This window comes from Cibotium barometz, chromosome 36 (assembly GCF_041138505.1).
Source record: "Cibotium barometz isolate CiBa-2024 chromosome 36, ASM4113850v1, whole genome shotgun sequence".
Taxonomy (NCBI): domain Eukaryota; kingdom Viridiplantae; phylum Streptophyta; class Polypodiopsida; order Cyatheales; family Cibotiaceae; genus Cibotium; species Cibotium barometz.
The window spans coordinates 798,247-870,335 of record NC_141081.1 but is presented as its reverse complement, the minus strand read 5'-3'; the positions used below and the strand labels follow the sequence as shown (position 1 = coordinate 870,335).

Below are 72,089 nucleotides of genomic sequence, written 5' to 3'. Positions count from 1 at the left end.
GCTCCATTGGATGATCACAATTTGGTGTCGGTGACTTGGCAAATAGTATGACTAGTTTTAAACATCTATCTGAACTCATGAAAACTTTCCAAACTTTGAGGATCTTATAGTCGTTCTTATCACACTGAGGAGATGAATATTGGGAGTAAATCATCTTTTGGAAATATTCAAGAGCAGGCCTTCTACATAGAAATAGGTGGAGGTAGAGGTAGATCGTCATCTAAAGGATGCGATGCAGGTCGGTTTAGATACCTCTTGCCTTATTCTGGACAAGGGCAGTGTGATCCCATTTTTACACTGATGCAATGTGCCCAATACATAATGCGTATAGCATTCATTCTTATGCACATTCCCAAATGCAACTCTGGCTGTGAGATTTACATGCATTAACCAAGGGTTAAATGCAAAATGATGATTACCACAAATTTATCAGCATAATTTTATCGAAAATTACATTAAATCAAGGGTAACCAATTTGTACAGAATGGTTGGAGTAAGTATCAAACCAACTCCGAATTGCAATCTAAAGTTATAGGGATCTGTATCAGATACCTAATGGTTAATTTTAATCCTCAATTACACCAAAATATAGTGATTAGCTTTGATTAATCACACTGATTAGTAAATTAATCCTCTGTTTTGTGTACAAAAAACAGAGTATGCGACGAGTCCAGATCTGAGGCCTTAGAGTTCAAATGAGCGCAAATGCTTTCAAGGCCATCAATAGCAATGAGTCTAGTAGAGGATTAAGCCAAGAAACACAAGATTTGACCAAACATTGAATGCCTGATCTCTATTTTACCAAAGTCACCTGCAAATTTGATGAAGAGCTTGGATCTCACTGTAGACTTGATCAAATTCACCAGCTTGTAGAGCATGCTTGAAAACACTTGGGGCTAAGAGGAATTAGAGCCATTACAACTGAGCAAGAAGAAATCTCAATTTCCCTTCTGAAAAACGGTGCCTACAAATTGGGCTGCCGCCGGCGTTCTACGCTGAATCGGCTCAAATCCCTTGGGCTGTGTGTAGCCCCTTGAGTCTACTATGAGTATCTAAAAGGGCTTGGGCAATGGTTGAGTGTGCAAGGAGATAGAGCTCCTCCACGTGCTGAAGGTACAGAGGCTAGTTGAAAAATAACTAAAAATTTGATTATTTTTTAATTATCTACTAATCCTAATTAACTAGATAATGGGCTCGTAAACTTGATGGATTCTAGGCATGGCTCTGATACCATATTGAAATTACAGCAATATGATGAGCTATGGTAGATCAAATACTAGAATCAACATCATTAACAAAGTGATTAGTAAATAATTAAGATGTGATTAGTGAGTAATTAACAAATAGCTTAATGTAGGCATGGATAATAAAAAACCAGCAAATTCTCATTAGGCCAATGCCTCAATTTATAGAGTTTACATCCAAGCATCTAATCCCACTGATTTCTCCTTGATTCACTCCACCTCTTTTGCTTGATTCTCTCCACCTCTCCCAGAATATCTCCACACTTCCTAAATCTTCTCATGCTACCCTTTATTCTCTCCCAGTAGATTCTTCTCACCTTTTCACAGGTTCTCTCACATTTACACATTCTCTTTTACAGCCTCTAACCAAGGGCTTGTTCCCGCACACACCCTATTCACTTGTATATTTCAACAAGATAGCTCAGGGGTGGTCAGGTGGTTTGAGCTCTTTCCTCCAAGAGTGCTTCATATCAGATTGTTGTAAGATTTCTTGATTATATACATAATTGTTCTCTTTCTACCTCAAAAATTTGTGTAAAATTCTATTTTCTTGAATTGTATTGTGATTATTGAGCCAAAGCCTTACAAATCTAATGTATAAATAAGTGGAAAAGGCTATTCTAGTAGAGACAAGGGAAGCCAGAGAGGCCGAAGTGGATGGTAAAGAAATCAACATGAAAATAGCATGGAGTGCTTTTAGGTCATATAGACAGGGAGTATTACATCAAAAGTGGGAAGTTGCAAAACAACGAAATTATTTATCTTCAAGCAAGCAAGCAAGCAAGCAAAGCAAGCCAAAGATATAAGTGAGAAACTACTTGTGATGCAACATATGCTTAGTTCTATGATTGTAGATGCAAGGAACCTTGGAAATATATAGTATGTTGATTCAGGTGCCTCTAACCACATGACTAGTCATGGAGAGTGATTTAGACATATTATGTAGAAAATGAAAAAACCAGGGTATGTGGAAACATGTGATGATACTTCACACCACCCTATTGTGCATGTTGGCAAGGTGCCATTATCTATGCATGATAGCAAAATGAAATACCTGGATGATGTACTTCATATTTTAAAATATTACAAAATCTTGGTTTTTGTTAGAAATAGTTGACCGAGGTCTACAAGTAAGGTTTAATCCTCATGGTTGTTTTATGAAGACTTCAATAACCAATACCACATGGTTAAAAAGCATAACAAAATTGGTAAAATAAGTCAATATTAGGTAATTTGGGAAAAATCTCACATTTTGGGAATCAATTACTCCATATAGTTTTGGATATATCTTAAACATACTAACTCCAAATTTGTCGGAGATCATAGATTTAGATTCTACTCTTCAAGATCTTTCCGATGATATGTCACATGAGGGGGTTTTGACAAACTTTTGGACAAGTTCACCATGCTCCCATTTTTCAAATAAGAATGGGATTTTTTCCAAATTATCTAAAATGGTGTTAAATGTTTACATTGGATGTAAACATGACTAAAGTGAAGGCTATAATGTTTGTACATGGCATAGGTATAATTTTAAACATTGACATTTGGCATAATCATATTAAGTTATGTCAATATTCAACGGCTCAAAAATATGTAGGTCCAAATTATTTTTACAGGTTTGTTAAGTTTAAAGTGGATGGAATGCACAAAGTATGTGAAGCATGCCAATTGAGAAAACAATTTAAGCATGCATTTGAACATTTTAGGAATGTGAGTTAAAGACCATTGGATATGGTGTATTATGATGTAAAATGACATCAATCAAAGGATGCCACTATTATGTATCGTTCATCATTGATTGACCACACTACGAAAGTGTGGGTTTACTTTATGAAAGAGAAAAGTGAAGTGTTTACACACTTTCAAAGCTTTAGGGATATGACTCAGAAAGACAAAGGCATGCACATATAATTCCTAAAAGTGTGGGTTTACTTTATGAAAGAGAAAAGTGAAGTGTTTACACACTTTCAAAGCTTTAGGGATATGACTCAGAAAGACAAAGGCATGCACATATAATTCCTAAAATCAAATGATAGGGGATAATATTTCTCTAGTGACTTCAATGATTATCTAAGAGAGCATATGATAAAGAGGCACTTTACATGTAGGTACACCTTGCAAATAAAATGAGCACTTTACATGTAGGTACACCTTGCAAACAAAATTAGCACTTTATATGTAGGTACACCTTGTAAAAAAAGGGGGCTCCAGAAAGGAAGAACATGCACTTGAAGAATTTGCTTGTGCATTGATGAAAAAAAGGAATGCCTTATTACTTTTAGGTTGCAAAATAGTTTACATTATGAAGATGACCCCCACTGTAGCAGTTCCTAGCACGATGCCTGAACATAAATACTACTCATTGAAAACCCCTCAAGGCCGAGGGTGAGAGAAAGCAAGAAAATAGATGACGAACGACATCCCACCTTGGTGTAGGCCGTGCCAATGGACAACAAACTATGCCAAATGGATGACAAATTGTGCTAACAATGGCAGGCTTTGTTGTTGCCTACAGATGACGAATTGTACCGTCCCCTACCCACTCTTCTTCCTTCCTTGCCTTCTGCTCGGCCTCGTTCTCCTCTCTAGCCGACATTGTTGTGGTGCCCAAAGTAATAAGATAAACCATAAGGTTTCCTTTAAAAAAATAAGAGATTTATAAAAAAAATAAGAGTTTTATAAGTTTACACAAAAAAAATTAGAGTTTTATTCCAGAAAAAGTGTGCCAGCACCTTGCTTTTATTCAAAGTGCAAATACCCTGGCAAAGTGAAAATGATGTTGTTTTGCAATGAAGATGTTACACATACATGGTACATAGATCCCAACACCCTGGAAAAGGAGGCCCAAAGTTGAAAATGATGTTGCTTTGCAATGATGATGTTACACATACATGGCACATAGATCCCAACATCATGCATACTCCTAAAAAGGTTCCCCAAGTGTGAAAGGTGGAGGAAGGCACTAGTCTTACAACCATGGAAGCAAGGGCATTAGGTTGCTTATATGACATGCAACTATCTCCCAACTCTCATGAGGGAGTTGACAACAACACAAAGGGGGAAATCAATTCCTGCAAGCTCTTTGCATTTATCTTCACATCCAGACATGCAACATGGACCTTCAAGTTTTGGAAGGGATCATGGCTCTTTACATCCAGACAAGATGGTATCCTTTTATATTAAAGGATGCTCATAAGAAAGCATAGAACACTAAAGAAATGGAGGCTATTGTTGTAAGATTCCTCCCCACCCTCTCAAAATGTCCAGCATCTTCCCCTGTAATCAATCCCTCTTCAGAAATATAAAAGACTTGTTTCTAACTGTTTTAACCTAGAGAGAGAAAATATTCTAGAGAGAGAATATTCAAATTTTTAATATTTTTGGATAGAAAATTATCTCATCTTATTAAAATAAGTTCCCCTGAAACAGAAATTCAAAAAGAACTTTCCAATGTGCAATTGGAATTAATTGGAAATGGGTATAAAGGACCTTAGCCTAAGAGTATAGATTTTTAGAAATTTTTGGATTATGGTCCAATTAAGGTTCCTATGGGCCAATAGCATCAATCCATGTGTAGGGAGGAGATAAATCCAATTTGTAAAAGAAGATACCCAAAAATGAGTAAATGCTCACATAAGATGAAGAGTTGAAAATGTACAACGTTTATTAGTAAAAAACTATGAGCAATATTAAAAATATGAGATATTTTGGGTATCCAAAAATGAGTAAATGCTCACATAAGATGAAGAGTTGAAAATGTACAGGGTTTATTAGTAAAAAACTATGAGCAATATTAAAATGATTCCATTATGACACATATGTAAGGAAGGGGAGTTCTTTAAAGGAGGTGTATATTTCACATAAGATGAAGAGTTGAAAATGTACAAGGTTTATTAGTAAAAAAACTATGAGCAATATTAAAATGATTCCATTATGACACATATGTAAGGAAGGGGAGTTCTTTAAAGGAGGTGCATATTTTACATGCTTGAATGAGTTTTAAAGGAGGTGCATATTTTACATGCTTGAATGAGTTTTAAACTCATAAAATTGAGATATTTCATCTCTCCTCTCTCCTAATTCAAGTCTAGTTCCAAAAAGTTAGCTTAACTGACCAAAAAATGGTCAAAAATTGACCAAACGGATTTGGAAAATTCTAGAATCAGTTTGTTTGGTTAGGAGCTCAATTTTTCCTATAAATAGAAGCCTCCCCCTTGTTGAAAAATAGATAGTGTTTATGCATCGTTTGTCTACTCCACCTAAGCCAAGAACTCTAAATTCATTAATAATTCACTAGTTTTTGGAGCTTTCCTCTTTCTTCAATCCCCATTGGTGGCTCCATCAACATACTTAACCAATTGATTGGTTGGGGACCTCTACCGTGAACAAAGAATCAAGCAATTTGTAAGGTAATTAGTGAATATTGATCTTTTCTATAATTTCTCAATGTTTCTCTCTTCTCAACTCCTCTCAACTTGAGAAGCTTAATTGGTATGGTTTTTTAAATGCTATTGAAGTTAATTGGTGAATAGTAGTAAAGAGTTACATAATTTAATAAATGCTATTGAAGTTAATTTCCATTTATGTTTAAATTCTAATGGTTTTTATGTAATTTCTCTCTCTCACTCAAGAAATGGTCATACTTATGATCCATTCTCAATCCAAATCAAGCTTTTCATAAAGCTTTTCCTTAACCCAAGATTAAGCTATGCTTGAGGCCAAATAAGAATGAGCACATGTTCATGCATCAACCTTCATTGAATGCTTCTCACTTGTTGCCACACTTGGAAATCCTAGGTAGAAGGTGTAGTACCACCATTGTCTTTTATGGTGACCATCCTTTTTTGTATACACCAATATAATGTGCAAATTTTTTTATTTAACGTACCCTTATGGATATGGAATCATCAATCAAACTTTATGTTACAGATGGACATTTTGCATTTATAGAATCCTTTTATTGTTTACATATGACATGTCAATAATTTTATAGAATTGAATGGTGAATCCTATTTTATATGTAGGGTACTATTTTATCACACTTGGAAATTCTTTAACTTGCACTAGGATCTAGACCTTCCTTCTATTCTATATGTTACATACCATTTGTGACCTTGGGATGAAGAAATGCCCTAAATGTGAAGATATTCGATGGAGAATTGAGCATACTATTGTTGGCCAAGTAATCAACCTCCTAACATTTTTGAATAGTTTAGAGGTATGTGTCCTTTTCCCTAGTTGAACAAGTCCCTAGTTGAATAAGAAGTACTTAGTTTATAAAATTTTTAGCTCCTCCAAGTAGTTTTTATTTCTTCTAAAGTAGTGTGACATGAAAAATTGATATCTTTCATTTTCAATTTTGTGCATATTTTGATGGTTTCTCAATTTCTCCCAAAGTTGCTAACTTTTAAGTTTTTATATTGGCGCGAAGCTCTCTTCAAGCTCTACGCATCTATCTAATCCTCTCTTGCATTGCCTATATGGATTTAAAACTGCAATTCTCTGTGTATCTCTGTTTTTATAGAATTTTGACAGTTTTATAGTCTTGTAATAAAATGCTCATAACTTTTCGCTCGGTTGCCTGTTTTTGAAAGTTTTTATATAGGCGCGAAGCTCTCTTCAAGCTCTACGCATCTATATAATCCTCTTTTGCATAGCCTTTATGGATTTAAAACTGTAATTCTCTGTGTATCTCTATTTTTATAGACTTTTGGCCATTTTTTTCTTCTTAATCATGATTAATTCCTCCTAATCTCTTATCAAAAGGCAAACACCATGTGTCTTATCCTCTTGTAAGTGATTGCTATATTATTTTGCTTCAATATGATCCGTCCACTCTACCACTTTGCAGGTTTCCTTCGTCATCATGACTACGCACGCAATCATTTTGGCTACATTCAGTAGGTATTAACAGTACCTACAGGTAGTTGGGATATTTACGTTCTATGTCACATATTAGTTATTTACAAGGTAGTGATATTAGTGCCAAAGGACTTTAAAATGTTATTATTGCCATTAAGGCATGCCCTATCTTGCCAACACAATAGCATAGTATAGGTACTTTGGATGGTGATACAAGTTCTGATGTAACTATGGCATCCATCCTCCCATAGCAAAACAAGCCAAATAGAATGGTAGTAGGGATGCACATGCACATGCACATGCATTAGTGGCACTTTGAGTGAAAAGGAGAATTATTCCTCATATTTGCTTTTGTAAAACTATAAAACATTCTTGAGATGTGCTTGCTACACTTTACCAGGTGTGTAACAAGGCACGAGTAGCCTACTTATACAAGTAGTTAGAGTCTGAGTATATGAATGAGGGAGATTTAATGGATGACTTCCTCACAAGGATTAAAGATCTCAAGGAGTAGATTTGTAACATGTATTGATGAGGCCTATCCGGTTTACTATTCTCATAGCTCTACTAGATTCATAGCAAGGTTTTGCATCTACACTTCAGCTCATGGATGAAGGGTAGCCCCAATGCCCTTATTTTTGATGAGTTGGTTACATTGCTCTCGCAAGAAGAGCAATCTCAGCAAAACCAAACTAGTTCAGGCATTTTGCTGCCAGTCAAAAAGGGAAAGGTAAAGCCTTTTCTCAAGGCATAAGCCAAAGGTAGATTCATCCCAGTCTTCTAGAAAGGATGTCGAGAAGGGGGCTGATAAGGCTAAGAAGGAAGGCAAATGCAACTACTATCAAAAGACAAGCCATTACATCAAATGAAATGTCAAAAGAGACTGGATAATGAGAAGAAGAAAGAGTTAAGCATGGCTATAACTAATGTATCATGTCAAGTGTTGAGAAGGAGTCAGCGAACTATAAACAGGATGATTGGGCATTCATTATGCATTGCAAATATGATCCTTCTATCCATGACGTATGCATGTCAGTGTGACAGATCAACATGTATGGTACTTTGATAGTGGTGCTACCAACCACATTACTTCTCAGTGTTATTTATTTTCTTCACTTGAGTCTTCTCCTCAAGGAGGAGCAGTCATATGTGCAAACAACTCCTCGTATATCCAGTAAAAATGAGTTGGTAAGGTTGCTCTCACTACTACAAATTGTGGGACAATCACTCTCTCAAAAGTCTTGTTTATGCTAGGAATCTAAAAGAACTTGATGCCAGTCTCTACCATTGCTAGGGTAGGCCTAGTGTCAGATTTGTTGATGATGACAGGTATGTAGTTTATGACTGGAGTGATGGAGACATTTTTGTGGTATATGGTACTCTAAACCATAGGCTTTACAGGTCGGATTGGTATGAGAGATTGGGACATAATTCTTGTTCATTTACTACCACATGTGCTATAAGTGATGTGAAGCTATGGCATGCCCGCTTTGGTCACTTGAATTTTGGTAGTTTTTTGTGCCTTAGTAGTAAGAGATGGTGTCAAAGTTTCAAAAGCTTGAGGCCCCCATCAAACATGTATGTGAGGGGGTGCAAAGATGCAATGGGAATCATTACCAAAAGATGGATAAGTTAGGGTTGTCCTCAAATTACAACTTATACACAGTAATGTAAGTGGTCCCATGAGAACACCATCCATCACTATCAAGGGATATCTCTACTTTGTGACTTTTATTGATGACTACTTCAAGCACACCTAGGTGTATCCATTAAAGGTAAAGTTAGAGGCTTTTACATGCTTTAGACACTACGTTTCTTAAAAATATTTCTACATGTAAAGTTGGCACCCTTTGTACAAATCGAAGCGTGGGGAGAGTATATGTCAAAGGAGTTTCGTGTATATATGGCTGAAAGAGGCATAAAACATCAATGAACAATGCCTTATACACCTCAACCAAATGGTGTGGTTGAGAGGAAGAATGGATCTCTCATGGAAATGACATGTTGCACGGTTAAAGGCCAAGATTTGCCTTATGTTTTTTGGTTAGGGTCAGGTATGTATGCCACTTATGTGCTAAACAAATGCCCTACCAAGGCGGTGAGTGGAGATGTCTTTGTTATTGAGAACTCAAAACTTTTAGCCCATGCTTTTATATAAAAAACAGCAAATGTATGCTCACAAGACATATTTGATACAATGCCACACACATCCCTACCTTTGTATCGATGAGTAGCCATATGTGGAGTAAATCAACGCTTAAAAAGATGCTGCAAATTAGCCCAATCAACTTATTAATGAGGCCATTATGGATGATGCAGTGGATGAGAAAAGGGAAACCATACAGCCGTCTAAGAGTATGCCAAAATGGCTGGTGCATACATTGTGGGATAGTAAATTAGCTACTCCTTTACCTTGCAAGACACGTGTAGGTTCTCATCAAATTAGCTACTCCTTTATCTAGTAGCAAGACATTGCGGGATAGCAAATTAGCTACTACTCTACCTAGCAAGACACGTGTGGGTTCTCATCATGCATCTTATTCTTTTGTGGATCATGCTCTCATTGCTAGTATTATATGTACTAAAGAGAGACATGTTCCCTTTGAGGAAGCACAAGAAAATGATCATTGGATGTAAGCCATGATGCAAGATGAGTATGACTCCATCCTCAAAGATGACACGATATTTAGTAGATTTAACTTATGGTAAAAAGGGCATTAGTACAAAGTGGGGCTTTTGTTGAGAAGGGGCGAGAATCTAAAGTATGCAATTTCAAAAAAGCTTTATATGGCCTTAAGAAGGCTCCCATAGCATAGTATGAGAAGAGGCAGGAATCTAAAGTATACATGTTAAGAAAAGCTTTATATGGCCTTAGGCAAGCTCCCAAAGCATGGTATGAGAAGATAAATGCATACTTGGTCATCATTTCATAGGCCCTAATGAGAAGAAGATTTCAGCCTTCAAGGCTGAATTACATGTCATTTGAGATGACAAATTTAGACTCGTTGCATTATTATTTGGACATACAGTTTATGCAGAGTGATGATGGTATTGTGATATTGCAATCAAATCATATACAGAGATTGTTTGCATGGTTTGGTCTAAAAGGTTGTAAGCATGTTGCTACACCAATAGAGACAGGTGCTAGGCTTAGTCTCCAGGATGTAGGTGAACCATTTGATACATCACTTTATCAACATGCCACTGGGTGCCTCATCTATCTATGTAATACGAGGCCAGACATTTAGTTTAAGGTCTCCCAATTGAACAAGTTTATGCACAATATTGAAAGTAAGCATTGGCAAGTTGCCAAGCAAGTATTCAGATACATGAACTCAGTCCCTTGGTTTTTTCTATGCTAAGGGGAGTGATATTCAGTTGCATGCGTTCAGTGATTCTGATTAGGTTGGATGTTATGACACACAAGTGTCTACTAGTGGCTTTTGCTTTCACCTTGGTGATTTGTGTATACATATCATGGCTAAGAAGAAACCAATAGTGGCCACTTTGAGCTATGAAGCTAAGTACAAGGCAATTTATACAATGACTGTGTATGGCTCAAACACCTTTTAACAAATCTTGGTGTGTTGGATAGCAGTTCCCCACCTCTATCTTCACTCACAACTAGAGTATATTTGTTAGATTCCCGTAGCACCACTACGGGCACTACCACAGGAGGGGACGGCCTCTGGCTCACCACCCAGCCACAGAGGAAGAATGAGGATTGCCCCTCATCCCCCAGGCTATATAGTGTGTGGCCTACCGTCCACACTAGCCTCGCTGCCCATAACTCCGCATGGGCGTCCTCTCCCACTAAACCCCGGCGGATGGCCACGTCCTCGGCACTCCGGGCAAGGCGTTGACGCTAAAGCCCCGTCTGGCCATCCGGTCTACCGTACGTGACATTACTCCCCCCTTAAGAAGAGTTACATTCTCGTAGCACCACTACGGACGCTACCCCACAGCAGGGGACGGCCTCTGGCTCACCACCCAGCCACAGAGGAAGAATGAGGATTGCCCCTCATCCCCCAGGCTATATAGTGTGTGGCCTGCCGTCCACACTAGCCTGGCCGCCCATGACTCCGCATGGGCGTCCTCTCCCACTGACCCCGCATGGGCGTCCTCTCCCACTGACCCCGGATGGCCACGTCCTCAGCGCTCCGACCGAGGCGTTGACGCTAAAGCCCCGTCTGGCTATCCGATCTGCCGTCGGTCTCACAGACGTTACAGCCTACGTGACAATATTAGTCAATTTTTACCAGAAACCCAATGTTTCATGCTTGCACAAAGAACATTGAGGTGCATTATCATTATGTCAGGGAGAGGCCCATTACAGGAAAGATTAGCCTCACTTATGTCTCTACACATGATAATATGACAAATATGTACGAAGGATCTCTCACAAGAGAAGCTTTTAAAGCTTTGGGCTTAATGCCATTTAGGGATTGATCAACCACATGATTCTTGGACATGTTCACATCATCATCACTATAGGGGGAATCGGTAGCATTTATATAGTAGTGATGTGTGGATGACGGCTTAAATGGGTCGAGGCACTTTTTTCCTCTTTAGGAGTTTTTTTTCCCCGAGCGTATGTATACACTCTTATGAGTGTGTAAGTGACCTTATCATGTCACTTTACTTGTACTTCACTCATTATTATCAACCTCCTTTGAGTGTCACTTTACTTGTACTTCACTCATTATCATCAATCTTCTTTGAGTGTTGTGCTTCTATCTATCTCTCCTTGCTTGTTGCATCTATGTGTATGCTGCAACATTGATCTCCACTCCAACATTAGGAAGAGACATACAAGCTATGTCATCAAATGGAACCCAGTAAACAAGGAGATAAACTCTAAGGAACCAAAATGGCTAGTAAGTGAGTATGCGGACATGTTCCCTGAAGGACTAACTAAAATGCCTACTACTCGGGAAGTTTATCATGGTAGATTTGAGAGTTGGAGAAGCTCAGCAGCTTACAGCCAAGTGAGCCATAAAATGGCACAAGTTCCAAATGTCACTGAACTCAAGGAGAAATTGAGATAGGTTCTAGAACGAGGGTTCATAGAATGATATATAGAACACTTGAGGTTGTATCTTCACCCGTAGATCTACTTCAAATACATCTTCACCCGTAGATCTATAAATACATCTACTTCAAATGAAGACTCCGAAAGCGACATTCCGTAAGTAATTCTTGGGGATGGTAGACCCTAAATCTCCTTGAAATAATAAGTTTACAAGAAGAGAGAAAAATCACCCATGAACCTTAGAATTGGAAGCAAAAATGACTTTGGAAACCTTAGTTGAAATATACCTTTGATTTAAAATCCCTAAATGAGTCCTAGGGCTCTAGAAAAGGCACATATGAAGAGAGTAAAAGAGCCCATATGAATGAATTATGAGGGTGAGGAAAACTAGAGCATTTAATTTTTTTCTAATAAAAAAGGGCTCTCACTCAAGTTTCCTGTTACTTTTTTCCTAAAAAAGTGTATTTTTTCAACACGTATTGAAGCTCAAGCTCTCCACATTTTAGATCAAGGTATGGGTAGAAGAACCCGTCCACAATGCTTAATGCTTATCACCCAATGCATATTCTAAGCTCTTGTTTTAGCTTTGTTTAGTTTTCTTCTTCTCCCTTTAGGCTTAAAATTGGTGCACTTTTCCCTCTCATCGCCTTGAGTTATTTGCTTGTTTATAAGCCTCCTTTTGGTAGAGATTAAGGCTTATTAGAGTTGTCTAATGCTTAAATTTGACTCCTTGCATGTCTAAAGTTCTTAAAGATCTCTATCTTGTGAATGGAAGCTTCACAAAGCTTGCCTCTTTTCCTAAGAGTATGGGTTACCTCAGATATTTACATGAAGTGGTGTTGTAATTTCTTTTAGGACTTCTCCATGCTTACAATGCATACCTTGTTTTTAAGCTTCTTTTTACTAACAAGATTTAGTTGATAAAGAAAGCTTACGATCTACAAGCTCTTTGATTATGAAAGTCTTAAAGCTCTCTCTTTTTTGTATAGCCGAAGCTTGTATAAATTATCTCATCTCAATGTATGTTTCCCTTTCTTCTAAATATTATTTAAGCACTGTATAAGATTTTCTTCTAGCTTTCTTAGTGTTTGTACTCAAGCTTTTACATGCTTGCTTAAACGAAAAGAGCTTTTTGCTTAAGGCTCTAAGTTCTCTTGTAAGCCCCCGTGGTGACTCTATCTTCTATATGCTTGTTTACCTTAACTTGAGATTATAATTAAGATTTTAACTTGGTTTAAATTCATAGACCTCTTCCTTGTGAATCAAGGATCTAGCATAGCTTTATATTTTTTTTCTTTTCACACTAGTTGATAAGCTTGCTAAAGCTTAAGGTGAACAAAACAACTCATAACCATGGGAATCAATTAAACCTTGTTATGTGTGCACATGGATACATTGAATATAACCATGTTGCTCTAAGTCTAAATTAGTAAGCTTAAGACTTTACGAGTATAACCATGTGTATGTGGGTTTGGTTAAGTGGCCAAAAAGCTTAAGACTTGAAGGCTTAAAAGATAAAAGAAGTTGTTTTTTTCACATACAACATAGCTTTATTTTTACAATCATGTTTCTGTCATAAACATAGATGAGTTGAAAAAGACACGTAGCCTTAAAAACTAAGAAAATGTCTCTTTGATTAGATGCTTGTGAAGGATCAAGACCAACAAGGCAAAGACCTTCGCAAATGAATCCCAAGTATTCATCCATTATACAAGAGGAGATAGACAAACTTATTGTTGCGGGTTCATTTATGAAATCGAGCATAGTGATTGAGTGTCACCCATTGTCATTGTATCGAAGAAAGTTGGAAAGTTGCAAGTGTGTGTGGACATGGAAAAATTCAATGCAGATCATTACCCATTGCCATATACTACACACATTGCAGAGAGAGTTACTGATGTGAGAAAGCCTTCAACTTCTTGGACAGTTTCTCTAGCTACAACCAAGTGTCCATCGCACTTGAAGACCAACACAAGACCGCATTCACCACTATGGGTGGCACGTTCGCCTATCGGGTTACGCCCTTTGGATTAATCAATGCCCCCACAACATTTGAGCGGCTCATGTGCACATCATTTAAGAACTACCTATAGACGTGATTACAAGTTTTCATTAACAAATTGTGTGCTGATTCCAAGTGCAAAGACCACCTTGCAACTTGCTTAAGAAAGGTATATCTAACGTGTCGATTGTAGCAATCAATTGTATCAAATATCTGTAAACCCATTAAAACGCCAAGCATGAACCTATTTTGGAACACATTGTGTCTAAATATGGTATTTCCACGGATTAGAGCGGGAAGTCAAATTGATTTGAAATTACCTCCACCAACCAACTTTAAGGGAGTACAAAGATCATGAGACACGTCGGATGTCGGGTACTACAGAAGGTTCATTGTATTCTATGCTAAAATCGCAAGACCACTGTATAGCTTTGAATGGACTGAAGAATATCAACCAAGCATCTAGTGTGTACCTTCCTGCCACAACATACTCACACATCCTTGTGTCCTCGTGGGTAACCCTTGTGATCGAAAGATCTTGGAGATATTCTTTGATGACCTATATGTGCACTCAAAAAGAAAGGAGCATCTTGCTCATTGCTGGCTTGTCTTTGAGAGATGCAGACTCTACCTCATCTCATTGAACCCACTCAATGCCAATTATGGGTCAAACACAATGTTATCATTGAACACGTCGTCTCCAAGAACGGCATCTCCACATGTGAGAACAACATCCGTGTGATCTTGGAATTACCACCACCCATCAACTACAAGGGAGTGCAAAGATCCATAGGACATGCACATGACTCCAAAGAGGAGGCCATGGGATCAATACGTGCATGTACCAACAGGTGGGACAGCAGCAGCGCATGTCGAGTGGCAAGCCGCATAGCAAGGCGGCTAGGGGACTGTGGCCGAGCACACACTGGTGTGGCCAAACGGATGATTTTTTGGGTAGGCCATATGAACCTGTACAAGTTCACAAGCCACAAGCGCACGAATAGGTTCACAAGCCACAAGCGCGGGAATTGGTCCTAATGCAGCCGTGAGATGTGGACGACAACGAAAATGGATTGCCTTAGCAAGAGCCCAAAAGGAGCACTTGAAACATGTTTGGAATGACTTTGAATGATTTCTCGTGATGTTGAGAGCAAAAATCCGGAACCACTACAAAGATCCAAGGTGGAGCAAAAAGAGAGCTTCTATGTGTACCCTTTCCCTGACAAAAGGGTGCAAAGAATGTCAAAGGAAAATTAGTTTATAGTGCTACTGCAAATGAGAAATGGGTGCTCATGTGTGCGCGGTCAGGAAATAACCTTTGCAAGAAGTGGGCGGAGAGAGAGAAGCCGACTGCTATAGGCTGACCCTTCAGGGTCCAAGGGCTGCAGCCAGAGAAGAAGCAAGCAACCAGGGGGGGACTCGGGAGGAGGGGTCTTGCGCTCAAAATGGAGAGGGTGCCATTCAGCTCGCGAGATGCAACACAATTTCCTTACCAATGCTTCTGCACAATTTCACGAACTTCAGAATCACCTATAATCAAACAAAAGCTTGTTTCATGGCTTCAAACACCATGAAAGGTTTAAATAATCATCTTTCTAAAGGCATCTTTAGCATCAACCAAGCGCACCATTGCCAAAGTTCAATTCCATCTGTAGTTATATTTGTATACAATGGAGACAAAAGAATGCAAAAAGTCAAGCCTGCTTCCCAAACGGAAGAGAGAGCCATCGGAATAGGATGGCATACCATCCAAGTAAAAGAGCAGTTCCAGGCCACATTGCAGCTCCAATTACTTCCTTTCATCTATGAGCCAAAAAAATTGCGCGCTTCACAACAAAGCCTTAGAAGTAGGTAGACTGATTGTGTAGTATCTTCAAATGAGCCAAACCTTTTGCTGCCAATGACCTTGTTGCAGGAGTCCCCTTCTGGGTGAGGTCTATGAGTGGCATCTGTGCCTGAACTCCGAACTCTGACCTGTACTTTTCGACACGGAAAAACCTCTCCAGCATCCAAACTGCTTTCTCTTTGGCACCCGGCGTCCCCACTGTAAGCAGTCTAACTAGTGACTTCAAACCTTGAGCTTCACCTATTACTTGGATACCCTTTTCCCAAGTCTCATCCTTCATCAGAGTTGCCAGGGCAGAAAGGGCAGCTTCATGAACCTCACCCTCCCCCTCTAGCATTTGTATCAAAGGCATGACAGCATGTGCTTCAATCAAGCAAAAAGAGCTTCTAACAGAACAATGTCCCATGTGAACTTTACATCCTGCCTCAGCTTTTGACAAGAGGCACCAGCAGCCTCCTGTAATAGCTATTGGGGTGCTTAGCTTTTTCGAGTTTTCAGAGAACTGGCTAAGCACAGTAGCAGCTTCTTTTTTGGCAACCTGTGACCCTACTGTCAGTACTTGCACTAAGAGCGGGATGGCATCTTGCTCAGCAGTCAAATGCTGCAGTCTCATATCCAAGGGCACAGTAAACCTAATCAAGGCCCGGGAAGCAGTCTCCATGAGTTGATCTCTGGAATTTCTTGATGAAGATTTCGAGCCTCCGACCCTGAGCAGCTCAACTAGAGCAGGTAAAGCACCTGCCAAGCGTAGCATTTCTGTCAAGTGTGAATCATTATCAGGAAGGTTGCTAATGATACCTGCAGCAGCAGCCTTTTCATCTTCCCTTCCTGAGGCAAGAAGCTTTACCAAAGCCTGTGTGTAGGTTTGCCCAAAGTGTTCTGCTAACTCGCCCCGAATCCCATCTTGAGACAAACTGTACAACAGTTTTACTGCATTTACTCTAACATCCGTGTCATTGACCTCACAAAAAGGTAAAAGAAGTTGAATTGCACCTCCATCCCTCATCTTAGCTCTCACAGAAAAGGCTGTGGGTGGGGAGGCCATCCCATGGAGAGCTCGGAGAAGGTGCCCTTGGTTGATGGGTCCAACCAAGTTAAGCAATGAGAGGAGCTGGCAAATAGTTTCATCAGAATCAAGAATACTGCTACAGGCATCAGCACCAGCCCCTAAAGGAGTTGCTGTGGCCAGATTGGCAAGGGTTGCTGCGGCCTGCTCTTTCAGATTCATCAAAACAGATGTTACAGAGAATAACAGCTGCAACAAAGGAGGGATCACCCCAGCATTGATCATGGGATCTCGGTTTCCAGGGTGAGTAGAGAGGTTCTGAAGAGCTCCCAAAGCTGCCGTTTTGGCCTCAAGCTTGCCTGCAGATATCATTTTCACCAGAGGTGGTATAGTTCCTTCCATTGCTATTGTTGCTTTGCTTTGCTCTGTAAGACCCATCCGAGCTAGTGCACTAGCCATGAGTATTTTGGTCATCTCAGATCCTGACAAAAAATTACTGAGTCAATTCTCAGCACTGCTTTTAAATGTGTCTGATGCATAGCTAATCAGTAAAGGCAGCTTGCACATTTTGACCCATGCTAGATGCCTTGTAAAAAAATATCGTAGTGCGACATGCAAGCAGAAGCTGAAGCAAAAGAGAGATTAATGCTAATCCTACTACTGGTAGTGTGACATGCAAGTGCACAACAGATGAGAAAGACGAGATGTGAAACCCTAATCTACTATATTGCCAAAAAAAGCTGTAAATACATTGAGGATCCCAGATCTAAGATTTGATTTGGTATGCTATGCAAGCCAGCTACAATGCATACAAAACGTTACTGTCCTGTTTCCTAGCCCATCTTCTTGATCCAGATGCCTTGGCTGCTGCCCTTGTCTTGGCTCTGTAGCCCCTAGTCTTGGCTATGTAACGCTAGTCTCTAAATGATTTCAAATGACCCTTGGCTTGCCTTTACAGAGGAATCCGATAGTGGGTCATATGCTTGTTGGCCAGCCCTTTTCCAACTCAAAAATAACATCCAAAAGGTCATTAAACATGTTCATACTGTGCCAACTTGTGTCCCATCCAATGGTGCACGTCCTAGGAACCTCCCCGCACCTATTGGGCTGTCAAAACTACCCCAATCGGTTCACACTCACCCTCGAATCTTAACCAAAATGCAGCTGCAATGGAGATCCATGTCTATGTGCATCCTACAAAGGGAATACGCGTGACATCCCCTCTTGCTAAACTTGGAGCATTGGGGCACATGATGCATCTTTGCTCCGTGCTCCTTTGCTTATCTTTGAGTCTTGTCCTAACCATACACTCTAGCTCTGGTTCTAGCTCTGGCTTTGGCTTTGCTCCAAATCTTAGTTGTCACGGTACGAAAATACGATACCGTACGGGAATTTTTGGTATGATATGACATTTTGGGATACCATACGATAAAATACGATTTTTTTTTAACACTTACAAACTATGAAGCTTCAAGCTTGAATGTGGGGGAAGGTTTGGAGAGGGGAGGAGTCTAAAGTGCTTGAGTAACCAGAACATGGAGATGTGTCTCTCCCAGTTGGATCTCCCAATTGTCTCCAAAAAAGAGCCTACATGGGTAATGTGATACGAAAGGTCTCCCACTGTAGCGTTTATGACTAAGGGACCATCCTTGCACCGATACGGGCAGTGCATCTAGGGTGATAGGTTTAGGGACTCCTCTGTAGATCAAAATGGCCCTGTGCAAATCTTCTCCCTCGTACATAACTTGAGGATGTGACTGTCTAGCCTACCTATACCAGGGATCTCCAAGTGATGTAGCAAGATTCTCTCATCCTACCAATCAAGTGTACACTACCAATCTACCTTGCCAGATTTCAGCAACCCCATATGGAATACTAAGTGGACACAAAAGTTGCAAAGTATTGCGGGCATTTTGGGATCTTTGTTGAGCAGGATTTCTAATTTTTTCTCATGGGGGGGGGATTCGTACCGTACGAAATTGTATGATATCGTACGATACTGTACCATATGAACCGTACAGTACCAATAGGTTCATACCGGTGTGAGAAACAACCCTACTCCAAATGCTCTAACTCAATTACCAATAGAGCCACTACTAAGGTGACTAATTCCAAAATTTTCCTTTTGTTGAGGCTTCTTAAGTGTAATGTATAACATATATGTAATGATTATCCATGTGGGACTCGACAGCCAACCAGTTGCAGCATTCCTTGGCGAAGCTGTGCCTCAATACTTGATAGCTCTTGACTCTGTGCCGCCGATATGAGAATGATCCCCCCAAAAGGAGCATGTCCTTCTATGTCTAGGGGTAGGCAAGAAAATGAGCCCAACGACAACAAGAATCTCATGTAGAATTGGAATGGGGATGAAGTGCAAGAGGGACGCAGAGCCCCCACACGGGACCGGGACACACACATGAGCCGACACGTATCAGAATCCGCATACTTGTGCTTCATTTCGTCTAGTCCTGCACCAACGAGCTCCATCCATGTGGATTGGATGTAGGACAGTGTTCATTTCTTACTTAACCCATCAACCACTGGATTGGCCTTGCTTGGAAGATACTCAATCATGCCACCGAATTGAGCTCCAGCGGTGCTGCCGATCACTCCATTGCACACTTGGCATCATTTGAAGCCAACGCAAAGCCTGATGATCTGTGTGAACCTCAAAATCACACCCATATAAAAAATGTTTCCAATGCTTTAGGGCCTAGATCACGGCTAGGGGTTCCCGATCATAGACCGAGTACTTCCTCTCTACAAAAATCAGCTTACGAGACATGTAAGCTACTAGATTACCATTATGTTGTAACACAACTCTAATGGTGATATTACTCGCATCGGTGATGGATCATCCCACGAGGCAAGTGCTAAACAAGGGGCCTCTGATAAAGCAACCTTAAGGTCCTTGGAAGCCTGCAATCTGCAAGGAGTCATGTGGATGGGCTACCTACGGGTCTTGATCCCATTGAGCAGATTTGTGAGAGCTACTAAGAGGTCAGAGAACTTATCAACGTGGGTGGAATATGCCTGGCAAATCCCCACAAACGACCGTACATCGTACACTATTTTTGGAATCTTCCAATTCAGGATATCTGCCACTTTGGCGGGATCCAATCAGATGCCTTTAGAACTAGTTATGTATCCAAGGTAATGAGCCTCAAATAAATAAAACTCAAATTTCTTTTCATTGACATAAACCTCATTGCTTTCCAACAATTTCATCGCTTTCTTGACGTCAATGTTGTGTTGCTCGACTATATATGAAAAAAGTTGTATGTCATCTAAGAAAATGAAGACTTCTTCCAATCAAGTCCCTAAACACACGCATCATCATGAGGTTAAATGTTGCCAAGACGTTCGTCAATCCGAAGAGAATGCCGTAGTGGGTCCGTCCAGTGCAGAAGCCTGTCTTGGGGATGTCCCGTTTGACAATCCGTACCTGCCAGTATCCACTTTTTAGGTCAAGCTTCGCAAATATCTTAGCTCCATGAAACCTTTCTAGGATATAATCAATCCAAGGTATCAGGAACTTGCTCTTAACCCTCATCTTGTTTAGAGCACGATAATCCACACAAATACTTCTAGTGCCTCCAAGGCTGCAAAAGCCAAGGAGGACCTAGATGGTCAACTATAGTTATACAGATAGTTCTTACCCATGTGCTTCTAGCCAGAGGGGGCTGTTAGTAGCTCCATTTCTGGTGCATGGGAATCGTGAGTCGGAGTCCCAAGCATTAAAATATCTGGCGAGACAAGCTCATTTTGGAGCTATGGATTGGATGTGTTCCACGTCTATTGCTTGGTGTAGTAGAGATTATGGACCGGATGTGTTCTTAGTTCATTGTTCGAGGTTTTTTAGGATGTGATGTGTTCACAATCCACTGTTGGTGATTATGGGCGTGGTGTGTCCAGCAACTCATCATTTTATTCTTGGAGTTCACTCCACATTTGTGTGGGAATTCGGAGCCAAGCAAAGTTCCTTGTTGTTCATGGTGGCATTTTGTTTCAAGAAAACAGGTTGGCGGGAGCTCTTTCCGAGGTGTATCCGGCACTGCGCAATACTAGAGTATCCATGGTTGCATCTTCATCAGCTTATCTTCTTCAAAACTCTTGCACACTATGAGCTGCAGAGGGGGTGTTAGAAACTGTGCATCTCAATGTATTTGGGGTATTGCCTATTTATGAGGTTTTATCTATTTATCCCTTTTTTTAGTTGGTCGTGGGCAATCGGCCAGCTCCTAGGGACAGTCAACCAACTCCCTTGTATCCCTATAAAGGGGCCCTCCCATATTCACTTGATCATCCATCTAACTTATTGACAGGCACATGTTCTACACCAATTGCTCGTTGATATTGCCATTGTGAAAGCCTCTTGCTACACAACATGATGTTCATTGTCTAATGTCTATCTCTCTCCTTTGTTCTCCCTCTTTCCTATGTTTTGCTTCCACATTGTGCAACTGTATCATCAATAAGCTGACTATCAAAAGCAAGTTCTCGATGCCTCAGATAAATTACATTTTAGAGAGACACCAAAGTGTTCGCGAAATTAGATTCGAAGAGTGGGTACCACCAGGTTAGGATTGTTGAGGGGGACATCCCCAAGATAGCCTTCCGTACCAAACAAGGCCACTATGAATTTGTGGTCATGCCTTTTGGCTTGACGAACACCCCATGTCTGAAAATGGCATTTTGTCCAATACTAAAAAGGAATTTTTTCTGGATTATTCTAGGTTTATTACATTTTTTCTGAAACTTGGTTGAACAAAATGCTAATCAATACACTTAAATACACTAAGATTTGATGGACACTTGCTCAAATACAAGAAGTAAATTGCTGAATTGACAAGAGACACACAATGAGCCGGAACGGCCGACCTCTCCCTCAAATAAAGTATATTGATCTTGGGAGAATCAAGTACATAGTGTCATGGGCATTTCTGACCAGATTTCCATACCAATGCATATGATTGCAAACAAGTGGTTGCCGATGTAGACTTGCAACCCACGCTACCCTCTAAAGTGCCCATGTTCCCTACCATCTGCTCTCTATTGTTCCACCAACACATGGTAGCAACAATCTACAAGAGAGCACGTAGGACAAGAGAACACTACACAGGGTATGTGATCTTCACATACAAAGTGGCCTCTGATGGACTGTTCACAAATCCCTGAGTGAGTAGAAAAGCATCTATTTTTGCATACCAAGCTCGTGGAGCTTGTTTCAAACCATACAAGGCCTTTTTCAGCCTGCATACTTTCCCCTCATGACCATGTTCTGCAAATCCCATGGGCTGAAATACATAAACTTCCTCCTCGAGGTCCCCATGTAGGAATGCAGTCTTTATGTCCAACTGATGAACAACCCAACCACGATGTGCAGCCAATGCAATGACACACCTAAGTGTCGACATACGGGATGTAGGAGCAAATGTCTCCTCATAATCAATGCCCTTCTTCTGTGCATAGCCCTTTGCAACTAGACGGGCTTTGTACCTGTCAATGGATCCATCTGCATGTCTTTTCAACTTATAGACCCATTTAGTACCAATTGCTTTCTTGCCTTTGGGCAGATCAACCAAATCCCATGTTTGATTCTTTTTAATAGAATCAATCTCATCTTGCATGGCTTTGTTCCAATGCACATTATCTCGTGCATCCACAAATGAATCAGGCTCATCATCATCCTGTAAACTGGCTGCCATAACCAGATTCAAATCCATGATGTGTGCATGCTCATTGGTCCTTGTCTCCCTACGAGTACGACCAGCAAGAGGACCCTCTAAATGGCTGTCCTGTAATGTCCTAAAATACCATCTAGGTATATGTCTGACCTGTGGTGCCTGCTGTCCCATATTTGGTTCAGCTTCTGGATCATTTGGCTGCTGAATTTCTGCACCACCTACATCATTTGCTGGCTGTCCAGTACCCTCATGCGTTGGATCACCAACTGTGGAATGAAACTCCATGGGTAGTAGACCTTCAAACACATCATTTTCAGCCTGATTTGCCTCATAACCAGCCATGGATATTTCTGATTTTTCATCAAAAATCACATCCCGACTGATGAATATCTTCCTGAATAGTGGGTCATATAACCTGTAGCCCTTGCTCTCACGGCTATACCCAACAAAAATGCATTTTGTGGCTTTATCATCCAGCTTCCTCCTCAACTCTTTGGGTATGTGTGCATATGCAAGACACCCAAAGATACGAAAATGCGATACAGAAGGCTTGCGGCCATGCCAAGCCTCAAAAGGAGTAATAGAAACCAATGCCTTTGTGGGACATCGATTCAAAAAGATATGTGGTAGTCTTTTTGCCTTCAGCATACATCAGGCCATCTCCATGAGTGACCGATTCTTCCTTTCTGCAACCCCATTCTGCTGTGGAGTGTAAGGAGTAGTATACTGATGTTTTATACCTCTACTCCCAAGAAAGGAATTCAGCACATGTGACATATATTCCCCCCCTCGGTCAGAACGGAGAGTCTTCACCTTGCATCCTGACTCTGTCTCAGCAAGTGCTACAAAGGCCAAAAATGCATCATATACCTGTGATTTCTGTGTCAAAGGATACACACAGCATATACGAGAGAAGTCATCAATAAATGTTGCAAAATAAAAGCAACCACCTAATGACTTCGTCTGCATGGGACCACAAAGATCACTGTGTATAAGTTGCAACTTTGCAGTTGCTCTTAGAGCCTGATCACGTGGGAAGGAAAACCTGTGCATTTTTCCCAAAATACATCCTTCACAAATATGATCTGGAGGCTTCTCCATGAGAGGTAGATCTGTAAACATTTTATGTCGCTCCATAAGCATAAGACTCCCAAAATTTACATGCCCCATGCGAGCATGCCATAACTCCGCATCAACCATAGCTGGAGTAAGAGTGAATGCATGATAAGCAGACTGATCCACTGGCTGAAATGCATCCAACTGATAAAGTCCATGACATAATGTACCAGTAAGCATCAAGGTCAAGGCATTAGCTTTGTCTCTGACCATGCATTTATCATCATCAAAGTGGACCTGCATACCACAATGTGCTAAAGAAGAAATGGACAACAAATTCTTCTTTATCCTTGGTACATATAAGGCATGTGTAAGGCGGAGAATGGAGCCATCAATGGCTGTGAGCTGAATCTCCCCAATGCCACGAACTGGATATGAAGCATTGTTGGCACACTGAACAGTTTTGCCAACAGGGACAGGGCCAACATGACTAAACAAATCCCTGCGAGATGTGATATGCTTTGAGGCACCACTATCAAAATACCAAGTACATGCATGCTCTGTCAAACTGAGTGCCTGTGAAGACCATGAGGCATCATAGCTGCATGTATAAAAACAGTAATCCCTGTCCTCAACAAAAGAAGCAGTCTCTGGAGGAGCTTTAGAAGCATCATTAACTGACATCCCAGCTTCCTTTGCCTTCTCTTTGGCAATCCTCTTCCTACATTCCGTGATGTAGTGACCTGGCTTCTTACAGTAATGACATTTGCCCTTCTTCTTGGGCTGTCCATCACCTTTCTTGGTATCCTGTGAAGCACCACCATCACCTGAATTTTGATTTGCACTCTTTGGCTGAGTTTTTCGTTTCCCCTTTTGACCTGTAGTAAATGCTTGTTCAGCATTTGTGTTCATATTCATATTCTTCCTCATTTGCTCCTCTTGTAGTAAGAGAGCAACAAGTTCCTGATACTTGAGGGGTTCAACAGCATTCCTCATGCTGAGGTTCAAAGAGGTATGAAAAGCCAAGTAAGATCTTGGCAAAGAGTGCAAGATGGTGGACACAAGCTGTGTCTCAGGAATGAGCTCATCCACATTGATGAGTTGCTCTCTCAAATCCTGCAGCTTGTTTAAGTGGCTAGACATATCATGTCCTTCATTCATCTTCTGATTTTCCAGCTCTCTTTTCAAAAATGAGATCCTAGCCTCATTACAAGCAGCATACATCTGCTCCAAAGTCACCCATGCATTCTGTGAAGAGCCAGCTGAACGAATATGAGGTATAATGGACCTCTGAACTGACAATGCAATGAGTGACAAAGCTTGTGCATCCCTGGCATCCCATGTCTTTTGAGCATTTGTTCTCTGAACAGGCAATGGCTGTCCTGGAGCCTGTACCTGTTGTCCTCGTCCACGAGCACCCCCTTGGGGAGAAGTCTCTGGAGCCAATGGACCTGGACGTGGTTCATCACCACTAACAAAATCCCAAAGACCTTTTGCCACAAGCACATTTTTCAGCATAAAACTCCACAAGGAGTAGTTCGTGCCATCCAATTTGTCTTCCTTAGACAAATATGTGAATACATCACTTTGCTGTTGATTTGCCATTATGCTTTACGCACAATATTGTACCTGTTTACCAAAAAACCCAATAGCAGAAACCCTGATAATAACTGTACTCCACTGAATACAGTTCACCCAAATCTGCCTGCACTCTCAATCCTCTGAATGTGCAGCTCAATGCACCAATGACTGAGTAGAGCAGCAAATGGCGTACACAATGCCAAAATGCCCCAAAAAATGCCCAAATTTGCTGCACCCAACTGTGCAAAAAACCTGTATATTTCCTTGCTAGAAAATCTGCTTGTTGTGCCTGTATATTTTCACAGAGAAAATAAAAATGCCCAATATTCAAAATATGTAATGCTTACCACTTCTGTATTGTGCAGGTACTCAGCAACTCAGTCGAGGTGCTGTACTGTGCATGTACTTTGACTGTACTATTGCAGTCGTGTACTACCAGTTCCACAGTACTGTCTTGGCGCAGTCTTCGAATCAGGTACAGTATACGCGTGTGCTATTGTTTCAGGTACAGGCAATGACAGGCGCAATCATTCGAAGTAGGTACAGTAGGCGGCGCTTGACTGTTGCAGTACCCGACTGAAGGCGACCAAGTACAGAAGGCGGCGCACAGATGTATGGCTGCGCTTGACTGTACGGGCTGGTACACGTACGCTGACAGGTACAGTATGCTGTACGGCGCTGTCAGGTACGGAATGCTGTGCAGCGCACAGTTGTAGCTGAAGGCAGCGCAGACAAGGTGTACGGGCAGCAGATGTTGAAGCCGGCGCAGACAAGGTGTACTGAAGTTGGTGCAGACAAGGTGTACGTATGCTGTACGGGCAGCAGCAATGCAGAGCTTCAATGCTCTGATACCAATTGAAGACAATGAGGGGTTAGGGTTAGGGTTTACACAGGTTCAAGCAAGCGTGGAAACTAAGAGAAGAGTGAACACGACTTCCAGTATGCTTCAATGAAAGAAAAGTGAAGTACAATAGCCACATGATAGTGACCCTAAAAGATAAGTGTTCACATGTCCGGCCATAAGTGTGCCGGGTGGACCAAAACACTTATAAACTGCATATAAGTGAAACTGAACTAAACTGGGGGAAAAAACCTCCACTAACTGAAGTAAAAAGTGCCCCAGTAATCTACTGATGATCACTAGCACTCCTCTGGGTGCATACACAGCATAAAACCCAACAGTACACAAGGTACCAGACCCAATGGAACACCAATCCACCAAGCATTTCCGGGCATGTACACGGAGGCATAAGTCCCAATGGAAAGCCAAGTCCACAGTATCACATGAGTGGCATCAATCCCCAGCATATACAATTGCCATGCATACCAGTCCAATGTACATACATGATGAGAAAGCACGGGTGGACCAGTTGGGTGGCCAAATGGTGACATCCCCCCGGCTTCTAAACAGTTGTCCGAAACTGAAAAGCATCCAAATATATCTAAAGCACATGCGGGCAATCTCTGAAGAACTCTTCATCTACCCATTTAGCATCAATGGGAAGATAGTTCTTAAACTTCACAAGGTAACGCCTGACAACTTTGCCTGCAGCAAGCTTGCGTTCCTTGTGATACACAATCTTCTCTGGTTGCAAGATCTCCTCAAGCTCATCCACTTCTGGTGGATCCTCAATGACCGTTTCACTGGGCTCCGGCTCTACATACTTACGAAGAAGACTCACATGAAAAGCATTGTGTATGTGCCAATGATTAGGTAATGCCAATCTGAAAGCCACTTCATTGATCTTCTCGATCACTCGAAAAGGCCCATAGTACCTTGTTGCAAGCTTAGGATATGCACCCTCTTTGCCAAGCCTCTTTGCAAGTCTTGCTTTCTCAAATTTCAACAATACCCAATCATTCTCTTTAACATCCAATTGCCTTCTATGCTTGTCGGCAGTCTTTTTATGCTTGTCTTGTGACCTTGCAATGGCTGTCCGCACCTGAGCAAAAGCAATATCCAAGTCTCTTACATACTCATCAACTGCAAATATCTCATCCTTTGTGCGAAGACTGGGTGGCAAAACCACCTTACCATAAACAATCTCAAATGGGGCCTTTCCCGTAGGTGCATGCACCGTGTTGTTGTATGCAAATTCCACAAGCGGCAAGTACTTCTCCCAAGAAGACTTCTGATCCGCCACATAACATTTCAAGAGATCCAACACGGCTGAATTTGCAGCCTCACTTTGCCCATCCGTTTGAGGGTGATAAGCTGATGAGAAGTCCAATTTGGTGCCCATATTATCAAATAAGGCTCGCCAAAAGAGACTTATAGTCCTGGGATCTCTATCCTCCACAATGGACTTCAACATTCCATAATGCTTGAACACTTGTGCAAGATATATTTTAACCATATGCTCAGCTTTGATGGTCTTTTTGACCGGCAAGAAATGAGCTTGCTTGCTAAACCTGTCCACAATTGTCCAAATTGCATCATTACCCTGTTGGGTGCATGACAAGTCCATAATGAAATCCATTGTAATACTTTCCCATGGCTGCGTGGGAATAGGCAATGGCTGAAGCAAACCTGGTATTCTTTGTCTATCAAATTTCACCTTTTGACAGGTGATACATGCACGTACATGTGCCTCTATGTCCTTCCGCATACCTGGCCAAAAGAAATACCGCTCAATCATGTGCGTAGTAGGAATTATGCCTCTATGACCAGCATATGGAGGAGCATGGCACTCCTCCAAAACCTTTTGCCTCATGTGAGACACCACACATAGACAATTATTTTTCATGAGATAACCCTCTTTGATCACATATGAGGCATGTGCATGACCAGCCATCAAATCAGCCCAAATAGTGGCAAAATCAGCATCCGTATGATACAAATCATGCATGGCAAACAAGTCCCCATGAAAGGCAACGGAGATAGCTGCTACATACGGCTTTCGTGACAATGCATCGGCCACTACATTCTTCTTTCCTGGGGTGTGCAAGATCTGAAAATGAAACAGAGAGAAGAAATTGGCCATCCTCATATGCTTCTCTAACAACTTAGTTTGAGTAAGAAAATACCTCAAACTCTGGTGATCTGTCTTCACACTGAAATCAGCCCCAAGAAGGTAATGTTTCTATATAGTAAGTGCATGAATTACAGCCAAGATCTCTCTCATAAATGCCAAGAGATAGCTCTGCATCATGCAATCTACGGCTCTCATAAGCCACGGCATGTCCCTCTTGATTAAGGACAGCTCCTATGCAATTTCTAGATGCATCACATTCCACACTAAAAGGCTTTTGGAAATCCGGAATGATCAACACTAGACCATGAGTAGTTGCATCTTTCAATTTGAGGAATGCATCCCTCTCTACATTAGTCCATTTGAACACGGCCTTCTTCTTTGTCAAATCATGCAAAGGAGAAGCAATCCATGCAAAGTGCCGAATGAACCTGCGGTAGTAAGAGCATAATCCAAGAAACACAATATGCCCAAGATAATGTATCTCTGACAAGAAGAACTCACTCTTCTTTGCATTTATGAAGAGTTTATGCTTACGGAGTTCTTCAAAAACAATGGCTAAATGAGCTCTATGCTCTTCTTCGGTCTTCGAGAAGACTAGGATGTCACCAAAGAAGACACCTGTAAATTTTCTGTACCCACGGAATATACGATCCATCATTCTATTGAATATTGCTGGGGCATTTGTAAGACCAAACGACATAACAAGATACTCATAAAGTCCAAATGTTGTCCTGAAAGCAGTTTTGTGTACATCCTCAGACACTACACGCACTATGAAGCATGCCAATCCATCCAACTTGTCAAGGATATCATCTATGCATGGAATTGGAAACCGATTCTTAATGGTAAGCTTATTCAAAGCTCTATAATCCATACACATACGAAAGGATCCATTCTTCTTCTTATGAACCAAGAGGACAGGTGAACAATATGGGGAAGAGCTTGGCTGAACCAAACCCTTCTCAAGAAGCTCATTCACCTGCTTCATGATCTCCTCTTTTTGGGATGCACTTTTTTTTTTCCATGAAAAGATCCTTTCATTAGTTATAAAAAGAAAAAAGCCCAATGGGCTACAAACCCTCTCCTGCTCATAAGAAGGCAGAGCAAAGATCCAATCAAGGCAGCTAGGGAGACTCTCCCTAGGTACAGAAAAGTACAAATAACTGAGAGACTATATCATACAATAGGAGGGGAGAAAATCCAAACAGGTGGCCTGTAGTGCCAGCGGGGTACCCGCGTGTAGAGTATAGAAAGGGCCGCTGCGCCAAGTGGTGTGGAAGGCCTGGCGTCGCAAGATCACTCGATCCGAGTCGCCCCGGATGCGGTCATACTGGCCTCGCAGGGTGTGAATCAACTCCTGCCAGATAGCCCGAACAGTCTCTGCTAGTGGCTCCTGTGTCCCCTCAAAAGCCCTGAAACAACGGACTCTCCAAGTGAACCATATGGTGAGGCTGCTGAGGAGCTCCCATCGTAAATCCCTCTCCTGTGTCCAGCCGGCTATCGAGAAATCCAGTGAAGGAACAAGGCGAGGCTGGCCCCCAATGAATCTGATGGCCTGGCTAGCCTGCTCCGTCTCGTATCCCAGAGCTAGCCCTGACGAAGTCAACCAAGCAGCCGCTCCCCACCTATACATTTCCTCTGGAGAGAGGGGGGCCAAAATGCGCAGAATCCTCAGCCAAATCTGTTGCGCCTGTGGACAGTCCCATAGGCAATGTCGATGTGTCTCCAATGGGTGGCCGCATCGGACGCAGGCCGGCGGAAGGCCACTGTAGACAAGCCAGGTGCCAATTGCAGAGCCCCTATGGGCAACCAGCCCCACTGGAAAGCCGAGATCCTGCGTGCTTGTCTGCTAGCCCAGAGCCTGGTCCAAAAATCCTCCAGGAACTCCTATGAGAGTCCCTGTAGCCGCTAATGCTCCAATGCAGTTGGAGAGACCGTCCTCCTCGCAGTCAAAATATGCCTCCCCAACCGAACAGTGTACTGGAAAAAGGTGGCCTCGGGGGACGCATAAGGATCATGCCACTCGTACTCGCCAAGGTCCCACTGGAACCGGGCCAAGGGACGCGCAGCATATGCCCATATGCACCAATCAGAGTCCACATCTGCAGGGTCTGGATCAATATGCCACTTCCAAGAAGCGGCGGCCACTACCCGTATCCTCTGAAAGATGCACTCTGCAACCAAAGGCGCCTCTCACTCCACTCTTTGAAGTCTGCCCTCATCCTGTATCTCATAGTAGAGGCATCTACCATCCTCAGTGCAAGCTCTGACAGCAATCAGGATCTCCAACTGTGTAAAGGCTCCCATCCCCCGTGGGGCCACTGGCTCAAAAGGCGTGAACCACTCCTCAGTGAGAGCCTCCTGAATGTCATCCCTCATAATCAGCCCCCCTCTGAAGTGACTCAACCTCTCCGCCTGGATCTCCTCCAGGAGACTGCAAAAGGCCTGCCAATCTCCAAAACTGCGTGCTCGGCCTACCGCCAATGGTCCCCAGGCTAGACGAGGCCAAGAACCCAGCATATGACCCTGCTCTGTGCGTACCACGGGGCTCCAAATGAGCGGCTGTCTGGCCCGCTCCTCATCACAAGTGGGAGGTCTCTGAGAAAGCCCCGGTCTCAGCAACTCCCAAGCTCGCAGGATACTCAAGGCAAATCTGTCCTCCCATCCTCTACTGAGGCCCGTCCTCCTCATCTCTGTGAAGATCCACCGTATCTCTGGTGCCCAAGAAATGCATCCCTCTCTACATTAGTCCATTTGAGCACGGCCTTCTTCTTTGTCAAATCATGCAAAGGAGAAGCAATCCATACAAAGTGCCGAATGAACCTGCGGTAGTAAGAGCATAATCCAAGAAAACTACGGATCTCATGCATTGAACTCAATTCGAGCCAATTCCGAATTGCATCAATTTTTGCAGGATCCATCCGCACTCTTATCTTTGGACACAATAAGCCCAAGATAATGTATCTCTGACAAGAAGAACTCACTCTTCTTTGCATTTATGAAGAGTTTATGCTTACGGAGTTCTTCAAAAACAATGGCTAAATGAGCTCTGTGCTCTTCTTCGGTCTTCGAGAAGACTAGGATGTCATCAAAGAAGACACCTGTAAATTTTCTGTACCCACGAAATATACGATCCATCATTCTATTGAATGTTGCCGGAGCATTTGTAAGACCAAAGGCATAACAAGATACTCATAAAGTCCAAATGTTGTCCTGAAAGCAGTTTTGTGTACATCCTCAGACACTACACGCACTTGATGATACCCACTCTTGAGATCAATTCGGCTAAAGCATGCCAATCCATCCAACTTGTCAAGGATATCATCTATGCATGGAATTGGAAACCGATTCTTAATGGTAAGCTTATTCAAAGCTCTATAATCCACACACATACAAAAGGATCCATCCTTCTTTTGAACCAAGAGGACGGGTGAACAATATAGGGAAGAGCTTGGCTGAACCAAACCCTTCTCAAGAAGCTCATTCACCTGCTTCATGATCTCCTCTTTTTGGGATGCACTTACACGATAGACCGGCCTATTAGGTGGTGAGCTACCCGGCACAAGATCAATGCGATGATCTTCCGGTCATACAGGTGGCAACTCATTTGGTAACTCATCAGCAAAACAATCATTGTGCTCTTGCAAAAATTTCAGCCTATCATTACTAAGAGTGTTTACATGTACATTATTTTCCTCAACATGATCTTATACAAAAATCAAGTACGCAAAAACAATCTTTTTCATTACTTTCTTAATTTGTACATGAGATACAAGGGAAATGGTATCACCCTCTTTACCAGCATCAATTACATGCTCTTGACCTTTATGCATGAAGGTGATCATGTTGGTCTTGTAAGCCTTGCACGAGCCACCAATGGGCAGCAGTGCCTTTTATGAACATGCTTACATGCCGGATCATAGATTTCTGAGTGAAATCCTCACTGAAAGCAATATCAAACTGGGCAATAAAAGCAAGTGCCTTTGATGCATCATATTCCCCATGATATGTGTCAAACTTCATAGATTTGTCCATCAGTACTGGAAAGTTCCTGCAAATTGCTACCATCATCTGGCGAGCTATCCTCCATCTGGTCCCGCCGTCTCGGAGAGCCTGCACCTGCACCGTATCCACACTTAAGTGGCCATTACCAGACTGCCACTCATCACAAACCTAAGGACCTGGGAGAGAGAGTGCTAAAAGCTTGTAAACTCCATTCTCCACTCCACCTTCCCAAACCACCTGGCCTGTTGCCTTGTCCCGAAGAGCAACAAAATGCTCATCAAACTCCACCCGTACGCCAGTCTTGCAAACTTGATGCACTGACAACAGATGAAAACCAAGGGACGAAACATACAACACCTGGGAGGAATGCTTCCCCCCTCTGCCATCGGGAACTATCTCCAACCTGCCCTCATTGTGAACTGGAATAGTGGATGTATCCCCAGTAAGAATGTGACCAGAATACCTGCAGAGATCCTGTAGATCTGAACGGGAAGGAGTCATGTGCCTGGAAGCACCACTGTCTAGAATCCACTCCCGAGTATCCGTTGCGGAGAGTCCTCCAACCTCCTCCCTGCCTGAAGAAAATGAAACATCGGTGTCCATCACCTCCAAGTGCACAAAAGCCAGAGTCTTCATGATTGCTGCTGAGAAATCTTCACCCTTCTCGGTCTTCCGCTTGGGACACTGCCTCCAATAGTGGCCTTTCTCGCCACAATCATTACAGGTCCTCTCTGCCTTTAGTTTCTCGCGGTCAGCGTCGGACTTCTTCTCAGAAGACTTCTTCGATGAAGCCTTCCCTTTGCCCGAGTTACGGCCTTTCAACCGTCGGCCAGTTAAGGCCTCCGAACCTTCGCCCTATGGAGGGTTCGTGAATCGTTCCTCCTGGTCCAAGACCATGGGCACAAGCTCCTCCCACGTGATGGTGCTGAGCCTGCCCACTGGTAATCAAAGACGAGTAGAATGCTGAGTACTGAGAGGGAAAATGCGACAGCAACATTATGGCCAAGTCCTCCGATGATATCTCCTTCCCAGCCTGGAGAACTTCCTGCTAAAGAGCCTGCAGCTTGTTAATATGCTCCAGCATCGTCGACGACTTTGCAGGGCTCATAACCCGCATCTGTACTTCCAAGGAAATCCTCTTCATGGGCGAAATCCTGTTGTAAAGAGAAGCCAAATGCTGCCATATACCTCTCGCCAGCGTCATATGCTTTACATGATTGATTACCTGTGGTGTGCAGTTGAGGAAGATAAATGAACGGACCCTGGCGTTGACACGATCCCACAACTGTGCCTGTGCCTCCCGGTCCTTTCGGGTTGACGGTAACTCCCCTTCCTCTACTTCCGGCCATGGAACCCCAACAACGATGAAATCAACAGGGTCGTAAGACTCCACAACAGATTCCATCATAGCCTTCATATGTCGTAGTTGTTCCCGTCCAACTGACGATCCACCGGCGGGAACGTGGGGAGTGTAGGGATCTTCACATGCCTCTCGGCCATCTCTAACAAATCTGCCATTGCGGGGATGTCCTCTGAAAAAGGGTGGGTGGGTGGGAACAAAGAACTTACACCTGCAAGTGGCTGTCCAGCAAATCAACCCACCGTTCTCTTGCTTCCCCTCTTTCCAAACAGTCCCATACAGTCCACCAATCAGCAACACAACAGACCCCCTCTTGCTCACACAAATCCCAAGAACTATCTAGAGCCTAAGGCTCTGATACCATGTTAGAATCGGCAGCGGAGATGATGACTAAATCTAGAAACACAAGAACAAGTGCAGAAAATAGACAGCAATGGAGAGAGAGGCGTATAACTCTACTATGTATACACAAGAAGATCCGGAATACAATACAAATGTGACAAGGGACTAGGGGGCCATTTTATATGGCTCCCATAGTGCAGTCAGCCTATTCCAGAGGCAGCCGACAAGCACCATACCTCCACAACCAGCCAAAAAACCAGTCGGCCAGCTGCAGGGGTGTCAGCCAGCACATGTGGGAGGTCGTGGACCTGAAGCAAAACAATCAGCGAGCACCAGCATGAACAAATGCAGTTGGCCAGCATCAGAGGTCCTCCTGGCACCACATGGCTGCCACCCAAGCCACAAAAAAATAGAGAAAAATGGGGGGAAAATACGGAGTGTGGGGAAAAATGAGAAAACACCTAATACGGGCGGGCACTGTCAGAATATGCAGCGGAGATGATGACCAAATCTGGGAACACGAGCAAAAACGCAGGCAAAAAAACAGCACAAGAGAGAGAGAGGTGTAGGCGTGTAACTCTGCTCTATATACACAAGAAGATCCCGAGGAATGATACAAATGAGGTATGGGGGCTGAGGACCTATATATACCCCCCTAGAGGGCAGTCGGCCAGCATAAGGAAAGGCCCACGACTGATAAAAAGGTCCACGACTGCATAAATGCAGTCGGCCAGCAATTTGGTGCCCAAAACTGATCAAAAACAGTCGGCCAGCAGCAAGAGTGCCCACGATTGATAAACACCCAGTCGGCCAGCACTGTACTGCTCTTGGCACCCTCTGGCAGCCCTCCCAAGCCTCAGAAAAATGGGAAAAAATAGGGGAAAAATACGGAGTGGGGAAAAATGGGAAAACACCTCATAAGGGCGGGCACACCCACAACAAAGGCCCTGGTGTATAAATCTAGACAGGAGATGACTTCTAACACCCCCTCTCAGCTCCTGGCTGTGAAACCAACCACTGGGAGCTGGGGTGCCGCCTGAGCAAATCCTGAGAGAGCGACTTCGTGAGAAGAGGTCCACCGTACTGTCCTCCGTTGAACAGAACTCTAGCAAGATGTCATCAGCAACGATCTGTTCACGAACAAAGTGCCTCTGGATGACCATGGGTTCCTCCCCAGTGGAAGCCCAAACTTGCAATGTAACCTCCTCCTGCTCCGTAAAACTGCTCCTCGGCCATAAGTAGATCTCCTCGTGTCCGGATCTCCTCCCCAAACCGAGTCACTCCAACCGTGGAGTCGGACTCCATCCAACAATCCCCCTCCTGTGTACAAGAGTCCATGATCCTTCGCATGCCGCAGAAACCACAGGAAACGCAATCCTGCCTCCCAAAGAGACATCTGCAACCATGAGCTCAACCGCCTCATCAGGAAGCTCCCGTCCAAACTGGTGTCCATCAACCAGATCAATGAACCATACAGCTTCCGAGTCACAGAGACATCACACTGCTCACAAGGATCAACACCTGTTACGGTGCACAAACAAGTCCTGGAAACCTGATGAAACCTATCAACCACCCCCTCTGAAATCCGGAACCACAAAGCCTGGAGAAACCACCTCCTTCTGCAAGTAAGCACCTGTCACCTGCCTGGCTTTCCGAAAGTTCCCCGTGGAAAGAACATCCTCAACTACTGGAAGTTCTATGTCCCGAACACGACGAGACATCAGAGCATAAGTGACCTGTTCAGCTTCCTCTGACTCACGAACACAAGAACTACCAACATCAGTACTGGAAAGTTCCTGCCAACTGCTGCCATTTACTGGCAAGCTATCCACCACCTGGTCTCGGAAAGCCCGCACCTGCAGCGTATCCACACTTGAGTAGCCATAACCAGACTGCCACTCATCACAATCCTGAGGACCTGGGAGAGAGAGTGCTGAAAGCCTGTAAACTCCATTCTCCACTCCACCTTCCCAAACCACTTGGCCTGTTGCTTTGTCCCAGAGAGCAACAAAATGCTCATCAAACTCCACCCGTACGCCAGTCTTGCAAACCTGATGCACTGACAACAGATGAAAACCAAGTGCCGGAACATACAACACCTGGGAGGAATGCTTCCCCCCTCTGCCATCGGGAACTATCTCCATCCTGCCCTCACTGTGAACTGGGATAGTGGACGTTGAAGGCAATGAAGTGTTAGGGTTAGGGTTTTCAGAAGCTTCAAGCAGGCGTGGAAACCAAGAGAGAGAGAGAACACGACTTCCGTCTATTGCTTGATGATTCAAAAGTGAAGTACAATAGCCACATAATAGTGACCCTAAAGATAAGTGTTCACATGTCCGGCCATAAAATGTGCCAGGTGGACCAAAACACTTATAAACTGCATATAAGTGAAACTGAGCTAAACTGGGGGGGAAAACCTCCACTAACTGAAGTAAAAAGTGCCCCAGTAATCTACTGATGATCACTAGCACTCCTCTGGGTGCATACACAGCGTAAAACCCAACAAACCCCCCTGGAGTGATATGTGATCACTGTACATCATCCACCAAAAGGAAACAAATTCAAAGCACTGCGGAATGCTTCAAATTTCGGACGTGGTAATGCCTTGGTGAAGATGTCTGCCACATTCTGATCTGTAGGACAGTAGATCAGACTGATATCTCCTGCCTGGAGTCTCTCCCGAACAAAATGATAGTGAATCTCAATGTGTTTCGTGCGAGCATGAAACACAGGATTCCTGGCCACAGCAATGGCACTCTGACTATCAGTATAGATAGGTGTAGGCTCCTCCACTGAAATATCCATATCAGTCATGAGACGACGCAGCCAAACACACTCAACAGTAGTAGTGTAGGCTGCTCTGTACTCTGCCTCACAAGACGAAGTGGCCACTGTGGTCTGTTTCTTGCTTAGCCAAGAAATGCATGAAGAGCCAAGAAAGAAACAATTTCCACTAGTGGAATGTCTGGTATCAAAATCTCCAGCCCAATCTGAATCACTGTAAGCGTATAACTGCATGTCACCCCCATCAGGATAAAGCAATCCAAGAGACAAGGTACCCTGCAAATAACGGAATACACGCTTCACAACTTGCCAATGTGACAACCGCGGGCTGTGCATAAATCTGCTCAACTGAGAGACTGCATACTGAATATCTGGTCTTCTATTACACAAGTAAATGAGGCACCCAACAGCCTGAGCATATGTAGTGGCATCAAAGGAAACACTGTCATCTTGTAGTGACAGTTTCATCCCAGGCTCCATAGGAGTACTAATAGGCTTGCAATCCTAAAATTTAAACTTCTCCAGAAGTTTAGCAACATAACGTGATTGCAACAACCCAATGCCTCTGTTATCCTGCACAAACTGTATGCCCAAATAGTAATGTACAAGCCCCAAGTCAGACATGTCACATGTCTGTTGCAGTATCTCCTTAAAAGCTGCAATTTTGTCATCATTTGATCCCATGAGCAAGAGATCATCCACAGAAAGACTGATGACCAGCAGATCTGTCTCTTCTTTCTTTACATACAGAGTGGCTTCTGATGGACTGTTCACAAATCCCTGAGTGAGTACAAAAGCATCTATTTTTGCATACCAAGCTCGTGGAGCTTGTTTCAAACCATACAAGGCCTTTTTCAGCCTGCAAACTTTCCCCTCATGACCATGTTCTGCAAATCCCATGGGCTGAAATACATAAACTTCCTCCTCGAGGTCCCCATGTAGGAATGCAGTCTTTATGTCCAACTGATGAACAACCCAACCACGATGTGCAGCCAATGCAATGACACACCTAAGTGTCGACATACCGGATGTAGGAGCAAATGTCTCCTCATAATCAATGCCCTTCTTCTGTGCATAGCCCTTTGCAACTAGACGGGCTTTGTACCTGTCAATGGATCCATCTGCATGTCTTTTCAACTTATAGACCCATTTAGTACCAATTGCTTTCTTTCCTTTGGGCAGATCAACCAAATCCCATGTTTGATTCCTTTTAATAGAATCAAGCTCATCCTGCATGGCTTTGTTCCAATGCACATTATCTCATGCATCTACAAATGAATCAGGCTCATCATCATCCTGTAAACTGGCTGCCATAACCAGATTCAAATCCATGATGTGTGCATGCTCATTGGTCCTTGTTTCCCTACGAGTACGACCAGCAAGAGGACCCTCTAAATGGCTGTCCTGTAATGTCCTCAAATACCATCTAGGTATGTGTCTGACCTGTGGTGCCTGCTGCCCCATATTTGGTTCAGCTTCTGGCTCATTTTGCTGCTGAATTTCTGCACCACCTACATCATTTGCTGGCTGTCCAGTACCCTCATGAGTTGGATCACCAACTGTGGAATGAAACTCCATGGGTAGTAGACCTTCAAACACATCATTTTCAGCCTGATTTGCCTCATAACCAGCCATGGATATTTCTGATTTTTCATCAAAAATCACATCCCGACTGATGAATATCTTCCTGGATAGTGGGTCATATAACCTGTAGCCCTTGCTCTCACGGCTATACCCAACAAAAATGCATTTTGTGGCTTTATCATCCAGCTTCCTCCTCAACTCTTTGGGTATGTGTGCATATGCAAGACACCCAAAGATACGAAAATGCGATACAGAAGGCTTGCGGCCATGCCAAGCCTCAAAAGGAGTAATAGAAACCAATGCCTTTGTGGGACATCGATTCAAAATATGACAAGCACACATTACTGCTTCCACCCACAAGATATGTGGTAGTCTTTTTGCCTTCAGCATACATCTGTAAGGAGTAGTATACTGATGTTTTATACCTCTACTCCCAAGAAAGGAATTCAGCATATGTGACATATATTCCCCCCCTCGGTCAGAACGCAGAGTCTTCACCTTGCATCCTGACTCTGTCTCAGTAAGTGCTACAAAGGCCAAAAATGCATCATATACCTGTGATTTCTGTGTCAAAGGATAGACCCAGCATATACGAGAGAAGTCATCAATAAATGTTGCAAAATAGAAGCAATCACCTAATGACTTCGTCTGCATGGGACCACAAAGATCACTGTGTATAAGTTGCAACTTTGCAGTTGCTCTTAGAGCCTGATCACGTGGGAAGGAAAACCTGTGCATTTTTCCCAAAATACATCCTTCACAAATGTGATCTGGAGGCTTCTCCATGAGAGGTAGATCTGTAAACATGTTATGTCGCTGCATAAGCATAAGACTACCAAAATTTACATGCCCCATGCGAGCATGCCATAACTCCGCATCAACCATAGCTGGAGTAAGAGTGAATGCATGATAAGCAGACTGATCCACTGGCTGAAATGCATCCAACTGATAAAGTCCATGACACAATGTACCAGTAAGCATCAAGGTCAAGGCATTAGCTTTGTCTCTGACCATGCATTTATCATCATCAAAGTGGACTTGCATACCACAATGTGCTAAAGAAGAAATGGACAACAAATTCTTCTTTATCCCTGGTACATATAAGGCATCTGTAAGGCGGAGAATGGAGCCATCAATGGCTGTGAGCTGAATCTCCCCAATGCCACGAACTGGATATGAAGCATTGTTGGCACACTGAACAGTTTTGCCAACAGGGACAGGGCCAACATGACTAAACAAATCCCTGCGAGATGTGATATGCTTTGAGGCACCACTATCAAAATACCAAGTACATGCATGCTCTGTCAAACTGAGTGCCTGTGAAGACCAAGAGGCATCATAGCTGCATGTATAAAAACAGTAATCCCTGTCCTCAACAAAAGAAGCAGTCTCTGGAGGAGCTTTAGAAGCATCATTAACAGACATCCCAGCTTCCTTTGCCTTCTCTTTGGCAATCCTCTTCCTACATTCAGTGATGTAGTGACCTGGCTTCTTACAGTAATGACATTTGCCCTTCTTCTTGGGCTGTCCATCACCTTTCTTGGTATCCTGTGAAGAACCACCATCACCTGAATTTTGATTTGAACTCTTTGGCTGAGTTTTTCGTTTCCCCTTTTGACCTGTAGTAAATGCTTGTTCAGCATTTGTGTTCATATTCATATTCTTCCTCATTTGCTCCTCTTGTAGAGTAAGAGAGCAACAAGTTCCTGATACTTGAGGGGTTCAACAGAATTCCTCATGCTGAGGTTCAAAGAGGTATGAAAAGCCAAGTAAGATCTTGGCAAAGAGTGCAAGATGGTGGACACAAGCTGTGTCTCAGGAATAATCTCATCCACATTGATGAGTTGCTCTCTCAAATCCTGCAGCTTGTTTAAGTGGCTAGACATATCATCTCCTTCATTCATTTTCTGATTTTCCAGCTCTCTTTTCAAAAATGAGATCCTAGCCTCATTACGAGCAGCATACATCTGCTCCAAAGTCACCCATGCATTCTGTGAAGAGCCAGCTGAACGAATATGAGGTATAATGGACCTCTGTACTGACAATGCAATGAGTGACAAAGCTTGTGCATCCCTGGCATCCCATGTCTTTTGAGCATTTGTTCTTTGAACAGGCAATGGCTGTCCTGGAGCCTGTACCTGTTGTCCTCGTCCACGAGCACCCCCTTGGGGAGGAGTCTCTGGAGCCAATGGACCTGGACGTGGTTCATCACCACTAACAAAATCCCAAAGACCTTTTGCCACAAGCACATTTTTCAGCATAAAACTCCACAAGGAGTAGTTCGTGCCATCCAATTTGTCTTCCTTAGACAAATATGTGAATACATCACTTTGCTGTTGATTTGCCATTATGCTTACGCACAATGTTGTACCTGTTTATCAAAAAACCCAATAGCAGAAACCCTGAAAATAACTGTACTCCACTGAATACAGTTCACCCAAATATGCCTGCACTCTCAATCCTCTGAATGTGCAGTTCAAAGCACCAATGACTGAGTAGAGCAGCAAATGGCGTACACAATGCCAAAATGTCCCAAAAATGTCCAAATTTGCTGCACCCAAACTGTGCAAAAAACCTGTATAGTTCTTTGCTAGAAAATCTGCCTGTTGTGCCTGTATATTTTCTTAGAGAAAATAAAAATGCCCAATATTCAAAACTTGCAATGCTTACCACAGTGTGATGTTAGCAGGTACAAGTTGACTTCAATGCTTACCACAGTGTGATGTTAGCAGGTACAAGTTGACTTCAATGCGAATAGACTGCAAGTACAGTTGAAGTACAGTGAATGTACTCTTACGAAGCACTGTATTGAACAATGCGAACCGGGTACTCTGCACGTCTTTAAGTCGTATTGGGCACAGCAGGTACAATCGAAACAGGTACAGTACTGAAAACTCGTACTGAACAGGTACAGAACACCAAATACTGCAGGTCGCCTGTACTGACAGCTGTACGGCTTGTCTACCCAGGTGTGAACAGAAGCGCTGTCTGTGTACGGAGCAGGCAGTGCTGTACGGTGCTGGGCGAGCAGGTACACGTCAGCTGCTGTCAACTGTGTGCAGGTACAGTACGGGGTACTGAAGGCGGCGCTTACTGTACGGGCAGGTACAGTACTTGAAGGCTGCGCTTACTGTACGGAAGCAGTAGTATGGCGCACAGATGTACGAGCTGCAACAGTAATGTACGACGCACAGATGTACGGCGCACAGATGTACGGGCTGCACCAGTAATGTACGACGCACAGATGTACGGCGCACAGGTGTACGGGCAGCAGCAGCAATGATGTACTGGCAGTGTACGGGCAGGGCAGGGCAAGGCTTCAATGCTCTGATACCAAATGAAGGCAATGAAGTGTTAGGGTTAGGGTTTTCAGAAGCTTCAAGCAGGCGTGGAAACCAACAGAGAGAGAGAGAACACGACTTCAGTCTATTGCTTGATGATTCAAAAGTGAAGTACAATAGCCACATAATAGTGACCCTAAAGATAAGTGTTCACATGTCCGGCCATAAAATGTGCCGGGTGGACCAAAACACTTATAAACTGCATATAAGTGAAACTGAGCTAAACTGGGGAAAAAACCTCCACTAACTGAAGTAAAAAGTGCCCCAGTAATCTACTGATGATCACTAGCACTCCTCTGGGTGCATACACAGCGTAAAACCCAACAGACGTATCCCCAGTAAGAATATGACCAGAAAGCCTGCAGAGATCCTGTAAACCGGAACGGGAAGGAGTCGTGCCTGGAAGCACCACTATCGAGAATCCACTCCCGAGTATCCGTTGCGGAGAATCCTCCAATCTCCTCCCTGCCTGAAGAAAATGAAGCATCGGTGTCCATCACCTCCAGGTGCACAAAAGCCGGAGTCTTCATGATTGCTGAGGAGTCTTCACCCTTCTCGGTCTTCCGCTTGGGACACTGCCTCCAGTAGTGGCCTTTCTCGCCACAATCATTACAGGTCCTCTCTGCCTTCAGTTTCTCGCGGTCAGCGTCGGACTTCTTCTCAAAAGACTTCTCCGATGAAGCCTTCCCCTTGCCCGTGTTACGGCCTTTCGACTGTTGGCCAGTTAAGGCCTCCGAACCTCCACCCTGAGGAGGGTTCGTGAATCGTTCCTCCTGGTCCAGGACCATGGGCACAAGCTCCTCCCACGTGATGGTGCTGAGCCTGCCACTGGTAATCAAAGACGAGTAAAATGCTGAGTACGAAGAGGGCAAATGTGACAGCAACGTTTTGGCCATGTCCTCTGACGATATCTCCTTCCCAGCCTGAAGAACTTCCTGCTGAAGAGCCTGCAACTTGTTAATATGCTCCCGCATCGTCGACGACTTTGCAGGGCTCATAACCCGCATCTGTACTTCCAAGGAAATCCTCTTCATGGGCGATACCCTGTTGTAAAGTGAGGCCAAATGCTGCCATATACCTCTGGCCAGCGTCATGTGCTTTATATGATTAATTACCTATGGTGTGCAATTGAGGAAAATAAACGAACGGACCCTGGCATTGACGCGATCCCACATCTGCGTCTGGGCCTCCCGGTCCTTTCGGGTTGACAGTAACTCCCCTTCCTCTACTTCCGGCCGTGGAACACCAACAACGACGAAATCGGCGAGGTCGTAAGTCTCCAAAACGGATTCCATCATCACCTTCCATATGCCGTAGTTGCTCCCGTCCAACTGACGGTCCACCGGGAACGTGGGGAGTGTCGGGATCTTCACATGTCTCTCGGCCATCTCAAACAGATCTGCCATAGCGGGGATGTACTCTGAAAAGGGTGGCTGGGTGGGAACAAAGAAGAACTAAAACCTGCAAGTGGCTGTCCAGCAAATCAGCCCGCCTTCCTCTTGCTTCTCCTCTTCCCGATCAGCCCAAAACAATCCACCAATCAGCCACAAAACAGTCCCCCTCTTGCTCACACAAATCCCAAGACCTATCTAGAGCCTAGGGCTCTGATACCATGTCAGAATATGCAACGGAGATGATGACCAAATCTGGGAACACGAGCAAAAACGCAGGCAAAAAAACAGCACAAGAGAGAGAGAGATGTAGGCGTGTAAATCTGCTCTATATACACAAGAAGATCCCGAGGAATGATACAAATGAGGTATGGGGGCTGAGGACCTATATATACCCCCCTAGAGGGCAGTCGGCCAGCATAAGGAAAGGCCCACGACTGATAAAAAGGTCCACGACTGCATAAATGCAGTCGGCCAGCAATTTGGTGCCCAAAACTGATCAAAAACAGTCGGCCAGCAGCAAGAGTGCCCACGACTGATAAACACCCAGTCGGCCAGCACTGTACTGCTCTTGGCACCCTCTGGCAGCCCTCCCAAGCCTCAGAAAAATGGGAAAAAATAGGGGAAAAATACGGAGAGTGGGGAAAAATGGGAAAACACCTCATAAGGGTGGGCACACCCACAACAAAGGCCCTGGTGTCTAACACATATGGTGGTGGCCCACTTCTTCTTCCACGACCACATTGCCTTTCAAGCGGCTAGGCAAGTGCGATCGATCATTGCCAATTCATCACTCATGTTTTCATCATCCTAGTGCCCTTCTCAATTGGTGTTGGACTCTCACACACACACACACAAAATCCTGCAAATTAGGGTTAGGTGCAGGAAGAAGAAGCTCACACAGAAATGAGAGAGAGAGAGAGAAAGAGAGAGAGAGAGAGAGTGAGAGAGAGCCAAAACACCAAATGTGTGGTAGCCACAAAATGCAAGTCAACACTTGCATGTGTGTCACATCCATATAATATAGAAGTACAAAATATTATATGGATAGAGTGTCCTTTCACACTTGATATCCAAGGGGAAAAACCACATGGGAAAAAGTGCCCTTGGTTAAGCCCTGTTCACACATAGCACTACCATAAGTGAGCATATGCCTACAAATCCCCCCTGTAGTGGAAGTGTGAACCTGTACAAGGTAGCAGATCACTCTCTGTATGAGAGTAAGCCCAAAGCTTTGCAAAAAGCTTCAAACTTTTCTCGAGGTAAAGTCTTTGTGAATAGATCTGCAACATTATCCTGTGTAGGGCAGTAAGATAAACTGATCTCCCCTGCATGTAACCTCTCTCTGACAGAGTGATAATGAATCTCAATGTGCTTGGTACGTGCATGAAATACGGGATTTTGTGCCACAGCCATAGCACTCTTGCTATCAATGAGAATGGTGGTGGGTGTCTGTTGACAATCATGAAGATCAGCCAATAAACTCCTCAACCATACACAATCTACTGTAGCTGTGAAGACTGCCTCGCAAGTAGATGTGGCAACAGTGGGTTGCTTTTTGCTCAACCAAGATATGCATTAACTGCCAAGAAAAAAACAATTCCCTCTAGTGGATCCTAGTATCATAATCACCAGCCCAATCTGAATCACTATATGCATAAAGCTGCAAGCTGTCCCCCTTGGGATAGAACAAACCAAGATCCAGGGTACCTTGAAGATAACGAAAAATGTGTTTGACTGCTTGCCAATGCTTTGTGCCTGGGCTATGCATAAATTTGCTCAACAGACACCCCAAAAGATATGTTAGGCCTCGTGTTACACAAGTAAATGAGGCATCCCACTGCCCGGCTGTAAATGCCGGCCTCAAAAGGCTCTCCAATATCATGCATAGTAAGCCGTACACCTGGTTCTACTGGAGTAGAAATGGGCTTACATTCATCCATGTGAAACCTTTTTAGCAAACTTTTTATGTACTTAGTTTATTGCATAACAATGCCATCATCTGTATGCATAGACTGTATGCCGAGATAGTAGTGTAAAGGCCCCAAATCTGACATATCAAATTCAGCTTTCAAATCTAAAATTTATGCTTTGCTAGTCCCTGTAATGAGCATGTCATCTACATACAAGATGACTATGAGAATATCGGCACCAATTTTCTTCACATACAATGTGCTTTCAGCTGGACTATTCACATAACCTTGGCTAGTTAGATGAGCATGTATTTTATCATACCAAGCTCTTGGAGCTTGCTTTAACCCATACAATGCTTTGTGTAACCTACATACTTTATGTTCCTCACCAGGAACTAAAACCAATGGGCTGATTTACATATACTTCCTCCTGTAAATCCCCATTTAAGAATGCAGTTTTGATGTCCAATTGATGTACTTTCCATCCTTTATGTGCAGCCAATGCAATCACTAATCTTATTGTAGTCATTCTCGAAGTAGGAGCAAAAGTCTCCTCATAATCTATTCCCTTTTTCTAAGAGTAGCCTTAAGCCACAAGTCTTGCTTTGTACCTGTCAATAGTACCATCAGACTTCCTTTTGACTTTGTACACCCACTTTGTTCCAATGACGTGCTTGCCTTTCGGCAAGTCCACAAGATCCCAAGTATTGTTCTTCATGACAGAAGAGATTTCATCTTGCATGGCTTGCACCCAGTGCTCATTCTCATGTGCTTCTTCATAAGAAGAAGTGAAGAAGTGAAGCTTCTCACAAGGCGGCGCAGCCACGGCGGTGGGCGGTGGAGCAACGGCAGATGTGGGTGCTGCAGGGGGCGGCTGCCGGCGGAGATGGATGATACGGGTGACACCAGGAGGTAGAGAGGGAGGATGATAAATCTTAAAGGAGGGGGGGAAGGAGCCTCTTCAAAATCACACCGGCCAAGAGGGTACAAGCTTTCTTATATACTTGATGGGGGTCCCTGCTTTTTGTCTCACCTTACTTTTGCTTTGCCTCTTTGCTTTTGTTTTATTTTCTTGCTTCTACTTTGCCTTTTTGCTTTTGTTTTATTAAATATTAATAATAGTCAAAGTTCTTGATTTGTGCTTTTACAATCTTCAGGGCCTTGCTTTTTGGCCTTGGAGCTGCTTTTCGAAAAAGCGGCTTTTAGCTTTATTGATCCAGTTTTCAATGTCCTCTTTCCAATGGTGCTCTCAGCTTTTGGTCAACATAATTTGACTTTTTGCTTTTTCTTGCTTTTTGACCAATGATGGTGCTTTTTCTTGTGCCAACCTAAGAAGCCCTATTCCCATGTGTCCATATATCTGTCCAAGTGTCCGGGCATGAGTTCCATCATGTGAAAAGAGCTTGGAGGACCAAATAGTTTCAAAAGCAGCCCTCTATGCTCCTCACCATCACTCAAGTATTGCAGCACCCTTGTCACCAGAGCTTGCATCACCGCCACTCGGGACAGCAATCCTCTCTGCTCCTCACCACCCCTCAAGTCTTGGAGCACCCTTGTCACCACAACTCGAGACGGCAGCCTTCTCTGCTCTTCATCACCACTCAAGTACCTCAGCACCCTTATCACCAGAGTCTGCATCCCTTCCACTACTCACTACCACCTCGCAGTGCCTCTGCATCCACCAACGCGAGCCTTCGACACCGACTACCTCATGGAGTGCCTTTGCCTCGCATCGACGCGAGCCTTCGTCACCGACCGTGCTTCAGCTCCGACATCGTCTTTGCTTCTGCATTGGTCTTCTTCTACTCAAAGTCACCTCACATCACAGGGCTCTTGTACATATGTTCACTCACCATTATGTATAGACTCACTCACCAAGATGGAAAAGTACGATAAGGTATGCATTCAGGTATGGGTTGAGCTTTTGAGGTACGTTAAATACCTAAGGTCCGTAAAAACATAAAAAATATACTATACAATGTACATATATATACAAAAAAATGAATGAAAAAACAATTCATTTCTAAACATTCAACAACACAATTACCAAAATGAGAGCTCCATCTGTCAAGATGTTTCCTTTGCTATCATACTCTCAGATTTGGCTCTACAATGGCGGTGACCACAGCTGCTAGCACCACATCATCATCATCTCTCGCTGCAATGTCTGTATCAATGAGAGGAATGGCTATGTTCACACCTTGCATAAGTCAGCTAAAATCGGTAACAATGGCCAGCCTAGTGTTTTTTTTGGCCCCAAATGTTTTTTAAAACTGCCACGTACTTGCCAATGACGTGATAGCTCAAGTGGTGAAGGTGTTTGCCTAGGACCAAGAGGTCTTGGGTTCAAACCCCCCCCCCCCCCTTGGTGCTTGTTAGACATCATCTCCTTGTTGCTGGCTTCATGTTTGGTGTCCTATTTTAGCCTCTAGGGCTGACCATGTTAGCTAGAGGGGCTGGTCACCCCTCACATATTTTTCCCCTATTTTATTCCCATTTTTATGGTGTCTTGGATATTTATCCTAGTCTTGGACATTTACCCAGTCGTGTGGATGCTAGTCAGCTACCTACTTTTGGGCATATATATAGCTGGCTTGCCTCCCTCATTCTTCACTGCTTGCTTAGCATTGTTTGTTGCAGTCCCTCACATACGAGGTTTTCTCCCCTCTTGCTGGGGACATGTCTTCCTTTTGATGATGATATTGAGAGTAGGTTCTCACCTGTGTTTCCTCTCCATCTCTCTCTCTCTCACTCTCTCTCCTGTGTTTCCACTTTCCCTTCTTCCGCTGCACATTCTATCATGGTATCAGAGCGCTGGTAATCTTCAGTGTTGGATGCTCCCTCCTCTCCCTCCTGCGTTTTTCCGTTTTCAGCAAGGTGGACAAATCTTGCGTTTTTTTTCTAAGAATTGCTGCTGGTCACCTGCCTCTTCCAAGTGTTTCTTATCAGCAGCCCGTGGTCTTTCTTCATCAGTTTGACCTCTGAGAACCCCTTTCACACCTGTTTTCTGCACTGTTTTCAGGGCAGCAACACCTAGTTTGCTGCATTTTTCTCATGTGGTTGTCTACAGCAGTTTTGCAGCAAGTCTTCAGTATTTAGCAGCATCTATCCCCCCTGTAGTGCTGGCTGCCTAGTCTGTGCAGGACAGCAGCCTACATGCTGCGTTTTTCCTCCTACAGGTTTTCTGATGCCGATTTGCTGATATGAGGCTTGGTTGTACCTATTTCTTCTACGTTTCCAGAATTTGCCCTTTCTACTCCCCCGAATACCTCTGCGTTTTCAGATTTGCAGCCATGGTTGCCGCGTTTTTCTGGACTGATTTCTGCTGGTAGCTCTACCTTCACTTGGGCTTCATCCGTTGGACCCGAAGGTACCTTCTCTTCAGCATTTTTCCTCATAGGAGGTGTGGACACTGGTTGGCCTAAATTTTTAGGTTTGTAGCCCTTGTTTGGCTACGTTTTCCTCTCCAGTGGACTCAGATCACTTGCAGAGGGGGTCTTGTTTGGATTGTGGCTTGGAGGCAGTTTGGTACTTGAGAAGGATACTGAATTTCTGAATTCAGTCAACGTTTTGCTGATTTTGGAGCATCTATACCTGTGTTTTGTTCCTAGCCTTCACAGTTACCCGGTTTCTTCATGTTCCTTGCCTTCTATTGGCAGTTTTTTTGTTCGACAGCAATGTTTTGGCTGCGTTTTGCTTCCCAAAGGAGTTTTCTACACTCAGAGGGGGCCTATCTCCAGCTACTTCACTTGAGGATCAGTTTCGGGAGCTGTTTTGTATCTGTGGAGACTTTCTTCTGTGACAGGAGTTTACAGATTTTGGAGGAGAGTAGTGATCTTTTCAGAGATCCTGAGTAGAGTTTATTTTGTCCGAGCCTATGTTCTTTGCAGTGTTTGCAGAGAAAGGAGGGTGTTTTTCCTATGAGGTGTGATCCTTTCACATGGATCACTTGCATGTTGTTGATTCTTGGGATCTGATTCTACTTATGGAACGGTCTTCTGCTCTCAGTGATGCTTTTGAGGACTTTGTTACCACTGCAGTTTATATTCCTACTTCCCTTCCTCATTGTGAGGAGTCTACCTCTGCCTCTCTTTGTGATGCTTCTGAGGATGCCCCTCCCCCTGCCAGTTTGATGTGGTGTTCATGTTTGTTGTTTTGGAGGATGGTTTTTTGGACCCAATGGAATGTTTTGGATCTTTGGTTGCTAACCGTGCTTGGGGCACAATGGTACTTCCAGAGTTCTTTGGATTTGGATCAGAATCAGGTTGGGCTTGTACCAGTCCACAACATCTTTTTCAGAGGGGGATGTGGAGTCCTTTCATCTTGCGATGCCCACCTCAGTGGCGTGTACTTATGCACAGCATTGGGCAACTCATGGTATGGAGTTTGAGCTAATGGACCCCATCTTTTATACAGAGTCTTTACATCTTGCGATGCCAACCTTTTCAGAGGATGCTTTTGTATAGCATTTGGCTACTCTTGGTACAGAGTTGGAGCAGATTGACTCTTTCTTTTGAGGGTTCCAATGAGGAGCAGTTTTCTTCTCCCAAGATTGATTATCTATAGGATTTGACCTTGGTTGGTTATGAGTTTTTTTATACCTTCTCCAGGTTGGATACATGACATACGACTTCAGGGAGCGTTCATACACTTGGGTTTGGAACCATTATTTAGAGCAACATGTCGCAGCCTATATGGTTGTTTTCTTCCAGAGGAGCCGTGTACCTAGCAGCTTGTTTTGTTGCTTTTGTAGCTGAGTTACTGAGGAGATTGCTTGTGGAGCTTTCTTGGCACCTGTTTCTGAAGTCTTTCATCTTTGATCGAGGATGGCGTCTTTGGCTTCTTGGAGTTCACTTAGCATCCGGTGCTGAGAGGGGGTGTTAGACATCATCTCCTTGTTGCTAGCTTCATGTTTGGTGTCCTATTTTAGCCTCTAGGGCTAACCATGTTAGCTAGAGGGGCTGGTCACCCCTCACATATTTTTCCCCTATTTTATCCCCATTTTTATGGTGTCTTGGATATTTATCCTAGTCTTGGACATTTACCTAGTCGTGTGGATGCTAGTCGACTGCCTACTTTTGGGCATATATATAGCTGGCTTGCCTCCCTCATTCTTCACTGCTTGCTTAGCATTGTATGCTGCAGTCCCTCACATACAAGGTTTTCTCCCCTCTTGCTCGGGACATGTATTCCTATTGATGATGATATTGAGAGCAAGTTCTCACCTGTGTTTCCTCTCCATCTCTCTCTCTCTCACTCTCTCTCCTGTGTTTCCACTTTCCCTTCCGCTGCACATTCTATCAGTGCTTCCTCGGCGGCATCGCCTACATGTGGATAAATAAGCGGTTCCAGGTGGGCGCCTATGGGCGGTGAAAAATCGATAGCTACGGGAGGACCTTGGGCCAAAGGTCAGTTAGGAGGGGGGGAAGGGGGGGGGGAAAAAACTTGCCACGTACAGATCCATGCAGTACGGTATAGTGCCGTATTGTACACTAAAACGTACCTTATAATAATGTACGTCATACTTATGCAACCCTGTCACTCACCTATTTCATGCTGTGATCTCTCGTACATCTGGTCCTTTCGTCCTTTTGTCCTCACACCCCAACCACATTCTACTGCATGATGATGTGGACATTCCAGGACTTGGTTGGAAAGTGTGTTCATATTTTTGGACGACATACTTAAATTTTTAATGACGGGTCGAGAAGCATGACATTGATGTACAGAAAGTTTTGAAATTGTTGGAAAGCAACGAGCTGTATGTCAATGAGCAAAAGTCCGTGCTTTATCCGTTCGAGGTTCACTACCTTGGATACATAATCAGTGCCGAGGGCATCCTACTTGACCCGGCCAAAGTGGCTGAGGTAGTCAATTGGGAGATACAACCGACAGTATATGATATTTGATCAATTGTGGGCATATGCCAAGCATATTCCACCCACACTGACAAATTCTCTGACTTCCCGGTGGATCTTACAAATCTGCTTAAGGGTGTCAAGACTAGAAGACAACGGATTCAAATGACTCCACAAGCTTTGGAGGCATTCAAGAACCTCAAGGTGGCTTTGTCAGAGGCTCCTTGTCTAGCACTTGCCTCGTGGGATAAGCCATTCCAAGTAATCACCGTTGCGAGTAACATCGCAATTAAAGCTGTTTTACAAACAACAGAATGGCCATCAAGTAGCTTAAATATCTCGTAAGTTACTACCCGCAGAAAAGAATTACTCAGTCTATGATTGAGAACTCTTACCAGTGATTCAGGCCCTGAAACATTGGAAGCATTTCCTTTATGGGTGAGAATTTGAGGTTCACACTAACCATCATGCATTGCACTCAATTCAAACAATGCCAAAGGCAAAGTGGAGTGACCGTCAGCACCACCAGAGCCGAATTTTCCAATAATTTGGTGGCATGATCGAGGAAAGGCCAATCCAGTGGCCAATGCTTTGAGCAAGAAGGGAACAGTGACTCTTATTCAGAAGACCTTGTTGGTATGGGACTAGATGATATGAAGCACACATACGCGGATTTCGAGGAATTCAGTACACAATGGGAACAAGCATTGGTGTCACATGCGGAAGCTCTAGGTGTCTTCTTTCAGCCCTAAACACCATCTAGGAACATGCTGATGCAAAAATGCATGCAGAAGAGAGAGAGAGAGAGAGAGAGAGAGAGAGAGAGAGATCTGAATACCATATAGTACAAAACGGTACAACAATCTTGCTGCCTTCCATGAAAAGGTGTAAACCTAATCTACAAGCCTAACCTAGTGACTCAGCCCCTTGAAGGAGTAAATGATCAAATCGATGAGCAAGTCTTGCCTTTTATAGGCTTGAGAAGACCTGATGGACTGGCCGACTACTAGTCGGCCAAAAATAACACTTCATATGATGCAGCCAACAAGGCCTTCTACTCTCATAAGCTGGCCGAAAGCAAACCCAAAGTCCTCCATCTAATATCCCTTGCCAAATCAGTAAAACTTGCTCCAAAATCTGATTCAAATCTATCTTTATCTTGTTGCCCCTTCAGGATTAGCCTCTGAGTTCAGCCAGTGCATGTCTTGCACATGACATGCTCAACTTGATGACGGGTTTCCAATCTGTATTCTTGGATGATTGTCATCCCATTCTCTATTCCCGGAGTCCCCCTATCATCCTTCCCTCTCTGGCAACCTTTTCACTAAACACCCAACCTGGTCTCCAAATCCACTCTAACTCTGATGAAGATCTATGCATCTGTTCCATCCAGTCCCCATTCCGTTTTTGCCCTGTCCCTGAACACTGTCTTTGGTCTTCTTTCCTGAGAAATGAGTCTGGCACTCTCACTCCACCCCTTGGAGGATCATCCTCCCCTGGAACTGTTGCCTGAAAGCCTTTCCTGGTGTGTCCCAAGTGGCACCCGACTCACAGGACTACCATCCCCTTGGGCTTTGTGGAACACCACCAACCAACCTCGAATTCTTCCATGTCTTCTGTTCCTTGCCTTAGGCCTCATACCTTTGCACTTTCATGTACCTTGGACCTGCGCACCTCCATCTAGGACTGAATCAGTGTTTAGCCTTGCTGAGCCTGATGCTAAGACAAAGTTGCCTAATTCCCACACCACCACAAGATCAAGACACAGGTGATGGTTTCATCCGTGCGAGATGCAATAAGGGTGGGTGGGACATGGGCAGCAACAATATCTTAGAACCAACCTGAAGCTCTAGGAGTCTTCTTTCAACCCTAAACACCATCTAGGAACATGCTGATGCAAAAACGCATGCAGAAGAGAGAGAAGAGAGAGAGAGAGAGAGAGAGAGAGAGCCAAGTATTCAATATATCATATAGTAAAAAAAAGGTACAACAGTCTTGCAGCCCTTGGCTGCCTTCCATGAAAAGGTGTAAACCTAATCTACAAGCCTAACCTAGTGACTCAGCCCCTTGAAGGACTGAATGATCAAACCGATGAGCAAGTCTTGCCTTTTATAGACTTGAGAAGACCTGATGGACTGGCCGACTGCTGGTCGGCCAAGTCCAGGACAAAAATAACACTTCATATGCTGCAGCCACCAACAAGACCTCCTACTCTCGTAAGCTGGCTGACAGCAAACCCAACGTCCTCCATCTGATATCCCTTGCCAAATCAGCAAAACCTGCTCCAAAATCCGGTTCAAATCTATCTTTATCTTGCTGCCCCTTCAAGATTAGCCTCTGTGTTCAGCCAGTGCATGTCTTGCACATGACAATTGGATGCCACAGGACCATGCCACTTTTTGATACAGGATGGTTGGCTTTTCTACAAAGGCCGCCTTTTTGTGTCATGAAGTCGTTCAGGACAACTCTTCTCCATGACGCCGATGATGCCATCACCGGTGGTCACACGGGCATGAATTCGACTTTGGAGAAAGTCGCTCAGCTAGAAGGAAACAAAATTGTGAACTTGCATAGAAGGAATGAGAGGCTAAGGCTACAACTAAAGCAGCTGACATACTATTGGTAAAGAATGAGACGAGATATGTTCACTCATGTGCAACACTGACGTTTGTCAAAAAGTGAAAGCGTTACAGCCTTTACCCATTCCCAAAGGGATTTTTCAAGATATATCTATGGATTTTGTGACGAACCTGCCTCCCAGTCCGGGTAAGCGTAATTCTCAGTGCTTAACTATTGTTGATAGATTTAGTAAATTTGTTATGCTTATACCAGGAGATCTTGGAATCAGTCAAAGATAGGCTGGCTAAAGCATAGGAGGCCTACACTCGATAGGCCAATAAAGATCGAAGGGATGTGAAGTTCTCAGTTACAATGTATTATGGGTTGGTTGGCTAGCCTTTAGCGTTGGTTGACTACCAACCCTAACTTATTAATAATAATGTCCAAATATAATAAATTGTACATAGTTGACTGCTCATTGGGCGGCTAAAACAAACACAATGAAATGGCTGAAAAAGCCCCAAAATTGACCAAGACTCGGCTACAAATTACACCCTCTAAAGCGGCTAAATGGTAAAGGCATGTCCACATCAACCATTGGAAGGTGTGCACGTGACATCCCCTCCTGCTTAACTTGGAGCAGGGGTGCACATGATGCTCGTACGCTCCAACTTGGTGTCGGTGTCCAACTGCAGGCTCAATCTCGCTCAACCTCCAAGTTGATGTCTCTGCCCACCGCCTCCTCCATAATCACAGGCACTAGAACTTGCCCCTTTGCCTTTGGATGCTCTGTTGGCATGGCGGAAACCTTGGGAACTGCTGAAGCACTCAACTCATCCTCCTCCTCGATGGATTCGGAGAGACATGCCTGAACCTCTGAAACTTGTACGAGATCTGAGATGGGTTGTCCTCACTGTAGAAATCACCTTCAAGTTTAAGAGTCTCCACCTCATCATCCTCCAAAATATGCTCCTTATGGCAAATCAAGACAATAGTAGAAAACATCTTGCAGGAGGTAGAGCAGGAACGCAACAATGCAGACATGTCAGACAGCATGTGGGCATGTTGGGTGAGTACAAGGCACCAGTGGCCAAGCTAAGTGCCGCGCAGGGGGAAGGTGGACAATTTGCCTATAAAACCTCAAAACAGTGCATTTTCACTCTGATTTGCCTGATAGCCATAAAAACAAAGGAAAACATTGTGGACTATAATGAACTGGTGAGTGACCTGGTACTACAAGCAAGAGACCGGCGTACACACCTTCAGACAGACGATGTGCCAATGGTTTAAAATGATTAGCTTCAGCCATCTGTACCACATTTTGATTGTTGCTCGAAAGATTTCTAAGAAGCTGTTTGGCATCCTCTGCTGCCTCTTGATTTCCACTGTTTGACATGGTAACCAATAGAAGAATGCAGCCCTGCACTTTGCCGATTTGTTCACAAACTTTTGGTTCCTTTGACAACTCTAAAAGCAGGGCCACTGCATGTCTGCCTTCCTTGGCATCACGGGCAAGGGAACGTACAGCATGCTGTATAGCACCAGCATCAGCTATCTTCTCCTGCTTCACACAAGAAAATCAGGGGTGTATAGAAAGCACGACATATAACCATAACTTCAAGTCCCTTAAAACACTAGGCTGGTAAAAGGTTGGACCACTGTACCTTGGTGACAGCATCGTCAACTGCCAAACTACAGAGAGTGGCCAATGTTCTCGTTCTGATAGTGTGCTTATTGCTGGAGAGCAAGTGAGTGATAACGGGAATGAGCCCCTCTGCACGTATCCATACCTTGTGGATAGATTTTTCTTCACTTAGCCTGTGTAATTCTTTCAAAGCAGTTAGATTATCCTCCTCATCATCGGACCGGAGCTTGGATTCAGTGGCACCGATGCTAATGAAAGTATTCCGCTCCTTCCACTCTCTGATAGAGTTACAAAGAGAGACATTAGGTTGAACCTCCAGAGTGTGGAGCTCAACCTTGGTGATGGGACATGTTGTGTTTCCTGAGTTAAACCATCTCTCTATGGCACTGCGCTCAAATGTCTGACCAGATGCAATCTCTACTGGATCTTCCATCACGTCGTTGGTGATGGGGCAGTAAAAGGACTGCCAAGGGGGTAACGGCTGGGCACTTGGAGTCCTCCTCTTCCGATAGTCACTTTCTCTCTCACTAGCTGAGCGTAGACCATCCACCTGACTGAGGAAACCTAGTATTTGTTCAAGCTGCATGGCCTCTGCCTGGCTCTTCCGAAGTAGTGCCTCTTCTTTCTCTTGCTTCAGCTTCTCAAGCTCCTGCCTCAGGGATGCTGGATCATTCGACACACCAACTACCTGTGCAATCTGGTAAAGCAAATCTTTGGCATGATCACTATCAGCTTGCCTCTCTCTCATTCCCATGTCTAGCTTCTCCATGATTTCTTCCTCGGCAACAGCTGCCTTGAACTCCACAGCCTCCATATGCTTGTACAACTCCGCAGTCTTGTCGCACGTGTCCATAGAAATATCAAGAGTGGCCACAGGAATGAGGCTAAGGCATCGACCTATCTCTTGTGTAATGTCCTGCAGCCGTTTAACAACATCCCTGCAGTTGTACAGCAGAGAAATCCGGCTCTTGGTGGTGCACTCACTGATCAGCTCATTAGCTGTCTTGATCTTGCGCTCCAGCGAATCTAGGGCTAATCGCGTAGGTGGATTATCCCTCACATTCTTGTCTTGCAACTCCCTGAGAACTGGCACAATTCTTTCTAGATACCCTGATAGCTCATTGAAGTTTGATTTCTCGATGAGAACATCTTTGGCAGCCATGGCTGTCATGTAAGCTTGAACCAGTAGGCGAGATAGCACCTCTGAGACAGGTGCAAGGACCGCATTTCCTATACCTCCCCTAAACATGCTACCTTGCATTTTTGCCCCTTCCTGACAGGGTCTACAACGTGCGGGACATGGACCCGGTTCCGAAATCGACAGAAGACTTGTTAAGAACCTCTACAGGTAAGCTCTTGCAATGAAGTAGGCTCGAGAGACTGCCTTCAAATCAAGTTAGTACCCCAAGAATCAGTGTACTTTGCTAGCGCAGAGACGCCTGCAAGGGTAAATAACGTAAAGAAAGCATGCCTTGGAATGAAGCCTAGAGTTGGATTAGATTGTGTACCTGAGACATCACGAGATTGCAGAGCTTCAGATTGGTGTGCTGGAAACCCTAGAGAATTGAGGAGTTGGGGATCGCTTCAGAGACCGAGAGTACCGTATAGCCGGCAGGTAGTAGAGACTGTGACGTGTGCGCTTTCCGCCGGCTTAATCACTGCGTTTACAGAAAGTGATATTGACCGGTCTCACTTCATGTTATTTTCCCTTTTTTTCCCCTTTTTTGCTATTATATGCTTTGGACCACCCCCTTCATTCAACACTATTTAGCACTTTGTTTCCAGGTCCCTCAACAGGTTTGATTTGACTTCTCTTTTAGCACCTTTCCCATGAATCCAACACTCCACTTGCATTCACGACGACATCACAAGTATCAGCGCTCGCCTACAAGTCGTTGCTCGTTTAGTGTACATGTGAGGCAATAGGTCAGCTTCAATGAGAGTACCTATGCCTTATGCTAGACATTGAGAACCTCAGGAAGAAAGGTTCATACTTCAGCCAAGGGATGTCGATCAATTTGCAATTTTGGTTTTTCAAATTTTGGGATTTGGTTTTGATGTGTTTTTTCTAGCTATATGTATTCACTCCACTATACATATTCACTCCACCATACATATTCATTAATTAGTGCCCGCAAGTGGGCACTAATTAATAATGGACAGCCTCTAAGCATCATAACCTTAGTCTCCAAGGTTTAAATTTTTAAATTTAAAAAAACCATTGAATAATTCGTCGCTCTCTCTAGCTCTAACGACAATCTTTTTTCTCACATAGGCTTCAACTCGAACACGTCTATCTCACACTCTTTAACTCGAATACAATACTATTATTATTTTTTAACTCTTTAACTCGAATACAATACTATTATTATTTTTAACTCTTTAACTCGAATACAATATTATTATTATTTTTAATTATATATATCATACACGGCCTTCCCTCTCTCTCTCTCTCGCTCGCGCAGTATGGATCCACATGACACAGTATCAATCTCTCTTTCTCTCTCTCTCTCTCTCTCTCTCACTTGCGCAGTATGGATCCACATGACACGGTATCAGTGTATATATATATATACTTTCTATATCTCACACACGTTCGTTTGTCTCACTCTCTCTCTCACATATATACCTTTTCTCGCTCGGGGGCCACCATGAAAATCAACTCTCAAAGCCTTTTATAGAATTCGTGGAAGTCTCCAGATAATACCAAAGCCTCGAGAAGTCTCCAAAAAGTTGTGAAGCGTCATTAGCTTCACATTCGCTTTTTTTTTTTAACTTTAACTTTTAGAAGGTTCCAAGGTTTTCGATATCTGGTCCTAACCAATTAATTGGGACCCATATTATGGCCTCATTTGTATTTTTGTCTTCTTTTGAAGTGAAGGCTATTGAAAATGGTTTCAAGTCACTTTATGTAAGTAGAAATATTGTTTACAATAAAAACACTACACGGTGGTGGGACACCCTTTTCTTTAAGTACAAGTTCTTACTAGAAATCTCTTAAAGCCTCTTTACTATCCTCACTTTGTTCCTTTTCACTTCTTTAGCCCCTCATGGATTCCAACTGAAAAAAAGATATTCTTTAAACTTTTTAAAAAGTTTTTATACTATGTTGAATCATGAACCCTAAGAGTGACCACCATCATTGAGTAAGTGGTGATACTTGAAGGGTTAATATGGAATTCAAGTGGAGATCAAGACATTGTGAAAGAATGTGTAGAATCGCTTGAGTGTACTTCTAGAAACATGTAATGATATTAATTAACAGCCCACAAGTGACATAGCAAAGATGATAACATTAAGACTCCTAGACATAGATAACCACTCCTAACTTGACTTAACCACCTACTCGTCGATAACCACTCCTAACTTGACTTAACCAACATTCTAAAAGGCCTACAATAATGTCCCATATCTCTATGCATCATGCTCTAAGCCTAAGAGAATAGAAAATTTGAAACCCCGGCACCCAAGGGTGCAAAGTAAATAAATGAGAAGAATAAGAACATTGGAGAAATGATACTAGAGTCTCTCTATGTAGAAGGAGGGCACAATAATGCAAGACCTAAAAAACATAACATGCAAAAAAAAGGAACACATTTATGAGAAAAAAAAGTGTTTAGTAACACATCTATGTGCTTGATCTATATATATAGAGCTTAATGCATGCATAGATCTATATATATAGAGCTTAATGAATAATGAGGCATATTGTGTAGTACTTGTGCACAAATATCCATGCCCTCCTAAACCTAATGAACCATATTTAAAAATGACACTCAACATTACATATGGCAAACCATAAGTTTACATTTTATCTCATAAGTTTATATACTAACCGAGGAATTAGCTAGCTTGCATCATCAAGCTAGCTAGCATTGGTTCAAACAATCCCCATTTTCTGATATGCTCCAATGTCACTCAACGTTCACGTACACAAACATTCTTGTATCTTTTATATGAACAAGGGATTCTTCTTCGCAACCACTCTGGACCTCCACTTAATGGTGACCCATCACTATTCGAACTAGTAGAAGACATCTGTTAATAACCGGACTAAATATGAATACATGCATTAAGTCTAGCAGTGTCAATGGTATATGCATAGGTTTTCTCTCTGGAATTTGCCCAGTGTCACTATAAGCACCGTTAAAGCATCGCTAGGTGTCGTTTTTAGAGGCGCTTATAGTGACGTTGAGAAAATTAACTTTTTGAACCTGCAGCACCCCAACGCCTATCTTTCTCTCCCCCAAAAAATTTCCTCCGCTTGGGTAAATTAAAGGGCCCAAGAAGACCCCATTCACTTCCTAATGAAGCACAAGGATGAAAATGAAGAAGCCAAGCACAAGAGAAACAAGAGCTCACCTGTTGTCTCCATAGATCTACAAGACAACCATATGAGAAGAATGAGCGAGAGAGAGAGAGAGAGAGAGAGAGAGAGAGAGAGAGAGAGAGAAGAAGAAGAAGAAGAAGAAGAAGAAGAAGAAGAAGCTCTTTTAACGTCGTAGGAACAATCCCAAGAGACCAAATATGATCTATCCGACGGGAGCGAGATTCGAACACAAGAATGTGAGAGAGAGAGAGAGAGAGAGAGAGAGAGAGAGAGAGAGAGAGCACATGTAGTCATCGAGGGTGATCGGGCATGACGATAACGTTGCGTGAACTTTTCTCAATAACTATTCGGTAACATTGCGTGAACTTTTCATGATAACTATCAGCCAAAACGTTATTTTCATGACAACTATTTCTTTTATTGCCTTTAACCACTCCTTGTTAGCACTTGACAAAGGAATGTCAACGACACTGCTTTTTTATCCACCTATCCATGCTTTCACCCAGTGCTAGTTTCAAAACATAAGAAAGCACACAAGGAGCATGGTGAAAAGTAAGAACAACGATTCATCCACTCACAAAAAAACATAAGTAATGGCTCAATGAAAGGTTCACAATTGAATTGTAATATAACAATATCGTGATTGACCTATAATGTCATGCTAAAAGCTAGCATTAGACAAGATGATAGGCATTTGGATGTGATCAATTAATTACATCGCAATGTTATGTTTTGTAAAAATATATGGTTTGATTAATATGATGTTAGCTATCGCTATTTTTGTAATTGAGGATTTTTTTCCCCTTATCGCTTTCCTTACAATGCTAGTTTCTTTCGATTGGTTTTCTCAGAGTGCTAGTTTCAAAACATAAGAAAGCGTACAAGGAGCATGGTGAAAAGTAAGAACAACATCGATTCATCCACTCACAAGGAATCATAAGTAATGTCTCAATGAAAGGTTCACAATTGAGTTGTAATACAGCAATATCCTGATTGAAATTCTCACTAAATGATGACCCTAGGTTAAAGCTTCATCATATGGCAAAGCTAGTTCCTATATCAAATATATTATATAAAGACTACGATGTTATTTACATTCAATACCAGTAATTGAGGATTTTTTTTCCCCTTATCGCTTTCCTTACAGTGCTAGTTTCTTTCTATTGGTTTTCTAAGAGTGCTAGTTTCAAAACATAAGAAAGCGCACAAGGAGCATGGTGAAAAGTAAGAACAACGATTCATCCACTCACAAGCAATCAGAAGTAATAGCTCAATGAATGGTTCACAATTGAGTTGTAATACAGCAATATCGTGATTGAAATTCTCACTAAATTATGACCCTAGGTTAAAGCTTCATCATATGGCAAAGCTAGTTTCGTATATCAAATATATTATATAAAGACTACCATGTTATTTACATTCAATACCAGTAGTGGCAAAGCTTGTTCCAAAATGAAAGGTTTATAATAGAGCATCCATGTTAACAAATTAATCAAGGGTTTATACTAGAGCCTTAATCGACCGTTAATCCATCAAAATGGTAATTAGAGAACCCAATGTATTGTGACCCTAAGTTAAAACTCATTCATTAAGTGATGTCAAATCAATATTAATTCTCAATAAAGTACTTATTCACAAATTTGTAATCACCATTTTAATCGCTAATCTTTAATGACTGTTGTCTTCTTAACCGATTAGTACTTTGCAAGTGCATGTCATAGATCCACAAAAGACACATGCTTGCAAAGTACCTAGGTTTGATGTGCATTGAAGGGGTGCCGATGGAATTTCACCTGGTATTGAGAAACCCAATGAAGAAGGGTTTACAATGGAGCTTTACTCCATCGAAATGGTGATTGGAATTAAAATGAAAAAAGAAATCTGCATTCTCGATATAAAAAGCTAGTCCCTATATTTACTGGACATGTGTTATTTGTAGCGTTAATGTTTAGAACTGGCCGCGAGCTTCGAAGGTCTGGCCGAAGCCCCAGTTGGAGGGGGCGACGTCGAAGAGCGTGCGAGACTTGCCGTCGTCGGTGGTGACGAGGAAGGAGAGCGACTGGCCGGTGAGGACGGTGTTGCACTGCCAGTTCTGACCCCAGTTCCTGGACATGGGGATCCAGCCGCCGCTCTTGGATCCCTTGATGGACACGCTTGTCACGCTTCCGCTGCCGCCCACGTTGGTGAGCAGCACCAGGTTGAAGTAGGGGTTCCCGTTGATGGTGAACTTGACGCCGCCCTGCTTCACGCAAGGGACTCTCCTGTATCTCACCGGGACAATGCCGCCCCGGTAGCGGGCGATTTGTAGGAACGCCGGCTCTGCCAGGTCGAAGTGTTTGAGCGGGGGATTGCACCAGCCTCCGTTGTTGTTGGCCAAAGCGTAGTTGGGTGGGCAAAAATTGGTGGCGGTGACTACGAGGCTGTGCTGGCCAGGAATGCACCACTGGGCGTCGTCGTAGCACACCAGCTCAAAGCAAGCTCCGCAGGTGTCACCATTGTTGAAGAGCGCTGTGCTCAGAGCGGCCGTGTTGGTGGCGTAGCCCTGGCTCCGGAGGTCTCCATAGCCGCAGGCACCCCCTGCGAAATCCAATATAATAAGAAAGAATACACGGTCATGTCACCACACAGCAGCTAGCTAGCTGCCTGATATTCTTATAATAGTATAAAATACTACGTTAATTCAAGTTACCATTGGTTCCGGAATATCCATCTGGGCTTCCGTAGAAGGTCGCGTGCGCCTCCTCCCAGTCTTGATAGCTCACGCGCGCCTGGCTGCTTCTCACGCAGCAGTACATGAGCACAACAAACAGGCCGCCGCCATTAATCATGAAGATGCTACTACTGATTCGCCGCATGATGGACGACGTCGTGCAACAGTTAGACCCGCGTCGACGATTGCAGGACGACAAGCTATAAGCTGTGTCTGCTGCGCCTCGCTCCAATATTTTACTTCGTGAGATAGTACAACAGCCGCTCTTATATAGCTCGTGTTTGCCTGCTGGGAAGGCTGGCCGACTGCTCAGTGCCTCGTCCATGCTTGAATATTCAGGTGTGCGCGTGAAAATTAACCTTCTATTCGTGCGGATCTCAAGTTCAAATCGCCTAAGGGAGCAAAGCTCAATTTTCTTGTAAGAGGGTGTTTTTGTTAAAAAAAATTCAAAAAAAAAACAATTAAAATTTTGCTTCTTCTCACCCCGTGTAGCAAATCCACTTTCGGTTAATGTTAATGTTCCATGGGTACTTCGGCAACTCTTGGTATTTGCTCAATTACAGATGTAATGACGCGCAGAGAATGTTCATCGGCGGAGTTGGGCCAAAAATAGGAACTCTCGTAAATTTTAGGAGTGTGATCCTTTGTATTCCTCCCTGATAATCCCCCTTTCCCCAAACTTCTACTTTCCAAATATTTAGACGTCCTAGAGTCCACCAAACCCCTTTTATAGTACCAAGAAATGTACAGGGTGGGTGGTCGGTCACATCCTCCCTAGCTTGAAAGTGACAAAATTGATGAACTACTCGTAACAAATCCACTTAATGAACAATCACAAATATTGGAAGAAAGTAGGATTCGGAGAAGAGACTAGAAACAAAACCTCACTAAAAGGGAAACATGCCCGTCCCCCTTTGCACGAATTTATTGTATCAAACCACCATAGTTCAGGCACAAAGTGCCTGAACCTTCACAATAGATGCTCATAGTAGCTGGATACATCCAATAAAGTGGGTTGAAATTCAAAAATTCTGATTTTGAGCGTTTGAAAACCCTATACCTAATTTATGTACATTCCAACCAGCAAACTATCTTCTCTGGCCATACCTTGGTGTTTCACTGAATATGGTGCAATCTGGCCATGACAACTGCTGTAGAGACCACTGTTGACAATACGTACCAATTGTATTCCAAGGTTGGAATTGATGAGAATGTGATGAGCTATGGTGGATCAAATGCAAGGATCAACATGATTAGCAACTTGCAAGTAATTAGAAGGTCATTAAGGTGAAATTAGTGTACAATTAATCTAATAGCTTAATGTAGGCATGGATTCTCAAAAACCAGCAACTTCTCATTAGGCCAATGCCTCAATTTATAGCTTTTACATCCAAAAGGTGCCAAGCATCTAACCCCATTGATTTCTCCTTGATTTGTGCCACCTCCCCTACATATGGGGACACCTTTTTCTAGAATCTTTCCACACCCCTATATTCACTCATGCTATCCTTGATTCTCTCATTCGATAGATTACCTTTTCACTGCTACCCACTCAATTACAGACTCCCTTTTATAGTCTCTAGCTAAGGGCTTGTTCCCGCACACACCCATTCACTTGCATATTTCAACACCTCCCCTCCAGTGAAGAATTCTAGCACACCTGGACCCTATACCAAGTTTCCCTCTTGCTTGGTAGCCTGCGAGACGACCAGTGCCTCAAGTCCCTAACTCATAGTTGTTGACACTCTCTCTCTATGTTTCCAAGGCTACTACAAGTGCCCGTAACTTTGACTAAAGTGCTTACACATACATCTACCACATGGCCTACATCATCGGTGGCTCAAAGGTGGCTTTACTCTATTGGGGCAGGTTATATTGGGTTGTAGGGTTTCTCTCTCTTTCTCTCTCAGAAAAGATGTAGCGGGTGATTTGTAGGAACGCAGGCTCTGCCAAATCGAAGTGTTTGAGCGAGGATTACACTAGCCTCCATTGTTGTTAGCCAGCGCGTAGTTGGTTGGGCATCCCTAATTTATGGACATTCCAAGTAGCAAACTATCGTCTCTGGCCATACCTTGGTTTCACCAAATACGGTGCAATCTAGCCACAACAATCGCTGTAGACCATTGTTGACAATATGTACCAATTGTATTCCAAGCTTGAAATTGATGTGAGCAGTGCTTGAAAAATGAAGAGTGATATAGATTTAAGGCTTCAATGCTCTAGAATGGAGAAAGTGGCTACTTTAATTGGCAACAAGTGTTAGCTCACTTGACAAGTATAAGGCCACTTGTCCCATTCTAGATGCCACATGTACCAATCTAGATGCCACTTGCCCTCATTTGAGAGCTCGTAAATATTTTCTCGAAGATGCTTTGGCAATTTTCCCCATTTGTGTAGCTTGCAGACGTAATGACATGAATGGAATATCCATTGGAGTTTGTCCAAAAAATGATGTATGTGCATATCTTGATATCTAAGAGATGAAGGTTCACCAGTCTCATGTACTTTGCCACTCTTTCCACGTAGCTCTGACACCTCATGTTGGCACAACAACATTATGGTAATGTGTCCGGGCCCTTGTGCATATAAGGACCAAGGATGCGCTTGGCCTCCTTACAGTCCAGTACACGATCTCTCGGTGAGCGAACACTTAGCTGTGGACAATAAAGTCATACTCCCATATTTCAATGGAATCAAGCACCTGAAGTTGTAAATTTCTCCATGCTTCCTTAGCAAGGAAAGATGGCCTTCTACCTAATCCAAGATGAGAAGTCCAACTTCTATGCATGTGTACTTGGGATGCTTCTCTTTGTTGCTTGATGCCACCACACTTGATGGCCTTGGCAATCCATGATTTCCTGTGATTCACATGTCTCTGCATATACGATCCATCATCTTAAGGGCATTAAACTATAAGTCAGGGTGTGGCACATGAAACACTATCTTCAATACACTTAGAATGTATTGCTTCTTTGTACTATCTTGATTTCTCTAGTCAATGAACTTAATGTGTCTAAACTCAAGATTTACAAGGTGATGCATTTGTGCTATGACATGCTTCCCCTTGCTATCCTCAAGGAGGATGCTTCCATCTATCCTCCTCACATGGCAAGGAAGTGTCGTAGGGTCATAGGAATTTAAATCCACCACTTGCTGTGCTTGCACATCCTCTTATATGGGGAATCGAAAGCAAATCTACTACTACCCCCAAAATAACCACCCACAACCGCCCCCACTAGAATGTTGACCCTCACTAGAACCACGAGAAGAGACATACCTCCTATCTAATAAGGTCGTGGACTAGGTGCTATAGAAGAAATGAGAGCGGGCTGGTCGCAGCCTCTATGTGAAGGACCAGTACCCTAAAATGGACTAGATCCTCCAATGGGAGTGGATAAGGGTATAGGAGTGCATAATCCAAGAGTAGAACCACCCATCAGAGTACCCTCCATCGGTGTAGACTTAACTATGGAAGAAATCTAGGGTGGAGCAAAAATGTTCCACGCATTCTCTCCCATACCAATGTGATAGACTAGCAGCCCCACCTGTGAGAGTCGTTTCATGTCCAGATCATCAACAATAGACACTGAACGACGGGTTGCTGGGCTTCTTGAGTCTGGATCATCCCCCCACGTCTACATTATAAAAATGAGGTTATCATGTTTATATAATAATAAGGACTTAGAAAGAAAATCTATCATGTGTATACCTTATGCCGAAGCTCTATGCATAAGCCTTATGCATAAGTTCTATGCATTAGCTCTATGCATAAGATCTATGCATAAACCATAAACTTGCAATACAATTAAAGCAAAAGTGAATATAAAAATTGAAACCCTGGCACCCAAGGGTGCAACCAAATACATGAGAAGAATAAGAACATTGGAGTCTACCTCAAGAGATGTAATGATGCTCTAGATACTTAAGTCGCTCTACGTAGATATGACATAGTTTTTTTTAATCTCTCTAACACAAGAAATGATTAAAGCTTAAATAACATAAGAATGCTCAAAGATTTAATAACATAAGAACACATTAGAACTCTTATACTTCTCATGTGATAATAGAATTTATTAAGACCTTCTAGAATACTGCTTAGACAAGTAGGGTGGGATAGTGCCCTCGTAGCTTTTGAGGAATTTCCACACGCTCCCAACTATTAAAGCCAAAGGCAACTTCTCTATTATAAGAAAAGGATAGTGAAAAGATTGACAGTCCACCTCTTCACTTTAGCCACCTACTCGCAGATTAGCACTCCTAACCTGACTTAATCAACATTCTAAATGGCCTACAACAATTTTCCATATCTCTATGCATAAGCCTTATGCTTATGCATAAGCTTACATAAGGCTTATGCATAATCTATAAGCCCTTATGCACTATGCTAAACCCTAAACCCAGCACCCAAGCGTGCAATAAACATGATTCTGCATTAACAATTATATGAACAAGAGAGCTTACCTCGACAATGTCAAGCCGAAGGAGGGGACAACAATGCAAGACCTATAAAACATAACATGAAAAAAAGTGATAAGTAACATATTTATGAGAAAAAAGAGCACATGATTTAAGATTTATGCACCATAATGGCACCTTAATAATAATGCATTAAGCTTTAAGCTCTATGCATGATCTATATGCATACATGTATAGAGCTTAATGCATGCTTCTTGCATTAAGCTCTATGCATAGAGACTAATGTATACATTACGCTTAATGCATACATTACACTTAATGCATATGCATAGAGCTTAATGCAAGAAGCATTAAGCTCTTGCATTAAGCGTACTGCATGCATTAAGCTTAATTAACATATACAGCTTAATACATGCATTAAGCGTACTGCATGCATTAAGCTTAATTAACATATAGAGCTTAATGCATACATTAAGCTCTATATGTTTATTAAGATTAAGCTTAATGCATGCATTAAGCTTTATAAATTAATTCAAATTAATTAAAGCATTGCATGCTTGTTGCATTAAGATCTATGCATAGATCTTAATGCATGAATTAAGCTTAATGCATGAATTAAGCTTAATGCATTAAGCTCTATCCATGCATAGAGCTTGCTGCATCAATCTAGCTTAGTGCATTCATTAAGCTCTATGCATCTAGCTTAATGCATGCATTAAGCTAGATGCATAGAGCTTAATGTAAGAAGCATCCATGCATTAAGCTTAATACATACATTAAGCTCTATACATAGAGTTTAATGTATGCATTAATCTCTATGCATCTAACTTAATGCATGCATTAAGATCTATGCATACATTTAGCTAGATGCATAAAGCTTAATGCAAGAAGAATCCATATAATGAGCTTAATCCATACATTAAGCTCTATGAATAGAGATTAATGCATACATGAATCTTAATGCATGCATTAAGCTCTATGCATCTAGGTGAATGCAAGAAGCATGCATGCATTAAGCTTTACGCATAGAAGGCTTGTATAGAGCTGAACCTAAGCCCGGCACCAAAGGATGCAATAAAGGAAAAACTTGGAATGATGAGGATTCCTGCCAACTCATCAGCTTAGGCTCACATTGAGAATGGATGGCTATAGTTCAAAGATGAGCCCCATAATTTACGGCTTGGATTGGGTATGGATGGGGTGAACCCATTTGGATTGAGGTCTACATCATGGTGGTCCACATGGCCCATTGTTGTTGTGAATTACAGTATTCCTACATGGATGTCCATCAAGAAAAGGGTCATGTGATGCTTGTGCTTCTTGTGACCGGGAAGCACAAGGTAAAGAATATGGATGTATAACTTGATCCCTTGATTGATGAGCTCAAGTAATTATGGAGAGGAGTAAGGTTGCATGATGTTTCTCATCCAATTTCATGTCATAATGCAATGGTCAAGGGTATCTTAATGTGGACTATGCATTTTTTTGAGCTATATGGAGTGCTCAGGTACATTGTACTCATAAATTTCTTCTTATCTAAGCATGCACAAGTGTAGCTGAAATAGTTATGGCATGTATGAGATAGTACCAAAGATGGAGCATCCATACGAAGCACAGTAGTATGATGAAAGAGCTTGGGCCATGGTTGCATAAGTGGCTATTATCAGTTGATCATGTGGAATGTGCATTAATGAAACCCTTTAATGTGTGGGGGTACGATTGAAGAAGAGTTTGTACACGAGTCTTTGCTCAAAGGAGGAACGATTATGCTTTAGGAAGAATGGTGCAAAATGGAACACGCTAGTTAGAGAAGAAAGAGAAGGAGGTGAAAAGAAATTTATGTACCTCTGTATACCTTATGTAAATATGTTCCATTGACCATTAACCACATGTCAACCATTCATAGAACATGAGAAACATCAAGTATCAGTGGCATTAAAAATGTTATGGGCTACCGCACCTCCCAAGAGGGGACTCCACACAACATGTAATCAGGAGAAGCAATAGTGAGACGGCATCCCTTGAATGCACATCAAACCTAGGTACTTTGCAAGCATGTGTCTTTTGTGGATCTATGACATGCACTTGCAAAGTACTAATCGGTTAAGAAGACAACAATCATTAAAGAATAGCGATTAAAATGGTGATTACAAATTTGTGAATAAGTACTTTATTGAGAATTAATATTGATTTGATCAAAGATTCATCACTTAATGAATGAGTTTTAACTTAGGGTCACAATACATTGGGTTCTCTAATTACCGTTTCGATGGATTATGGTCAATTAAGGCTCTAGTATAAACCCTTGATTAATTTGTTAACATGGATGCTCTATTATAAACCTTTCATTGGAACAAGCTTTGCCACTACTGGTATTGAATGTAAATAACATGGTAGTCTTTATATAATATATTTGATATAGGAAACTAGCTTTGCCATATGAGGAAGCTTTAACCTAGGGTCATAATTTAGTGAGAATTTCAATCAGGATATTGCTGTATTATAACTCAATTGTAAACCTTTCAATGAGCTATTACTTATGATTGCTTGTGAGTGGATGAATCGTTGTTCTTACTTTTCACAGTAAATGCGCCCCCATTTGCAAAAGTGAGCACAACTCTACCAACTCCTTTGACAGGATATGAGGAACCATTTGCACATGTGGCGGTTCTTGCACTTGGGACAGATTCCAGAGATGAGAACAAACCTTTTTGCAAAGAAATGTGCTTACTAGCACCACTGTCAAAGTACCAAGCATCTGATTCTGCCCACTGACATGCATACATCATGAACAGAAGGGTCATAACTACAATGTACAGTCCATGCCCAATCATATTGAGCAAAACTTACAGATTCCTTCTTCTCTACACTTGGTGCAGATGCATCAGCCATAGCCATGCCCGATTCTTTCTTTCTCTCCTTCTCTAGCCTTTTCTTGCACTCATGTATGTAGTGCCCTAGGTAGTTTCCTGTAATACCTTCTTTTTAGGCTTAGCACCTTCTTTCTCTGCATCCTTACCTGAGGATTCTGATTTTGGCTTATACCCACCATGCGAAGAAGATTTACCGTTAGCTTTCTGATTGGCAACAAAATCTTGGTCACCATCTTGCATATTAGATTTGTTTTGCCTAGACGGCTCTTCTTGCAAGAGTACTAAAACTAGCTCATTAAATGTAAGGGCAGTTGCATTTGGATTTCCCTTCATCATGAGTCTAAGAGTAGAGGCAGAACTTTGATAAGAATCTAGCAATGCATTGAGAACTGTGGACACCAATGTACTATCAGGATATATCTCATCCACACTAGCAAGTTGCTCCTTAAAATCTTTGATCTTGGTCAAGAATCTATCCATTGAGTCTCCCTCATTCATGTACTCAGACTCTAACTGTTTGCGCAGATATGCAACACGTGCTTCATTGCGCACCTGGTATAATGCAACAAGTGCATCCCATGTCTGTTTTGAAGTCTTACATGATCGAATATGAGGAATAATGCTTCGCTTCATAGAAAGTGCAAGCAATGCATGTGTCTATGCATCTCTTCCATCGCATCTTGTTTGAAGCAACAGTGGGAAGTACTCGTGGTGCATGTGGAGGAGCCACATCTGTATCACATTCTACTTCAGATGTACGTGCAGCACCTAGTTGCACTAGTAGTTGTGAAATAGGACGAGTTTCACTACCACCACCTGACCACATTCCAAAGGCCTTTAGCAACCATTACAAGTCTCATCATATAGGACCACAATGGGTAGTTAGTCCCATCAAGTTTCTCCTTAGCAGACAACATGATGAATACATCACTACTACCAGCCATGACTTTCTACCAAATGCAAAATCTTTCAACACAGTCAGTATTTACTGGATGCAACCCTGGATGGCTACCAACTGACTGAATCACCTACAAAGTGTATGAAAAATAACACAGAGTAGAGAATAGAGTGTTATTGGCAAAAGTATGATGGTAGATATTATTGAAGACACTGTAGATGCTGCTTCACATTGCCATTACATAGCCCAAACACCCAAAATTGAGTAGAACCAATCCAAAATGACGCCTCTCCAGAACGCGCCTCTTGCGGTGCAAAACACGCCCGAAACGTGCCATCATCCAAAACACGCCCGAAACGTGCCATCATAGACCCCAAAAACGTTGTATACATTGTATACAACACTTTATAGTATACACCTTCTTCTCCTGAGGGTATCTCAATCGGAGACATAAAAGATAGGGTCATGAGGAGAGAGGTAGACTACTAGATCAAGTGTCAAGGAAGCTAGCTCTGATACCAATTGTTGGAATTAGGGTTAGGGTTTCAACAATGCACACACACAAGATAAAGAAGGTTAAGAGCACACAAACTCACTAGAATAGAAATAAACAAATGTATGCTAGATACAAAAGATAAGTACACACCCCAAAATGAGTAGATAAGAGGGTGTACAACCGCACGGGGGAAAAAACCTCCTAGTGAGGGAAAAAATTCCCTGGTGGTTCTAAGTGTTCACACATATCACTACCGTATAATGCTACATCAATGCGCCTCATTCTATAAAATTGTGACCTTTAATGGCCCTATGGAATGATCTTGAACACATGGTGTAGTTTTGGATCCATTGGGCATGTCTCACAATCAACAATTTCAAGGTGGTTTGATACAACTTGTGTTCTCAAAGCATAAGTGATTCCCTTGGCTTTTGCCAAAACTTCATGTGTATTTAATTCTAGAGAACCTTTGCAAGAATTTATTGTATCAAACCATAGACATAGAGTGCTTGAACATTTACAATAGATGCTCATATCCGGGTACATCCAATTAGGTGGGTCAAAATTCAAAAATTCTGATTTTGAGCATTTTAAAATCCTATCCCTAATTTATGTACATTCCAAGCAGCAAGCTATCTTCTCTGGCCATACCTTGGTTTCAATCTGGCCACAACAACCGCTCTAGACCATTGTTGACAATGTGTGGAAATTGTATTCCAAGCTTGAAATTGATGAGAAGTGCTTGAAAAATGAAGAGTGATATAGATTTGAGGCTTCAATGGGTGTCCCTTGCTTCTTTCACTTCTGCTCTGCAAGGTCCTTGTCTATCTCACCTCTTTATCCATTCATTCATTCATATCCACCACATTCATTCTCATAATCATCCCATCACATACATTCTATCCACATTATATCACATCACTTCTATCCACATCATATCTCATTCATACACATCTCATCTCATTCATCTCACATCCATCCAATCGTTCACATGTACGACTACTCACATCTATCCATACATTCATATCTATCACTTCACATCCACATATATTTATGTCACATCACATCACATTCTTTCACATACACATCCACATCCATTCTTTCACATACATCCACATCTATTCTTTCACATACTCATCCACATCCATTCTTCACATACATATCCACATCCATTCTTCACATACACATTCACATCCATTCTTCACATACACATCCATATCCATATCCATTCTTCACATACACATTCACATCCATTCTTCACATACACATCCATATCCATTCTTCACATAC

The 72,089-nt window shown here is 42.9% G+C and overlaps 1 protein-coding gene and 1 pseudogene across 3 annotated transcripts; both read right to left on the bottom strand.

The window, feature by feature from the left end:
- Window positions 1-15,671: 15,671 nt before the first annotated feature.
- On the bottom strand, window positions 15,672-56,724 carry LOC147617376 (U-box domain-containing protein 44-like). 3 transcript variants are annotated; one of them, XM_086775636.1, is made up of 4 exons: window positions 56,585-56,724; window positions 55,096-56,515; window positions 54,692-54,992; window positions 15,672-17,477 (listed from the first exon to the last, which is right to left on the bottom strand). In XM_086775636.1, exons 2-4 carry the CDS (start codon window positions 56,335-56,337, stop codon window positions 15,985-15,987), a joined length of 3,036 nt encoding a protein of 1,011 aa, XP_086631762.1. In that variant the 5' UTR covers window positions 56,338-56,515; window positions 56,585-56,724; the 3' UTR covers window positions 15,672-15,984. The 3 variants fall into 3 exon arrangements, with proteins under 3 accessions (XP_086631762.1, XP_086631763.1, XP_086631764.1); XM_086775637.1 differs by having other exon boundaries at window positions 55,096-56,460; XM_086775638.1 differs by having other exon boundaries at window positions 55,096-56,456.
- A 4,630-nt stretch (window positions 56,725-61,354) lies between these two features.
- Window positions 61,355-62,261, bottom strand: LOC147617375 (expansin-A2 pseudogene; annotated as a pseudogene).
- Between the last annotated feature and the right edge of the window lie 9,828 nt (window positions 62,262-72,089).

Bases quoted from the DNA above. Each gene is read 5' to 3' on its own strand.
- LOC147617376 (XM_086775636.1), bottom strand. From the start codon at position 56,337: ATGCAAGGTAGCATGTTTAGGGGAGGTATAGGAAATGCGGTCCTTGCA. The intron at 54,993-55,095 runs GTACAGTGGTCC...TGTGTGAAGCAG, and splicing joins TTGACGATGCTGTCACCAAG to GAGAAGATAGCTGATGCTGG. The intron at 17,478-54,691 runs GTGTGTACGCCG...ATTTTTTGTCAG, and splicing joins GGCACATCGTCTGTCTGAAG to GATCTGAGATGACCAAAATA.